The sequence below is a fragment of the Calonectris borealis genome, chromosome 15 (genome assembly GCF_964195595.1).
Source record: "Calonectris borealis chromosome 15, bCalBor7.hap1.2, whole genome shotgun sequence".
NCBI classification, from domain to species: Eukaryota; Metazoa; Chordata; class Aves; order Procellariiformes; family Procellariidae; genus Calonectris; species Calonectris borealis.
The window spans coordinates 2,081,242-2,142,189 of NC_134326.1; the positions used below are offsets into that span (position 1 = coordinate 2,081,242).

The 60,948-nt window shown below is 61.5% G+C and overlaps 1 protein-coding gene across 2 annotated transcripts; it reads right to left on the minus strand.

The window, feature by feature from the left end:
* Window positions 1–20,086: 20,086 nt before the first annotated feature.
* Window positions 20,087–59,582, minus strand: CXXC5 (CXXC finger protein 5). 2 transcript variants are annotated; one of them, XM_075163968.1, is made up of 3 exons: window positions 59,472–59,582; window positions 26,131–27,178; window positions 20,087–21,106 (listed from the first exon to the last, which is right to left on the minus strand). In XM_075163968.1, exons 2-3 carry the CDS (start codon window positions 26,914–26,916, stop codon window positions 21,062–21,064), a joined length of 831 nt encoding a protein of 276 aa, XP_075020069.1. In that variant the 5' UTR covers window positions 26,917–27,178; window positions 59,472–59,582; the 3' UTR covers window positions 20,087–21,061. The 2 variants fall into 2 exon arrangements, with proteins under 2 accessions (XP_075020069.1, XP_075020070.1); XM_075163969.1 differs by lacking the exon at window positions 59,472–59,582 and adding an exon at window positions 33,670–33,754.
* Between the last annotated feature and the right edge of the window lie 1,366 nt (window positions 59,583–60,948).

The window sequence follows — 60,948 nt, forward strand, 5'->3', positions numbered from 1 at the left end:
CTCTGATAATCTGCTGCCTTTCCCTTGGCACAGGGAGGCGTGACGAGCTGGGTCTCTGCAGAAGCCCCTCCGTGCTGACGGAGCCAGATTTCCCCCTTTGGGGTGCACACGGAGGGCCTGACCAGGGTGAGCCACCTGGGCTGATGCAGGGGATGAACAGCCCCAGATACATCCCAAAAGGCTTTAAGTAGCAGACAAAGATCCTGTCAAGCCAACCTACGCTTTGGCCTGGAAAGGGCCCCAGAAGTTCCCACTCAACAGCCAGGCACCGAGCGTGGCTCTGGGTCGTGAGCAGGGCCAAAGCGTGACCTCGCTGCAGCGCTGCAGCTCTCACCAGCCAGCAGACCACCCCGTCCCGCCTGCATGCCGTGCCCAGCCCTGGGGGCTCCCTGGACTCTGGGGGCAGCGGGGAAGGAGGGCGATGCCGGAGCTGCCTGCACAGAGATCCTCTCCAGTGTAGGGTCCAGTCCCTGGAGCAGGGGGGTGGCGAGAGCCAGTTTGGGGGCCAGATTGCAGATGTCCCTTGCTGTGCCCCGTCTCCTCTTTGGAGAGCTCTTCTTGCCACAGGGATAAGAGGAAGGGTGTACAGTGCCATGGCTCCCGCCTCGGGATGCTCCCAGCAGCTGCCAGCTCTACAGCGAGGCAAAGGTGGCCGAGCCTGAACACCCCCGCATTTCAGCACAAGCTTGGCACCCAGCAAGGTGTCAGTCTCCACTGACTCCATCCCACCACCCGGTCACAGCCAGCTTTGTCTCCCAGCGCAGGAGGGAGACACCCACTAAGCATGGTGTCCAGCCCCAGATCTCCACCACTTTGTTAGCTGCCCTCAGAGCCATGTGTAGGATGGGGGGTAGGGGAGGCTGGGGCTACCTGGCTGCGCTCTGGTCCTGCTGGTTTGGCCCTGCTGGAGCCACGATTGGTGGTGATGGCTGGTGCATCCCTTCTGCTGAGGTCTCGCAGCCCAGGAGACCCTACGGTCCTCAGGCCAGAGGAAACCCCCCTCACCCAGAGGGGGTGAGATCAGAGCCATTTCTGTGACCCTCCCAGGAGTCCCAGCACTGAGGGCCTTCACCCCTGTTTTAGGGTTAAAGGTGGTCCCCAACCACACAGTATGAAATGTCACAAGTTTCCATACCAGGTCAAGTCCCATCTACCAGGAAGCTTCAGCTGAGTGAAGTCCTGGGCCAGGTCACTATATCACTGAAGCAAACACCACGAGTGGCATCACATCTGCTGGCTCACCCCACCAGCCTGCACTCGGAGGGTGAAGTCCCTTCTTGAGCCCATCGTGCCACCAACCCTCTGGCCCCCGCGTCCCCTGCGCACCACTGCCCCTAAAAAGCAAAAGCCACGCGCCTTGCTCCCTGCTGCTGGAGAACCGCCAGGAACCACTTCCAGACTGCGTCACCATATTCACGGCCTCTCTCAGGCTATATATAGTTGCGTGACTGCAGGTTTTTCTGGACGTCGAGTTACTAAAGAACTAGCATTCCCCAGCCAAAACAGCGCACGTCCCGAAGGGGAGCTGATCTGGAAGGGGGAGCTGCACGAGCTGGGGCAATCCTGAGCATCCCCAAGGTCAGGTTTGCCTCGCTGACAGGTACCTCCCCTGCAAACGACCAACACACCGGGATTTTGGACCTCTCTGTCTCCTCAGCGGTGAAGTGCATGTGGAGCTGGGGCGTTTTTGTAGAGCCAATTTCGTTTTGATGTAGCAGGCAGATCCGGGGAGGATGTGAACCTCAGTGCCAAAAGCTGCCTCGCAAAGAGGTCACAGAAAACAGAGAGGGAGAAACCACTGCTGTATTGCGCATCACATCCCCGGCCCTTCCAGCCACTGTGGTCTGCAGGTTTTTTATGAGAGTCTGAGCTCAGAGGCACTGACTCAACCACTGCAACGTCCCTCTCTTCCCCTGGAGGTCCTGAGAGCCCCAGACTGGCCTGCAGCACAGCAGGGGATGGCATGATTGCATCTCTGTCCATCCCGTTTGGCTCAGGCACAGCCAGTCGCCTGCCAGACCTTGTGAGTCTCCTTCTGCTTCACTCTGATACCTGGGAACATCCTGGGATGGGACAGATGCCCAGGAGATGCCATGGGCTCTATCAAATCCAATGTCCTAGCTCAGAATAGGGCCACTCTCAGACATTTGTGGGAAGGTAGAAGAGACCCTATGAATCTCCTCTTTCCCAGAGCAGTTATGAGCACTTTCTCTCCAGGCTCTGCTTTATCTGTAAGCACTGTGACTTAGTTTTTACCCCTGCTACCCTAGACCGGGCTTCAGTGACCCAGCGCCTACAAGGAATCCCAAAGCAACACACAATCATTGTATGACCCATTGCTCTTCAGGCCATAGTGTCCTGGTGCACCAGCTTCTGCAGCTGCTGTTGGTCAAGTCTACGCTCTACCTGACCTCTTCCTCGTGCTGCTGTGTGTTTACTGTGCCCATGATCGCACCAACTGCTTCATACAGTGCTGTGAACAGCTTGGTGAAATGATCTAGACTAAAAAGCAACTCCAGAAAGCACAAAACCAGAAGAAGGCAGTGTGTGGTGATCCATGGCCTTAGACATGGCTCAGTCACCTACTTCCGGACTTCTGGAACTCGAATAGCTGCTTGTTGGAGTTAATCATGTGAGGAGGTGAAGCAGTCCTGGAGCATTGCCCTCATCATGGTGTTGCAGAATACTTCAGGTTGGAGGGAACCTCAGAAGGTCTCTAGTCCAACTTTCTGCTGAAAGCAAGGTCAGCGGTGAGATCACATTGTCCAGTGGGGGCTTGAAAACCTCAGATGGAGACTGTACATCTTCTCTGGGCAACCTGCTGATGCTTGACTGCCTTCATGGAGAAAAAAGTGTGTCTTGATCACCAGTCTGAACTTGTCTTAATTCAACTTATACCCACTGTCTCTCTTCCTCTCACCATACACTGCTCTGAAGAGTCTGACTCCATCTTCTATTAGGTCCCCCTGAGTCCTTCCCTTCTCAAGGATAAATCTCCCACTACTGCTGTTGTTCTCGCCATCCTTTCCAGCTGAGGTGAGGCAATAGTCCTCCCCAGCTGCCCTAAGCTCTTGTGACCCTCTTCACCCCGATCCCACTAAACATGAAGGCAGATGAGCAGATCACATCCCATCATACCCTCTACTGCTCTAAGAATCGTGAACGATAAAGCAACTGAATTAGCTCAGTCCAAGATGTTCCCATCCCTCTGCTGACACATGATAACACAGGGCTATGAATACTCCTAGCCTGGAACACCTCTGAGGGAAAAAAAGCCACTTTCTGTAAGAGCTCAACTTTCTGTAGGGAAGCTGAGATCTTTAGTAGGTAAAACAATGGAAAAGGAGGGTTGATAGGTCTCAGGTAAACCCCTTAATCCCACCATGCCTTCATTTTCCATGCTGCTCCTGCAGGAACCAGTGGCTGAATGCACTAAGCATCTGCACAGAAATACAAGTGCTACCCAATCAACCTTTTCCCCTCGCTGAATTATCTGTCCCGTGCTCTGATTTCACAGTCCCTCGGCATAAGCCAAACCCAAAAGTCAGTCCTCACATAGTTAAGCCTCTTCAGAAGGTGAGCTATATTTTTTTCCAGGTTGAAGACAGGATTAAGAGGGGTTGGAGACTCCAGGAGTTAGCTACATTGATCAGAAGCAGATCCGTGTATCACCATCATCAACCATCCGTCCCTCTGCCTACAACAATGTCCCTACAATGTCTCCTCAACAAGCATTGACCGAGGCCAACCCTGGGTTACAGAGATAGCAGTACTAGGCATGACAGCTATGGGCAGGTAGGTAGGAGACTGTAAGTAAGCAGGGATGTAGAAGGTGTGATGGAAACAGGTGGTTGAGAGCACCGTGGAGAACAAGCAATGTGAGGAGTAACAAGAGATAACCAGAACTGACTGGGCAAGAGCTGACCATAAGCCTTGGATCTGCTGGAGAGGACCGACCTCCATGACAAAATGCCATTTGTGAGCCGACATAAAGGTGAGAGCAAGCCAGGAAGTCTTTGGAAGTCACCAGCAAGACTTAAAGAGGGTCAGGAGATCGTAGGTCTCATCTCGAGCTACTCATTAGCCACAAGGACTCTGGCCTTTCAACCAGACTAATTACTGATTGCTCAAAGGATAACACTTCCCACAGCTGCTAAACTTGCTGACGCTGGGCCCTGGATGTCTTCTATTCTGGGAAGGGGGAGTGGAGTCTCCTAGTGTGAACTTGTGGAGCTGGGCAAAGCCACACTGGAGCAGAGATAAAGTCAAGGACAGCTGCAGCTGCTTGGCAATCGTTCAAAATGAGCCACGAGTCAGTGACTTGGCTATTCTGGGACGAGCTGAGGAGCCAGTGCTGGGGAGAGCAAATTCATAGCCTGCTAGCACATAAATGGACTGCAGAAAGCCTGAATTTGAGCAACGCCCAGCACGGAGGCAGACCAGGTACACGTTTGTTGGAGACATGATTGGAGACCTACAAAGCCCCGTCCCTGGTCACCGGCGAGGAGCCATGGCTGCATATCTGACATGGGATTTATCTACCAGACCCCACAGGTCTACAACAGGGGAGAGCCACACAGGCTCCCCGAAAGTCACAGGGAGAAACAGGTGCTTCAAGGACTTTGCAACCCCCCCAGTTACCTGAAATTGCATCAAAGCCTTGTCCCAGGGCTGGTGTACCCGAGCTCAACGGCTGCTGAAGCTTGTAGTGAACCTGGTGGAGGTTTCCCAAGTAGGAGTTTACTGAGGATGGGATGTTTCACTAGATGAAGCCTGTGAGATTCCCTGAATCTGAAACCAATGATCCAGAGAAATCCTCTCAAATCTTTGCCTAAACCTGGAGCCTGAATGGTTTATGTGCTGCATTTCCCAGCTTTTGGGTGGGAGCACTAGGAGTGGATGCTCTGATGTGTCCCAATAAAGATCTGTTCCCTGCCTCCAGCATTGCCATTCTGACCCAGGACAGCATGGCTGGGGCTGACCTGACCCCACTGCACAAGCCCAGTTCAGCTCACCTCCAGACCTGCGAGACTCAGCTAGACAATTAAGCTCTTTGCAAGCTTACCCAAAGGACACTAGGCCTTTTGAGGTCACTCATTGCATACGCTGGAAAGCAGATATGATCTCATTAGGCAAATATTTATGATCAATATTGTCCACTCCCTGGCAATGAATAGCATCACTTCAAGCAAGAAGCTCTCCAGGGATGGTTAGAAAGGACGCGGGTTGACAGAAGAGCCTGGGTTGAGCGTGAACCTCTGCTCACCTGGCTTGAAAACACCTACATTTATTCTAAATATTTTTTTCACGATTCACCAAGAGATTAATTAGCTGCTTGGAAACCCCAGATGTTAATTATTGATTATGCAAAAGATTTTGTTCATCACAGTTGCTGAGCTTGTCAGTGCTGGGGGACCGGATGGCTGAGGACGTCAGGATGGAGAGGACGCCTGGATGAGCCCTGGGAGAGTGGATTTGCCACCCGCTTCCCATGGTGGGCCTTGCTGCAAGCTACCATGGCTCAAAAACAGGAGCCAAGCGTGGCAGCGAGAGCCCAACTCAAGCAACGCTTGCCTTGAGAGGACAGGGAACTGAGGCAGAGGACGACATAACCCATCCAAGCAACAGATCCAGGACCCCCCGCACCCCGGGGCCGCCCGAGCTGATGGATGGGGCGTGCAGAGGGGAGATAATTCACCATCGTCTCCCCCTGCAGCGACGCGCCGGCTCCGTCACACGGACGCCGGATGGTGAATGGTGCCAGCAGGCTATTCCTCGCCCGGCTCCCCGGGCAGCGCGATGGCAGGCTGAGCGAGCCGGCAGCCGCGGCGAGAGGTGAGATGCAGCGAGCCACGGGTGGCAGTGATAAACCTCCTGCAACGCCCGGCAATTAATCTTGCGAAGTGGTGAGTCAGAGTCACCCGGAGCTTCCTCCCCTCGCCCAGAACGAGCCACCGCCACCTCCAGAAGCTCTTGGCTTGCGGGACCTGCAAATGCCACCGGGCTCGGGAAGAGGATTTTTTTGTGCTGTGCCATCAGTTGAGAGCCCTGCCTGCAGAGAGGTGCCGTCCCCCCTCCAGATCCCTCTGCCGCACCTAAGAGAAATGAGACCCCCGATATCGATGTGCGCTGGCGTATCTCAGCAGAGGAGCAGGGTGTTTTAGCCCTGGCTTCTTTGGCCATCGGGAAAAGCGAGAGCAAGATGCCATCCTCATGATAAAGCTTTATATAAAGAGGTGTCAAAAGCCAGAGGGCTGGAGGAGGCGGGGAGGACTGTAGGTGTTTAAATAAAGACCCCGGGAAGGAGGGGGCAGGCTGGGTGTTAAACTCATGCCAGGAAAATGCCCCTGCACGTTTACCCCCGTGCTTCCCCCAAACCTGCGGTGCTCCCCAAAGTTTGCCAAGCTTTCCCGGGGAAAAGCCTCTTCCCGCCTTGCCCTAGGCATGAATGCAGTTTGCAGTTTTAACAGCAGATGTCTCTCCTATTATGATTTATAAAAATGCTTAAAATAAATAATGCAAACATATTTACAGGAATGAATTCCTGCCCCTTGAGCGTGTTTGTCACTCGGAGGCTCCCGAGCAGGAGCGACTCGCCGCCTGAGTGCCTCCCGCACTGCCTCCCCGCTGCCCCCACGCCACCCCCCTCCCGCCGGCACCGTGGTGGCTGCCAGGAGCCCGGGGAAGGGCAGCCAAATCCCAAATCCCCCCACCCCAAGCCCCAGGTCTGGGCCCACACCGGCGTTTCAATACAAATGTTGTATAATCAACGTGTTAAATATTTAAAATGGTCGTGCGGGAGAGCTGCCCGGCGGTGCCTGATTTCACACATCCTGACAATTTCACGGACCTCTGGGCTTACGTTTCTTGGCAAATAATGAAAGGCTGTTGGAGCCCCCTTCCTCGAAGGGCACGTTGGGGAGGTTTGCCCTGGCCGCAACTCCTTCAAACGCGATGCGACTTCTGCAGCGCCTCTCCCACCTCCGCGCCCAGCCATGTCCAATGCTTTTAAGCGTGACCTTCGCGCGGGGCGGATGCAGCCGTCACGCCGCCGAGGTGACTCAAAGGCAGAGCGGGGGGCCGGGGAGGGGGGACGGCCGGGGGCAGCTGCCGGCAGAGCCACTGCTTCCAATGGAGCAACTTTTGCACCGCTGTTCCCGCAGCCCCGCTCTTCCCGGCGTGCGTGCACACAAAAGAGCCAGGCGTACCTGCCTGCGCGGCGGTGATGCGAGTGGCCCAATTACAGCTCCGCACCCAGCCTGGCCGTTTCCATAGCTTCACAGCGCAGCGCTTCCCTCTCCCGAGGCCATCGGAGCAGGACCCGGCATCTTATCAGCGATCATCCTGCAACGCAGCTCTCCTCCGGGCCCTACCTGCCGACGGCCGGTCTCGCTAGCAACACAGGATAATATCTTTTCCCACCAGAGCCGTGCAATGATTTCTTCCTGCTGTAATTTTGTCTTGCTTCCAAAGCCACTTGCATAACCGGTGCCGAGGAAGCAGAGCACAAGGCAGGGCGGCTACGAGAGCCCCCCGGGGCAGGGGATGGGGCAAGAGGCTGTCCAGCCTGGAGGACACCCCGAGCAGCTCTGGGGCTCTGGTCCTGCCTAAGGAAGGGCGAGAGGAGCCATCCAAAAGGACTAATGGGTCTCCCTGGCCAAACCCCACCTCTGGGAGGGGAGGCAGTCCTTCAGCCTGCAAAGCTGAGCCAGGAGGACGGGGAGAAGGAGGGCAGGAGTTTCCCCTGATGGGCCAGATCCTGTCCGGGTGAGAGCCCCTAGGGAGCTCAGAACCACACCCTGCCCAAACGGGCACAGCAATTCAGCTGAAAAGCCTACTCCAGAAGGACATGGGGTGTTTGTGGCCTCCTGAGGTGGTGACTTGCTCAGGGTCCTGCCTACTCGCAGGCTGCCTCGGCAGGGAGCCAGAGAACTGGGCGTGCAAAGGCGTGGGGTGTCCCTGCTGGGACCTGTGCCAGGGTGGAGATGCACATTCCAGGTGGGACAAGCAGGGGTATCATGAACTGCATACCCTGACACGTTCCCAGTGAGGGTCCCCCTCAGCCAAAGTCACAGCCAGTCCTGCCTCTACTTCTCAGCTGCAGAACTGGATCCGCGGGCAAAGCCGACAGGGAGAACTACCCGACACAAACAAGTCGAGCCCCCATCCTGGCCAGAAGACCATGGCTGCACTGCCAGCTATCCCACCAAGCATTGCCCAGCAGAGCAGCAGCAGCACACAAAATAAAGGTTGCTCAGCGCTCTGCATCCTCTGGGTGATGATGCAGGAAGAGCAGATCCTGTCATGGATCCGTTCACATTTTCCCAACTAGGCGGCCAGGCTGCTAATAGTTTATCCACCGAAATCTCTAGTTTCAGAGAGACTATAATTATTTGTGAATTTGGGCTCCATTTGAAAGGACAAGGAGCATCTTACCTTGGAAAAAGCAAAGTGTTTCTTTTCAACTCCTGTGGTTTTAGAGGAACTTTGCAACTTTTCACTTTTAATTCATCTAGAAATGTAGTTAATATCAGTAGTGGATAAAACCAAGTGCCTCCTCCTGTCCAAGCAATGCTTTTTTGTTTCAGAAAGAATATCTAGAACAGTTCATTTTTGGTTGACCCAAAGGATTTCTTTCCCCCGGGTTTTTGATTTAACAGCCGAAACAATACAACCCCACTTATTCTCACAGCCCAAGTATACTTTTTGCCACACATCAACGGCCTGCTTGAAATTTTCCATGCTTTGTGGCTGAGTCAGACTACATTTTTCTCTCCAAAATTTAAGCAAAAACTCATTTCTGAGAATACAGTTTGCCCATCAAGCAGGACCACGAAGCTTTCCCACTGCCTCGCCTGAAATCAGGAATGAGACGTCTGTGCTGGGCCCAGATGGGCTGCTCTATTTCCCGAGGAGCTGCACACACATTTGGGTGAATTATCAGCCTCTGGAAACGGTTGTTTGCAGATTAGTTTGCAGGCTGCCAATGCCACAGAACATGCTCAACCTCTGGAAGACTGGGCTGCTCCAGCGGAGCAGGCTGCAGGGAGCAGAGGGCAGCGGAGAGGCCAGCCGTGCCGGGGCTGCCAAAGGTCCAGGCATCACGGTGCCCAGCAGCCGATGCCTAGGGAAGGCACGGTGCGTAGGTGATGCGTGGCTCAAGGGCTTTGCAAGATGGAGTTGGGATGTTTGTGTTTTCTCTTCTTTCTTGCTTCTTTTGCCCTAATCTCTCTGTGCCAGGTTTGAAAGCTGTACATGCAGGACAGTTCAAAGTCCAGTGCCAGCTCACCTGCTTCACACCCAGCCACTGAAAGACCTGTGCTGGTACACCCTCCTGGGGCAAACGGAGGTTATGATGGCCCTTCGTACACGGACGATGGCTTCCTCCAGGACCTTCTGCCATCAGAAGGATTTCATTTCCCAGTGGAGCTCAACAAGCAAGTGGAGAAGGAGGCAGGGGTTCCCCAGTGAAGGCAAGCAATGGCTCACTGGGACCAAACGAATCTGCAGGACCCTGCAGGAGGAACAGGACAAGACTGACAAACTCAAGAGTGCTCATGTCCTAACACGGCCGTGTTTGTCACGGGAGAGACGACCACAGCATTTTCTAAGCTATATCCTCAAATTGTCCCATGCGCCTTGGGCCGGCGCCTGCCCGGGAGTGCCCGGGCGCAGGCAGGGCTTGCAGGCTCTGCCGGGCGGCATGCCAGCCCTGCGCCTGCCCTTCAGGAGGGCTTCAGAGGGCAAGCCTCGGGGCAGGTCTCCAGCTCCCTGCGGCTGCCGCTGGGCTCGCAACCGTCTCGTGCTGGGCAGCAAAGGCACGTCCACCCCTGCCTGGGCCAGCAGCGCTTGCCTAGCCGAGGCAGGACAGGCTGTGACCCGATTCCTCTTTCGTGGGAGGAAAAAGGCTTCCAGGCAGCAAATGCAACAGCCCAGGTTGTGCTGGGTGTCAGCTCAGCTCTGCTTGGCTCAGACACAACTCAGGACAACTGGCAAACTCCTCCGAGACAGCCGGAGCAGCAGAGAGATGGCAAGTTAGGTCTGTTTCCCTCTTTACCCTGCCCTTCTGGAGCTCTGCCACCTCCAAAGAAGGGAAAAGATGCCAAAAAAATGCGACTGGAATACGAATATGATGTTCAGACTGCAGCAGCGGCTGTAACCCAGCTTGAACTCTCCAGCCACAAAGGTCCGTCCCGCACTGCAGGCAGCAGGGACGACAGCCAGCCCCGGCCGACAAACCCTCCCTCCAGCCCCAGCCTTCCACCGCCAGCCCGCTGGCGAGCTCCTGCCGGTTGCTGCCCGCACCACGCTCCCCTGCCCGCAGAGCTCTCCTACCTGCCTGCGCCCACGCTCCCGCAGCGGCCCCGGCCCTCGGCATCCCCGTGGCACAGCAGAGGTTGCTGGCAGAGTCCGTCCGAGCAGATGCCGAAGGAGAGGGAGTCGCCCGTGCGTGGTCACGCCTGGGAGCGGTCCAGGCCATTGGGTTTGGTTCGGTCTCGTATCCATAATGAGACGTGCAGGGCGTAGCAGCCACACGCGTCACAACGGAGAGTGGAGCCAGGGATGCAGACGTGAGAAATCCGTCGGCTGCGAGGACAAGGGGCTGCACCCCCAGGCGCTGGCCACTGCCCCAGCTGGGCAGCACGGGGGTGCCGGGGCTGGACACCCCTGCCCAGGGGGCTGTGTCCAGGGGGTCCCCGCCTGCCTCCAGCACTTTGGCTCTGAACAGGGCCAGAAGCCCAGGAAAGGCTCAGGCAAGGCTGCCACTCGCCATGTCCAGTGGAGAAGGATGGCCTTGCCATCCTCACCCTTGGCTCCCTTTGCGTGGGCATTACCACTTTGCATTTACCCAGCCCAGGCACTGCAGAGCCCGGCTGAAGAGTTTCCTCTGGTCTTCCAACCTCAACACACCAGAGCAGCGATTTGGGATGAGGCAGAAATGCCCCATTGGGCCCATAGCATTTATGGAGGAAGACCAAGATCCCCGGGATGCAGCATCCATGTGCAGCACCCACATGTGAGCCAGACCTTGCTTGTAGGAGCTGTACCTATTCCAGTCACATATTTTTGGGCATCTTTCCCCTCTTTGGAGGTGGTTGGCCTGGGTCTTTTCCACAGCTAGAAAAATGCTCTGCGGTGCTGTGGGCAGCGAAGGCTTTGCCCAGGTCTAGATGGTGCCTGTTCCTGGGCTGGGAGAGGGGACTGAGCGGGGCTTTGCTCTCCAGCCTGGGCAAGCCAGCAGCTGCGAGGGAAAGGGGGAAAAGGAGAAAACTGGATATAAAGAGAGGTTGCTGTAGATCTGCTCAACCAGGGCTGTGGCAGCACTGGGATCTGTGTTAAGAACTGGCTTCCCCAAGTTTAGGAGGCTGAGAGATGTGGAATAAATTACTTGTGACACTGACTCCTACACTTCCAGACTCACGCAGGATTTAGCCACCAGACTCCCAGTTAAGTCAGCGCCAGTTATTAAGGTCAGGAGAAGTCGGGTGGCTAAATCCTATCTGGGGGCTGCGGCATGGCGGGGCTGTGCCAGCCCGCGGAGGCATCCCAGTGCTCCTGGGGGATGTGCCCCCGGCACTGCTCCCCAGCACCCGGAGCAGCCTGGGAGCTGCTCCCATCACAGGCTGGAAATCAAATAAACAAATTATGCATTGCATCCAGCTCCTTCGTGGGGCTGGTCTGCAGAATGGGGAGGAGAGGAGAGGAGAGGAGAGGAGAGGAGAGGAGAGGAGAGGAGAGGAGAGGAGAGGAGAGGAGAGGAGAGGAGAGGAGAGGAGAGGAGAGGAGAGGAGAGGAGAGGAGAGGAGAGGAGAGGGATCATGCCCTGATCCAGTAACAGCCTGGTCTGTTTTGCTGCTGGTTTCTGAGTGGTTTCACTTATCTCTTTCCTCCTCCACTACCTGAGGTTTCAAATGCTCCAGGGAGATGTCTCCATTAACCACAGTTTTCTTTGGCAGTTATATTTCATTACAGTCTCTCTTCCCGCTAATCCTTCCCAGCTTTTGTTGTTGTTATTTTTATTATGATTATTTTCACAAACCCTTTGTTTCCAGCTGTACTTAACCTGGCCATGTCCCTTTAAATACCACAGCCTGGGCAGAATAGGGGATCAGTCCTTTGACAGGAGCTAAAGTCCTGTTTGATCTGGATTAGATGCTGATTTTGCTTACCAGACTAAAGACCGAGGGGGACCACGCAGCGCAGCGCCTGTGTTTGCACAAACCTGCCTGGTTGCATTCCTCTTCCTCCCCATGTCCAGCCGAAGGGGTGAGCGCGGGGCTGTGCACACAGCTTGAAATCCAAGCGGATAAACGGTCACTTTGTCTGGAGACGTAAGAAAATGGAGGTGGGAGGACGGAGTCGGAAGCTCTGCACTGTGCTGGAGAGCTGACTCAGGTCGCAGACCCTCCCCAGGGTGCGAGCAGGTCAGCACCCATCATCTGAGACACCCGCGGGCATCCCTCAGCCCTCGGCAGGCACTGCATTGCTCACACTGGAGGGCCCAGCTCGGTCTTGCTGCTCGTCTTGCAGGCTGGGGCTTAATTATGGTATCCTGGGTTCCTAAGGACCCATCTCGTGGGGGGACCGGGTAGGGTGTGGGGGCACCAAGACCTCCACCGTGCCCTGCACCCAACAGATTGTGTTTTCTCCAAGGACCCCCATCCCCGCTGTGTCCCTTTCCCACCTCTCCTGCCTCTTGTCCTGCCCTTTTCTCTCGCCCCTCTGCCCAAAGGACCAAATGTTTTCTCTTTCCCTGTGCAGTCCCCATCCCCTCATGTTTTGCCCTGCCCTGGCCCCTTCCCCCAGCTCGGTCCCCCCCAGCCCCCAGGAGCGGCACTGCCTCCTCGGCTGCCCCGCGGCTCGGCCCCCCTGCCACACTCCTGCTTCTTCTGCAAGGGACCGCGGCCGAACCAGGCTCCCGGAGAGCTGGCGGGGGCCACCAGCCAGCTCAGGCGTTTCGTGGACTGCAGCTGGGGGGGCAGGGAGCCCCCATTACACACGCACGTACTTGCAGCAAAGCCAATTTATAACTCCCCCTGCGGCAGTCTCGGTGGAGAAATGTCAGGACTCACCGCAAGGCAGCGAACCGCGCTGCCGGTGGGAGCCCTCCAGGCCAGGCAGAGCAGGCAGGGGCTGGGGCTCGGTGCGAGCCCAGCGCCTGCACCCCGTGCCTCGCTGCAGGGAGCGGGGAGCACACTTCGGGCTGGTTTCACCCCACCTGCTCCAAGTTAAAAGCACTGGGAAAAACCTGGAGCAAAGCCTCTGGCTTTACCGGCCTCGCCCTTGCAGCGGGGCAAAGCGCGTCTCTTGCTTAGGCAGCCAGGCAGGGCACAGAGCCTTGCTGGGGCAGCATCTCCCACCGAGATGGTGCCCAGGTCACCGGGCAGTGGGAGACCTGTGTCCACAATGGCAAGGTGGAAGGATGTCAACAGTGGTGATGCCACCACCGCATGAGCGGGAGCTTCTGGAAGCTGAGAGGTGCCGAGCTGTGCCAAGCACTCCTGCTCGCTGCTGGGGTCCAGCACGATCCAGCTCTGCGGGAGAGAGGTGCAGGACCTGCGAGGCCTTCGTGGGCATTGATCTCCTGGCTGGTCCACTCCCGAAGCTGGAAAACTAAGTCTGCCGGAGGTGGGGAGGCTCACGGCCGTGCCACTGCTGGAGGTATCATTACCCACATCAGATGGAGCTTTAAAAAGAACAGGGCCAGCAAGTGAGATAAAATGCAGAAATGAATGACTGTAAAGGTCAAGCGGGATGTACTCATCGAGGCCCTGGTCCTCGGCTCCTCGGGGCGGGCTTGGTTGACTTGCAGTGCTGCAGTCCAAGCCTGCACGGCCAGAAGGTAAGCAGGCACTGGCATCATCCGCCTACCTGTACCCATGTCCCCCGAGACAAGAGGGTGTCCCCGCAATGGCAAGGGCAGGTGAGGAGATGCAGAAACCCAGGGTCACCCAAGCCTCTGCCAGGGCAAAAGGATGCTGTGTTACGGCACATGCGGGTAAGAAAGGGAGGGATTGTCCTGCTGTCTTGTTCATGTCCATGGGGAACCCTCATGGCAGAAGGTGGCCTTGTGAAACACCCTGGCCACCATTTCTCTTCAACCAGGAGGAGGAGAACAGGCAAGGCCAGAAAGTATGTGGCACCAGTTGGCACATCAAGGAAAAGGAACTTAATAATTTGGGAGGTCTCATCCATGCTTCTTGCACCCTTCCTGGGTTTAGTGAAACCTGCTCTATGCACTTCTTGGCTCATTGGTTTGCCCACAACACATAGGCCAGCACCTCCTTCACCCCCGTAGACCTGCCCCAGGCTTGCTTGTGCTCAGGGAGAGGGGACTGTGTGATGGGACAGGCTTGGGGCACAGTGTCCAGCCAGCCCAGCTGCAGGAGAAACCAGCCCAAGGGTCTCAAAGGTCTGGGACATGGTGTTCAGCCAGGCCAGCTGCAGGAGAAGCCAGCCCAAGTGTCTCAAAGGTTTGGGACACGGTGTTCAGCCAGGCCAGCTGCAGGAGAAGCCAGCCCAAGTGTCTCAAAGGCAAGGCAGGAGAGGGCAGGGCATCCTTCCTGCCCCATGGTTCCAGCCCTGGATCAGAGGCACAAGGGGGCTGCAAGACTGGCTGTGGGGAGCAAGGACAGGGCAGCCTGGTCTTGTGTTCCCACTCCCCACGGTACCAGTTGGACACCTGGAGCCTTACGTCCACTTGCAGCATGTTGGTGGGGGGAGACAACACCCCAGACCGATGCTTCACCAGGGCTGCTGGCGCCAATATCTGGCCAAGGGGGAGACAGGTTCCAGGCTGCAAAGCCCCCAGCTTGGACTGGTACCTGTCATCTCTGCTAAGACCCTGCTCAGCTGCTGTCATTCACCCATCGTCACCCAAAGGCTGAAGGCTAATGCCGCGCCAGCCGCTCCCTCCTCTGCCCAATAACACAGCGTCTTGCACTGAGTAGCCTCCTTCTGCTGTCACAGGCCGACCTATTTCTCACAAATCCTCACTGCTCTGGCCTTAAAACATCTTGACGCAGTGCTGAAACCGGCCTTGGCACAGCAGCGAGTCCCCGATTAAGTGGGAGCCACCGCGGCTTGGCGTGGGCTTTGCAGCCAGCAGACGCTGGCTGGAAGAGCAGCGCGGCCGCGGCGCGCCTCGAATCGGTGCTCGTCAGGAATAATCAGGCATTGTTCCTGATTAAAAAGAGGGACACCATGGCTCAGCCAGGCTACACAGTCCTTGTTGCCCACAGCCGTGGGGTGCTGGAGGTTGGGGTACTCTGCTGGGGCTGAAGGAGCTGGGGATGCAAGAGGTGTCCTCCTCCATGCAAGCAAAACCAGCAAGCCCCAAGCAGTCATTCACGCTACGGAGTGCAGGGATGGGAGCTGAAACCCCAGACCAAGACGGCTTCCTCCACGGAGGCAGCACCGCTGAGCTGCAGGTAGGGTGCCAGGTCCAGTGGCACACTGGTCCCCAGGGCAGGAGGACCTCGGGCAGTTTCTGTGCAGCCCCAGCTACACAAACCACCGAGTGATGGCTGCAGCAAAGTCCCCAACCTCCTGCAGAGCTGCAGCAGGGCAGCCAGCCAGGGCGCTTGGCCAGCTGGAGCTGCAGCTTTGCCTTGCTGGGGACGCAGCTCATCCCAGGGTGGGCTGGTGGGGTGCAGAAATGGGTGTCAGCTTCCACCTACGGGATCCTTTCCAAGGATGCTGCTGGATAAACATCCTCCTGCCCCTGCTCAGGCACGGGGAGATCTCAGCTCATGGTGGTAGGTCAGGAGGTCTGGAAGTCCCAGAGGCGAAGTGATGTGGATGTCAAGCCTTCGGGTGATAAAGGATCTCCCATGGTTCCTCTTCCCTGAAAAAAGCCCTTTTCAGGCTTGGTTTGGGACGATGAGCACAGCATCCCAGAGTCCTCGTGGGACCTCCTGCCCCCTTGTCCCACACCTCGGCATGGATAGTTTCTGGGGAAAGAAGCCAACGCCGTGCTCATTCCCAGTGGAGAAGCTACAAAGAGACGTGGGATCCTTAGCCTGAATCTGAAAACTGTGCAACTATTCGGAAGAACTTCAGCCAGGGCTGAAAATTGGGCCGGAAAGCTCCCAGGAGGTGTGTGACACAGGGAAGGCCACCTGGCCAGCTGCGGGGAGCTGAACTTGGGGAGGTTTATTTAGATGAATGCTCCCAACCGAGCTGGCCCAGCAGCCCCAGGCTCCAGCCTTGAAGATGTTCAGACAGCCTCAGCAAAGCCAGCCATGCGGTGGTGGGCATCCCCCATGGCTGCCCATGCCTGGTGAGGGACCTGCATGAGGGACCGGCAGACCTGCATCGGTCGTGTCCAGCTGCGGTGGGGCTGCCAAAACCCCCAACCAAGCTGGTGTCAGCTCAGCACCAGGACACGCTGGGAGCATCCACAGATGGCCCAGCCTTGCAGGAGATGCTAGATGTCTCTAACGCCTGGCATGGGGGCTGGCCGGACCCTGCCTTGGCCCCACAGCCCCCCGGGCTGCGCAGTGTCCCTACCAAGCAAGCCTGAGTGGATCCCACCACCCCAACCCACTACCACCCCCTTGCCCTCGGGGTGAACCACTGGGTCACCACCTAGCAGCAACCAGGACTTGGTGCTCGTGGCCGTTTCCATCCTACCACCAAGAATATCGCAGCACCCTTTGCCAAGACCCCGGCCCCTCGTTGTCCCACCAGCCCCCTCCCCACAGCTCCGAGCCCCCGTGGGGAGCGTGGCCGGCCCCGGCAGCGGGAGCAGGCTGCCGGCCGGGAGGTCACGCCTGGCCGGCGGCGCTCGCGGCGAGCCCGCCATCCGGCTCAGCTGAAGCACATTTTGTTCGGCGCTTCCTGCATCCTGCCCCATCCCCGCGCCGGGGGGGTGGGTCAGCCCGGGGTCAGGCTGCTAATTGCAGCCCGGGGGACGGCAGGACGAGGCGGCCGCCAGCCCACCGTACCGGGCTGTGACCCAACGCAGGGGAAGCGGTGGGTCCGGCTGTGGAGAGGGACGGGTGACACCCCGCAGCTGAGCCTGGCACCCCCCAAGGTGCTGGGGTGCCCCTGTGGCAGGACAGGACAGGACAGCTCCTGCTGCCAGCTCTGCTGCAACTCACCGCCGTCCTCTCCAAGCCAGGCCAGGTCCACCATGCAAATCACCGCCAGCATCGCCACTGTGCTGCTGCGCCAGCCCCGCACCAGGGTCCGTCCTCTCCTGGCATCGCTTGCTGGCATCTTCCCACGCGGAGCCACCAAGGGGGCTCAGACATGACTGTGCCCTCTGCGACAGCACGCCCTAGGGCCAGAGGCAGGTTTTGTTGCCCTTCTGCTAACTCTGTTTAATGAGGATGTTAATTAAGAGCGACCCCAGGCCAGCCCTTGTGGCAGCACCCAGGGTGCTCCCTCAGTGCCATGACAAGCTCATTATCACTATCCCGTGCTCCCCATGCCACCCGGCTGCCAGTGGCCACCCTGGCACCCAGCCCTGGAGACAGCAGCCCTGGGTTCCACTTCCCCATCCACAGCTGGGCAGCAGTGGGGACAGCCCGGCACAGGGGCTGTGCCTGACAGCGGCACTGCGGCTGAGCGTGGTGGAGAGGGTGGGCTTTACCCGCAGGGGATACCTGAGGTCCTGCCTGCCTGGGCAGGAGCTCGTTAGGCAAGGCTCGTTGGTGAGCACAGGGCAGAACACCTACACACACCCCCAGGAGGCGCGGACGCAGCCCAGCATGGGGGTGAGCTAGAAGTGGGATGGAGGGGCCACTCCGCAGCCCCAGCACCCCATCTCCCACATCCTCATCTCCCACCTCCCCACCACCCCACACCCCACCATCCCATCCCACTCAGAGGCAGGGTTTGAATCCTACCCCCTCTCTAGCTCCTTCCTTTCTCCCAAACCCGTTTTCCCTCATCCTTTGTGGGGAAGCCCCTGCTCTCCTCATCCCCTGCCAACGCCCACGTCCTCCCTGCAAGCACCACGTGCCCCGCTATCGCTCCCCTCCCCTGCCAGTGCCCACCTCCCCTGCTAATGCCCACAGCCCCTGCAAAAGCCCACGATCCCTGCCAGTGCCCACCTCCCCTGCTGATGCCCTGGCTGGAGGAGCACGCGGGCGCCGGCAGCGCTGGGCTCGGTGTGGCAGTGAAGGCAGGGGCCCTGGCAGGGCATCGCTCCCGAACCACCTGCATGTGCAGGCAGCAGCGCTGCGCACAGGGGCTGCACCGTCCTCCCCCACGCTCCCTGCCCAGAGCGGCCGGGTGCTGCCCGCGCCTCCCCCGAGGGCCTCCTTGGAGCAGTTGGGCTGCCACGATGCGCCGTGCCGGTGTGATGCCCATGGGGGTGATGGGGGGGACGTGCCTTGTGGTTTTCCGGGGGGAAAGCAGAGCTGGGGACACTGCTGCCCCTGGGGAGCAGGCAGCAGACGAGCAGCGTGGCACAGCAGGGTTTGCCACGTCTGCAACTGCCCCGACGGCGCTTCACCACGCACCAGCCTGTGCCAACGGCAGCCCCCGTGCTGCACACACGGCACCAAGCACAGCCCTGTTGTGGGTGACATGGCCAGACCGGGGGAAACAGCCCTGTGGGGCAGCCCCAGCAGTCCCCAGCCCCGGCTGCTGGTGGGATGAAGCAGCACCCCCCCACGCAGCTCCCGCAGGGGGTCGGGGCTGGAAAGCCCTGGGGAGGGGCTCTGCGTGCCGCTCCCCAGGACGCTCTCCCTGCGTGGGGTAGGGGCTGGCTCCCCCCCAGGTGTCAGGACTGTGCGTTCACACAGCCCCAACCGTTAGCCACAGTCGTAAAAAACCAGCCAGACTCCTTTTTCCCATAACACCCCCCCTGCCACATTCCTGCTAAGTGATTTCGGCTGTTGCCCAAGCAGCACGAACTGGGAACCAGCTCCCTGCAGCCCCTTGCCAGTGCCACCCCGGTCGGTGCACGAGCTGGGCATGGCACGCACCGGAGTGCTCCTGGGGTGCGAGCAGGGTCCGTCTGTCCCCGCAGGCCTTGAGCTTTGTCCCTCGCCACGCTGGCCCAGCTCCATCGCCGTCACCCTGAGTTCCAGTCATCCCCACAGGTGACGGCTCAGCCACCGGTGCGACCTGGGTGCCCGGGGCCAGTCTCCAAACCCGCCGGGAGCTGCTGCGGCGGCCAGGTGGAAGGCTGCTGGAGAGGGCATTTGGGGCAGTTTTCCCCAAGGACTTTCTGCTCGGTCCCGGCAGGTCGCTGCCTGGCAGGGATGGAGCCCACGCACCGCCGTCACCCCCCCGCTCCTCCGGGCGCACATCTGGTCAACAGATGCTGGCCCAAACACTGGCTGGAGCCGGGACAAAGGCTCTGGCTACCTCCTCCCGGCAAGGCAGAGCCGGCGCTGGCAGGTCCAGGCAGATCTGCCTCTTCCCCCAGGTTGGGATGACCCTGCCTGCGCGGCCAGGAGACCCTCCCCAGGGGCTGGAAGGGGGCACGCAGCCCACCTGCCCGGCGCGATGCCGAGCACAGCACCCCAAGCGCCGGCAGCGACCCCGCCGGCTTGTCCACGGCCGAGCCCATCCAACATCCCCTCCATCCCGGACGGCTCCCACCGACCCAGTGCCGGCACGAGGCCAGCCTGGAAATCCCTGCACCGGCTGCACCAGACGCTCAGCACCCTGAGCTCACTCACCTTTGGGAGCTCGTTTTGGACTTGTCCCGACAAAACGAGCCTCACCGCGGTTCTCCGTGGCACATTAATGATATTGTTTTATCAAAACAAATGGCGTTGCGCTACCCGGTAAAACTCCAGGCAGGTCAACTGGGAAATATCCCCGGGAGGAGCCGGGGCTGGCTTAGCCCAGCCACTGCCGGGATTAACCGTGCGGATTTAGCAGCCGGGGCAACTCCAGCTCAGCTCATCCCACCGTCCCGCCTGGGCCGGCCGCCGCCGCGCTCCGGCATCGTCACCGGCGAGGTCCCCCCGGCAGCCGGCGGGACCGCGTCCGGCAGCCGGCAGCAGCGGCGGGGACGGGGCGTGCGGGCAGGCGAAGGCAGGGGTGACCGGCCGCCATCGGCACTGGGGGGCCCGGACGGCTGGGAAGAGGGGTGGGAGAGAAATAACAAAGCTGGAAATCATGACACAAAACATGCATTCATTTTATTCACAAAAACAGCCTGGATCGCTAAAACATTACAAACAGCATTTCAATTTAATGATGTAGAGAGAGCTGGAGAGACGGGGTTTTGAACAGAAGAGAAATATCACTTTTCATAACTGCTTCAGCACAGGTCCTGCAATATTATTTTTATTTTGATTTTAACTTCAGTAAGTTTACAAAAATTACTTCTAGGAGTAAACCGTTGCAATTAGGAGGTTTTTCTGTACGCAGTGTTTCTTGTTCTATATTAATAAACTAACAATGACTTTTTTTTCTTTTTTTTTTTTATTCTTTTTTCCTTTTTCGAAGACCGCCAGTTGTGTAGCAATTGTTTTCTTCCACCTTTTATACCGAACCTCTTGCGGGTTAAACTTACATAGGTGAATGGCTAGGAAAAGGGATACTACATCGCTTTAAACATATTCTCATTTATAAACATGAAGTTGAGGCATTCTAGAAACTATCCACTCTATTGTATGATGGGAAAGAATCAAATAAAAAGTATAAATGAGGGTGCAATTAAACAACTGTGCTAAATTACAGTAGTGCTTATTAGTAACTAGATTTTAAAAGGTTACTGTAAATTTACATTCCCTACACAAGTACTGCATCTTTCACACATAAACAACATCAACACCAAAACACAGAAAGAAACTGATTGTCCATACTCTGTCTATTAAGTCTTGGTACTTTACAGATCCATTGTTTTTTTCTTTTAATTATTTTTATTTGAAAAGCAGTTAAATGTCTGACTAGGACTCGAAGATGTTAAAACGAACGCAAAAAAAAAAAAAATTATAAAAACAGGAATGAGATTTGCGAGAAAATATTTTTGGTTCTAAAGAGACACAGGTGCATCCATTCATTTCAGCCAAAAATCCCTTGCCTGAGACAACACAAGCAAGCAGTGACATTGCACTTGGATGACAGAGCTTTGGGATTCCCGTTCCTACTGGAACCATCTGAACGCGGCTCCTGTAGGAAGCATCACCTTCTGGAAAGGAAGAGAGACAGGGAGGGGGGACAGAAGAAGAAGGGACAAGGCGTTAGGTCGGGTCCGGCACAGCCGCGCGGCACCAGGGTTGTGCACCCGCGCACCCCCCCCATCCCCATCCCGGCATCCCGGTCACCGGCCTCGGGGCAGATCCAGCCCGGGCTCAGCACCCCCAGGACGCGGCCACGCATCCCAAGGTTTCCAGCCTACCGGCAAATGCCGGGATGCCGGCCGGAGGGAGACGGGGGTCCCCCCGCCACCGGCCCCCCCCTCCCCGGCAGGGCACCCGGCGCAGCAGCTCGGCCATTGTTCCCGCATCCCCGCGCCGCAGCCGGCACAATGGCGCGGCCCCCGACTTCCCCTCCGGCCGATAGTGAGCACAATGGCCGGGCCGCGGTGAGCCGGCATGGCCCGGCACGGCGGCCCCCTCGCTGCCAGCCCCCACCTCCCCTGCCCGGACGGACGGACACCCTGCGGACAGGAGCCCAGCCAACAGATGGGTTTAGGAGGACATTTGGGGGGAAACTGAGGCAGGCAGTGAGCTGGCCGGGCTTGAGGCCACCAGACCCGGGAGCTGCTTGGGACACAGGGGACATCACCACACTGCCGCATGGCCACGATGAACAACCTTGTCCCCAACAGAGCTGCCCCGGGCACCACCAGGGACCTCTCGGCATCTCACAGGGGAAGAGGGATGAGTCCCACCAGACTCAATCCCACACGCAACAAAGCACCCAACAACAGACAAGATCTCTTTGAAGCCACCTCCAGGAAAACTGGTGTGGGGCAATGGCCCCAACAGCTCTGCGGTCCTCTGGAAGGAGAAGCTGGGACATTTCCCAGCTGGATGGGGTGGGAAGTCCGCGCAACATTCATGAGATCGTGGGTGGAGTATGCAAGGACCACATCGCTCAATGCCAACAGCCCCCAAGCAAGGCCAAGCCATGCTAGCCAGCAGATAGGGCCAGACAATCACCAAGAGGGCCCTTCGGTTCCTGCATCTCCAAACAAGCAAGGGACACCAATGGGAAACAAGCCACAGGCTGCGGTGATGGGCGCAGGGCAGCAGGCTGGGCTGCCACGGGGCTCTGGGGGGGACAACCAGCCCCAGCACCAGCTCCCAGCGTTGAGCCCATGTGCAGGGCTAGGGCACCTCATGTGTTGTCCCAAGAGTCAAAACCATACCACATTCAGGTCCCTAACACCATGCAGGAGCCAGCCGGCTCTCATCAGGTCCTTCTCTTGGATCAAGACACCCACCAACCTCAATGAGTAACCAGGGCAGCATCTACCCCCACCCCTGAGGGAAGGACCCCAACGTGCTCACTTCCACAGGCACCATGACCCAAACATGGGGCTTGGGCAAGGATGGGGGGGCGAAGGGCGAGAATGGGCAAGAGATGGTGTGCCCAGTTAGGGTGCTGACAAGATTGCACATTCTCCTGCTCCCAGCCCATGTCTGGTCCTCCGGGCAAACTGAGCTGGGACAGTCGATGAGCTGCAGGCATCACCACTTCCCCAAAGGCCTCTGCAGTATGTAATCAGGCATCTGGGGAAGACACAAGTGCCTCTGGCCAATGATGCACGGGGCTGTGGCATGGCATGCCGCCCATGCTAGATCCCGCCCAAGGCAGAGCATGGCGGACTCGCCAGCAAGGGCCACCTACTCAGATACATCATCCCAGGAGAGAGGTACAAGGGGAGAGGGGGCTCCCAATGGGTCTGGAAGGAGATGTCTGATACAGGTCACCTTAAACACCTCTGCCCCTTCATTATTAAAGGAAGATGGACAACCGGCTCCAATGTGGATGCCCAGGATAGATTCCCCCTCGTCCCCACGATCATAGAATCACAGAATCATTTGGGTTGGAAGGACCTTCACAGACCACCCAGTCCAACCCCCCCACCGTGCACAGGGACATCTTCCACTAGATCAGGTTCCTCAAAGACCCATCCAACCTGGTCTTGAACACTTCCAATGATAGGGCATCCACAACTTCTCTGGGTGACCTTTTCAGTGTCTCACCACCCTCATCATAAAACATGTCTTCCTTATGTCCAATCTAACCCTCCCTTCTTCCAGTTTAAAACCGTTGCCCCTTGTCCTGTCACGACAGGCCTTGTTGAGAAGTCTCTCTCCACAAGACTTACATGAGGGTGGCAGTGACCCTCACACCAGCGCTAGCTGGGGCACCAAGGCACTTCACCAAGGCTTCTCCAGATGGAAGATAGCTCTGTTGAGTCAAATCCCGACTATTCATGGCCTTCGTGTGACCTACAGCTCTGGAGACAAGCCCAGGGTGACCTGCCAGCCCCCACGGCATTGCCCCAGGTTGCTGGGGCTGGCAGACCCCGGAGGAGCCTGGCCAGTGCAGGGACGTGCTGCTGCCTGCTCCGACCATCTGACCTGCCTCGCCGGTCTTAGAGCCTCAGCCGGCCACCACCACACCGGGACACCAGCGGCGACCGGTTATTCGGGCTCTGTAGATGTGCAGATAAAGCTTAATGGCGGCAGAGGGATTTAACCCATTTTTTTATGCCGTCATAAAGGTTTAATTCTATTTTTTTTTACTGCTTGATTTTAGATCAACATTTAATCACAGCTGCGGCCCCTGTCCAGGCTCTCAGAGGATGCTCCTCTGGATGCACCGGGCCGGCAGACCAGAGTCACTGCCGGCTGCTCTTCTCCCGGGCAATGGCAGCTCCCCGCAGAGGGGGACGATGCTTCACAAAGCCCTGTGAATTTTGCAGCCCCATATAAAGGGCCACTGAATGGTCCCTCTTGTCCCAGTATCAAGCACTATGGCGTGATGGCACCCCACCAGGACCAGCGGTCCATGGAGCTGCTGAGCTGGCAGCAGCTCTGCGTCCTGGCCACCGTCACCTCCAGATGGGTCTCCACCACAAGGCATGTGCCGGTGGTTGCCCTAGGGTTGGCCCAACACAACGCATTACCAAGGCTGGTTGATGTAGGGCGAGGTTTAACAACCCAGTCATTGATCCAGGTGACCTTGGGACATCAGCCGGGGTCCCAGCTTCCCTGTCCCAGCCACATATGGCCACAATCTTGTTCAACCCTACCAAGGTCAACACACGGCGCAAGTGGATATCCTGCAAGAGGGGAGGATCTGCTCTGAAAAAGGGATGGTGATGCCCTGAAGGGACCCACATCTGCCCAGGCGTCCACCCCCACCAGCACAACATCTCTTTTCAGCCTCAACACACCTATAGTCGTGCCCAGGAGGGATGGGGACCCATCTTTGGTGGGGTCCACCTCTACCACATGAAGAGCCCTATTTCAGTGGCTCCAATTTCTCAGCCAGCCGTGGGATGGGGAAACCAATCAAGGGGGTGACCGTTTCATGGGCTCCCGGGGCTATTTATCATCCCCGGACCCGGCGCAGCACCGGGAGAAGGGAGCGACTCCTCTGGCTGCTGCGAGCTCCGAGTCTATTGACCCGCTTTAGGACTCTTTGGAAGAGATGAACTTTTTTTTTTTTTTCCCTTTCTCCCTTTTTCCAGATCACTGACTCAGCAAATTAGAACAAGAATATAATTTAGCAATACAGCGGTTTTTGAAAGACACAGTCCCCCTCTCTTCATCCCCACCGCCCAAATAGATTTTTTTTTTTTCCTCTTCACTATTCATTCAGAGCTGATGCTAATTGAAAAACGTAGAACGTGACTAAGAAAACGGTGGGTTGTCTCTTTGGGACGACCAGAGGATGGGCAATGCCCTCGTGCCAGGATGCGCAATTCACTGATGTCTGGGTGACTTTTTAGCCTTTGCTGGCTCTGGGGATGCACTCACCGGCAGGAAGGAGCGCGCCGGCACAGCTGACGGTGGGATCAGCTCCCGGAAAAATCCAACCCGGCTCAAGCACCACACCTGGGGGACTTGGCAGACAGGATTTGGCCCAGAGCACCCACGGGTGTGCAGCAACAGGCAGGCTCTGCCAGAGCGGTGTGTCCGTGTGCCACCCCTGCGCGCATCCCAGCACCACCGGCACCCAGCCCTCGCCACGCCACACCACGCCACGCCACGCCACGCCATGCCACGCCACACCACCAGCAGCTGCCCACGGCCCTGGCTGAATTTCAGACCCACGCGACAACCTGAGTCACCGGACTTTTCCTGCGCTCCCCATGAAAATATCACACGTCCCTGGCGGATTTGGCAAGGTGGCACCCCGACCCAATGGCGGCTTGCAGCGGCTCTCCTCCGAGGGCAACACCCATGGGTGGACTGTGGTGGGCAGCGACAGCCCAATACCACCCCAAAGCCCCTCACCAGGGGGATCCGGGCACCCCCGCGCCCAGGGGTGCTCCCGGCTCAGTCGGGTGCCGAAGCAGGCGGGGACTGCAGCTCAGCGGCCATCGGGAAATCCGGCTGGTGCCTTACGGACTCATCCTGACTGCCCCGGGCAGATGCTGGCCCAGGGAGACACGGCAGGGCCACAGCACGGGAGGTGCTGCCCAGCGCACGCTGCAGCTGTTTACCACCCAAAACCAGGGACCGCCGTGCTCCTGCTCGGAGCGAAGAGTGAGCTAAGGGGCTGGGCTCCACGGCACCACGACCATGGGTTTCACCGTCACCGATTACCCCCAAGCTCTGCCCTGAAAAGCCGCCTCCTGCCTCGCCATCCTCTGACCCGATCGCCGGGTTAGAAGCCGCTCCCTGGCTCGGGGAGCTGCCGCCCACCCAGGACAAGGGATGCCGGCACTGAAACTCAAGCAGAGACCCGCTGCTGCCCACGCCTGCAAAGGGGAGAGCGAAACCCAGCGTGCCCGGGGACCCCAGGGAGAGACCCCAGCCCTCCTCCCCAAGCCAATCAACCCCAGTACATAAGGGAGGGCGGGGGCTGGGGCACTGGGCAGAGCGCACATCTCACGGTGAGAACTGTTAATGGAAAAGGGAAAAATAAAAAAGTAAGAAGTACCAGGTGTTTTATTATCTAGGGCAAGATCCGAACCCAGGAGCGCAGCCCGAGGAGGGGTTAGGGTGCCTGAGAGGGGCCGGTTACCTCCAGTGCTGCAGAAGGCTTCTTTTTGAGTTCTTCACATTTTCGGAATTTGCAAATCTGGTGGCCAGTTTTGCGATTCCTACAACTGCTGCACTGCTCGCAGTTTATCCGTCTTCGGCAGGGCGGGCACATGCCGCATCTTTTCCGTTTCTTTTTCCCCGAATTGATGGCAGATGCCAACTCATTCTGCATGGGATACTCTGCCAAGCCAGCCATATGGAGCGCGCTCTCTGCCAGAAACACGCCGGCAGGGGTCATAATGAAAAGGCCTGGGTTGATGGGAAAAGCCCCCAGGTAAGGAAAATCAGAGGGGCCGTTCATTGTCTCTGCAGCTGAGACTGCCTCCATGTCAGAGATACCAGTCCCGTGGTCGCTTGCTAGAGGAAGATGCTCCTGTACCACTCTTTTGAGCATTTCTGTCGACTGAGCAAACTGTTGTAGGGCGGTCTGTCCTTCTGAGGAGATCTCCGACACCCGGTCTAATTTGCTCAGCATACTAGAGATGTTTTTGTGCTTTGAGGTAGAATGACTTTTATCCACAGTCGCTTCGTTGCCATTAGCTAAGGGGTTGCCTTTCTCTGAATGTTCGCTTACCGAGCTGCTGCTACCAAAGGTGGAATAGTGGGAGAGTGGACGGGACTTCTTAAGACTTTTGTTCAAAGGTTCACTTATTATTCCACTTTTGTTCCTCCTCTCAGAATTGACAGGGGGTTGAGAGTCATCTTGGTTATTTTTTTCCGTCTCTGGCTTGTTCCCAGTGTCTTGATGGGAGCCCGAATTTGACATGGTGCCCGGAGCACAACAACGAAACCAAACCCAAAATAAAAAAAAAAAAAAAAAAAACCAAAAAACCCCAAAAACCCACCCCCAACGCCAAAGCGAAAGACCCCCAAAGCCCTTCTGGTAGCACCAGCCCGCCAGCCACCGGGGAAAGCTCAGACGGGAACGCTCATCAACGGGGCGTCTCCTCCAGCGTCGGCTGCAGAGGACTTCAGTCCGATCTCAGTGCAAAGACATACTCTGCAGCTCTGGTACACAACATGCGGCTCTGGAAGTAGAAAAGAAAAGAGAGTTAGCGCTGGCAAGAGCCAACGGGCTTTTCAAAGCGCCTCTTCCTCCCCCTGCCATGAAAGTCTCAGCGCCGCGAACAAAGAAACTCCAGGGAACGGACCTCGGTGGAGATCCGTTCCGCTGCTCTTTAAAAGGGTCGCCATCCAGACAGAAACGGGGGGTCACAGGGGAAGTCCTGGCCTGGTAGCAATGGCACTCCAACGCTTAAAGGCTCTCTGTGCCCGGCTCTCCTCCCCCAGGGACTGCAGCCCCAGGGAAGTCACGGGGCTCATCTCCTGCTCCGCTCCAGCGGCGTGCAGCCCCCACGCCGGATGGGACCGCGGGCGTCCGCGGGATGGCCCCGAGCCGGCAGCCGGAGCTCGTGCGAGGGGCACCCGGTCCCCACCCCGCAGCCGCCCGCGTCCCCCCAGCTGGGTGCCATGCAGGCAGCAGGTTGCAGGCACAGCCATGCCCTGGCTTCCACTCCCCCCCAGATGATGCTGCTCACCCAGCTCAGGCTAGGCTGCGCCCCTCACCCTCCTCCTCCTCCTCCTCCTGGACCCTCATCCCCGGGCCAGCACTGCACACCAGCACTGGGCAGGGCAAGGAAGCCACATGGGGAGCTGCAGCATCCACCTCCAAACCCCACCAAGAGCTGCCACGTCCACCTCCAAGTCCCATGGGGAGCTGCAGCGTCCACCTCCAAACCCCACCAAGAGCTGCCACGTCCACCTCCAAGTCCCATGGGGAGCTGCAGCGTCCACCTCCAAACCCCACCAAGAGCTGCCACGTCCACCTCCAAATCCCATGGGGAGCTGCAGCGTCCACCTCCAAACCCCACCAAGAGCTGCCACGTCCACCTCCAAGTCCCATGGGGAGCTGCAGCGTCCACCTCCAAACCCCACCAAGAGCTGCCACGTCCACCTCCAAGTCCCATGGGGAGCTGCAGCGTCCACCTCCAAACCCCACCAAGAGCTGCCACGTCCACCTCCAAGTCCCATGGGGAGCTGTCGTGTCCACCTCCGAGCCCCTGCAGCGTCCACCTCCAAACCGCATGGGCAGCCATGGTGTCCACCTCCAAACCCCACAGGGAGCTGCAGCATCTGCTTCCAAGCCCCATGAGGAGCTGCAGCGTCCACCTTCAAACCCCGTAGGGAGCCACAGTGTCCACCTCCAAGTGCCAGTGCTGACCTCCTGCCATGCCCCGAGTGCCCTGCCCACACACCCACCGCAGGCGCCCGGCCGCTCCGGCGGAGGCGAGAGCCCCCCCTCGGCGCCGTTCCCCGGAGCGGGGGCGATGCCGCCATCCCCGGGGCGGCTCTGGGGCAGCTGGGCCCAGTGTGGCTGCAAACACTTGTTGTGAAATTCCTCCTCCTCCCCTCCCGAGCACGCACGCACGCACGCACAGGCACGGCCGGAGTAATCAGGCTTTAGAGGAGAAAAGCTGCAGGGCTTAGCGGAGCAGGAACCCACGTCCCCACCCCGGCAGCTGGGGGAGGGCAGCACCGGGAGGAGGCCCCTCGCCTGCCCTGTCCCACCATCCCGGCTATCCCGGCAGCCTCCTCTCCCAAGTCCGGGCAGGGATGGGGCCATGTGCGGAAAGCTCTGCCCGGACCCTGGCTCCTGCCCAGGGGCGATGCAGCAGAACGAGGGGCACCCCTGCACCCCCTGCACCCCGCTCCTGCTCATCCGTCACCCTTCGTGTCCCCTTCATCGCAGCCGAGCCGTGATGCAGCCCCAGCAACCCCGCTGCAGCCCAGGACCCTTCCCCACGGACACGGCTCAGCAGCCGAGCTGCGGGCATCGCTGTTAAAATGCTGATGGGGGCAAGGTGCCCGCGCCAACCACCACGGTACTGGCAGAGGAAGACAGCCCGTCTCACCCCGGTGCCAGAGCCTGCAGAGAAACCCCCCCGCCCTCGCGCTAAAAACCGCTTGCTTCAGCTGCTGCGGGATTTAAGATGCAGCGTGGATCGATGCAGGGCTCGGGTTCCAGCCTGGAGCTCGCCAGGCCACGTGGGGAGGGAGGGCTGCGGCGGCAGGACCGACCGCCTTGCCGGGCATCGCGCTCCGCGCCGGGCAGGGGGATGCTGGGCGGTGGCCAGGCTGGGGTGCACCCATTTAGGGTGCTGGGAGGGTGGGTGAGCCGCTGCCGTGCAGCTGGGGCACCCGTCCCCGGCTGCCGGGGAGGTGGGGGACCCGTCCCTGGAGGCGTTAGGACGGGTCACACCTTAACGCCGAAAGCAACGGGCGCTGGGGCCGGAGCGGGGAGCACGGCAGGAAAAGCACCGGACGGGAGGATGTGAGATAAAGCCGCCCGGCGGCGTTATCTCGCGCCCGCCCGCGGCTGCCTTTCCTGCGGCCCTGCGCCTCTTCCGCCCCGCGGCGCGGCAGCCCCGCTCGGCCGCCGAGCAGGGAGCCAAGCGCCGGGCCAGGTCAGCCCGGGATTTAGTAGCCTGCCCACTCGCCTTGCGGCGTTGTAGCCGCCGAGCCGCGGTGCTGCTGCGGCGTTAACCGGGGGTCTCCAGCCACGACCAGGAGCGCGCCTCGCGTCGCTCTGGCAAAGAGCCCGAGTCGTGCCCGCGTGGGGCTCAGCGCCACGCCGGAGCGTCCCCCCCAGCCCCGCGGCACAGGATGGCGGGGTCTGGGTGCCGAAGTGGGGAGGACACCGGCTGGAGGCACGCCGTGGTCGCCATCTCCATCAGTTCACATCTTCCTCCGCTGCCAGCCGCACCGGCCAGCCTTCCCCAGCTGGCTCTAGCAGGCAGCTGCCTGCTGGTCCCACCCTGCCGCGTACATGGGGTGCCAGCAACTCCGGGCCCCTGCCAGTCGCAGCCTCCTCCGACCGGGGCTGACGGCTGCAGAGCCTGGAGCACGGCCCCCCCGAGCACCCGCTGCTGCGGCGGGTGGCACTGCGGACCCCGGCCCACCCGATGCAGCTCCCCTGTCACCCACGGGGACAAGGGGCACGCCGCCATGTCCCCTCTCAGCCCCAGCGGTGCAAGGCGGTGCCCAGCTGCTGGCACGGGGTGCTGCGCCGAGCCGTGCCGAGCCGTGCCGAGCCGTGCCGAGCGGCGCCACCGCACAATCCCGCCATTGTCCCGGCCGTCACTCTGCCTCCGCCAGCTCCCACCATCTGCAACCGCCTGGCGCTGCCCTCCAGCACCCCGGGGCCGCGCTTCTCCGCGGCGGCAGGCACCGGGCACCGCTGCCATGGGTCCCCCCCACCCCGACACTGCGGGACCACCCAGCGCAGCAGACATCTCAGCTGCTCCTCGCCAGCCTCTGCCCGGCCGGGTTGCTAATTGCAGCAGGGGGAGGAATTAATGATCTTAATCCCTTCTTTATGATTGACCCGAGAAAAGACTGTGCGGGCCCCCCCGTCCCGTTTCTGCCCCTTTTCCGGCCCCCATGCCCTGGGGAAGGCGCCGGGCAGCGTCATCTGGGTCCCTGTCAGAAGGTGCTTAGTCCCGGCCGCGGCATTAAGGGGCACGTGATGGGCTCCCTCGCCCGGGTCTTTGCACCGGGCAGCTTAGCAGCCTGGAGGGACGCCAGGGTTCAAGGGGACACCACCAAGGTCGGGAGGCCCCAGGTTGCAGGACCCTGCTCCCCCGCCGCTCCCCCCTGCCAGGTAAAGGCTGAGCCCACAGGGTCTGAAAGCTGGGTGCCCCGGGGGCTCAAGTGACCGGTGAGCTACAGCACCCAGGTGAGACCGTCACTTGGGTGTCACCTGCTTCGCCCCCTCCCACCAAGACCCATTTCCATGGGTCACCCCAAAAACCTGCCCCCCGCCAGTCCGGGATGCTCGGCTGGGGCGAGGCAGCAGCGCTCTCCCGTGGTCCAGGGCGGGAGAAAGGGAGCTCTCCTCTCCCGGGGGCTTCCCCGCGGAGCTCAGCCCAGCACCACCCCACATCCCCGGGGCTCCCCGCATCCCGGCACCTCGGGGACCGCGCTGCAGCAGTCCTAACAATCCCCAAAAAAATAAAGGTTGCAAAAGCACCCAGAGAAACCATCGTCAGCTGATGGACTGAGTCTCCCTGATTGCGGGCACCATTTACCGTCAGAGGGGAGCAGGAGAGGAGCTTCGCTTCTCGTAAAAAAATGACAAGCTACGATTTCCAGCCTGCTCCCCTGTGTTATTTCACTGCATCGCTGGAAAGCCATCAGCTCCTGCCGACACAAAAAGTCTCGTCTTCAAGGAAGAACTTCTGCTTTCCTTTAATTTTAAATAAATCAACCTCCTCCCGGAAAAGCTGCCGGTCGGTCAGCCGTGCACAGACACGGCCGTAAAGGGAGAGGAAAGCAGCAAAGCCAAAGCCGAGCTGCTCCCGGGCTCCGGAGACAAAGGGAGAAAATAAAAGTTCGGCTTTTTTCTAATCCCGGGGCGCTGGGTGGGCACCGGGGGCGGCGGCTTTGTCCACCCGGAGCAGACGGAGGACGAGGACGGAAGGGACCCCGGCATCTTTTCAGCCTCGAGAAAGGCGGTAATTGTCCCCTGCGCCGGGTTTTTGTCCCCGCTTCCTCCCCCTCGCCACGCGGCCACCCGCCCAGCGCAGCCCCCACCTCCCTCGCAAAGCCCTGGTGATGGGCGGACGAACGGACGGACAGATGGACAGACTCAGCTGCACCACGGGCAGACCTAAGGAGGGCACCCACCACCAGCACTTGCCCCTCTCCAAGGCATCCCAGGAAGGGTATAGGTCGAGGGAGGCTGCAGCTGGAGGTACCTTCCCAGCTGGAGGTACCACTCGCAGCTCCAGAGAGGGGCCAGAGGTGGGCCCTCAACCACCCTGGCCAACAGCCATGGACAGGACCTCGGGATAGCCAGGATTGCGGGGCCATGGGTGGTGGGAGCGACGCATGGGGAGTCCCAAGACACCCTTGAGGCATCCTAGTGTCTGAAACACACCCTGGGATGAGAAAAGCCAGCAGGTAGAACAGGACCACCACCCTCTAGCACCATCATGGGTCAGAAGGTCCAGCTGCAACCCAGGTCAAAGGCTCAGGAGAACAAGCACCACCCAAACAAGGTTCAATGCAGCTCCAAACCCAGCACCACAACACCCAGCTCAGCTCCCAGGTACCCGATTTCCACAGCACAGTCGAACCTGCTGCTCACTCCACTGGGTGACACAGGTCAACTGAAAGCTGGGGTGATGTCTTATCACAGCCTCATCGACCAGAAGTCAGGCAGCAGGCACCAGACCAAAGGGCTACTGGACCTCTCCGACCACACAAGGAAGCACCGTCAAGTCTTGAGCTGTCGGGGACTCAGCCAGGCGAGAGCCGGCTTCGGGGACTGCTGGCAGGGCAGAGACCCATGGCACCGTCACCTCTGGGCTGCTGCTTCTGCCAAAGCCACGTGGGGAAACAAGGTGAACCAGAGAGAAATCAAGCTGCGATCTCCCAAGGTTGAATATCCCTGCAGGACACCCATTCAGGGAGAACATGGTGCCTGATAACCAGGCATAGGCACCCTGAGGCAAAGACAAGGACGTCCTTCACCTACGTGGTTTGCAAGCCATCACCTCTGTCAACCCAACAGCCCCGAAGCTCCGCTCTTCGCATTCATCCTCCCAAAAACTGGTCCAGCCAGAAGATCGACTCCTGGATGCGCCATAGAAGTTACCATCTCCAGACATCAAGAGAGGACGCCCAGGCCTGGGGGAAGTTTGGGCAGTGTCGTAAATGCTAAGCCTCACCCTGGGCGTTTGCAGGTTAACGAGCCAGAGGTATGACGGGTCGCCAGATGGGCAACTGGCATGGAGATAGTTCATCTCCCGTGCTCCAGAACATCCTTCGAAGGGCCAGTCGTGGCAGCCGCTCTGCTCATCTCTGCTGCCGAGGTGGCACTGAGGGACGTTAAGAAGCCAACTCGTGAATTAAAAAGGCTATGGAAGATTAAATCCAGCATCTGGAGTTAGCCCTGGAAGCAGATGGCGAATCATCATGGCGCACAGAGTGGCTTTCACCCGTCTCCTCCTTGCAGGCAGCCGCTCTGCTCTGGGGGTGCCTCCCAGGAGCAGCTCTGACGCAGCCTGGCCAGCGAGGGCCAGGGACGGTGCGGTGAGGCCATGCCGCCATCCTGCCGATGCCCAGCTGAGCAGGCAGGAGGTGATGCCACCTCCCCAGGTGGGCTCCCTGCGCCAGGGCTCCAGCAAAGGCGTATTTTCTCCCCGCTGGTGGTGGGTTTCCCCACGTAACCCCATGGCTGCTGTGGGCTTCCCAACCCGCCGGCGCACCGTGCCGGTACGGCACAGCCACGCAGGGACGCCCGACTTGGGCAAATGAACCCAAGCAAGGCAGAGCCTATCAGCAACGTGGACTTCCAAGGAGGTTACCACTGCAGAGAGGACAAGGATGTCCCCAGGGACCCCACCGCCTCCATGCACACCCTTGAACCTCGCCCTGCGGCCGGCCCCGTGCGCACCCTGCCGCCCCGCTGAGCTGCGGTGCCGGCACAGCCGGAGCCACTGCCGTGGGGACCGACCTGCGCCCCGGGCCGCCCCACACCGCCCGACCGGGAAACGTGGCTGCGTCCTGCCTCCACGGGGTGGTGGTTACGGATTAAGGAGTCTTAAATGTCAGACGACCAGGCGCTCCCTGGAAATCCACTTATCTCCGCTGCCACTCGGAGCGGCCAGAGCCGGGCGGTTATGGAGATAACGCGATTTGAAGCGTCCACCCGAGCATCGCAGGGCTGCGGGTGCCCTGCGGACAACGCCAGGCACCTCCTCCCCTCCTCCGCTCACCCAGCTGCTGCCCAGAGAGCCGGGTGACGGCCGCGCTGCTCAGCCCGGGGGCTGCACCCACCTGCACGACCCCCCCCTTCCCCAATTCGGGGGGACGAGGGAGGCTTGGCAGCCTCCCCTCCCCGGCGCTCATCCATCCCACCCCCCCTGTGCCAAAGCTGCGCCAATTCGCTGCCCAAATCCTAAAACGACTGTAACTAAAACCTACCAGATTGAGCTTCGGGAAGGGCCCCCCCCGCTTCTCCCCCCCTCCAAATGGGATTGAACAGATCTGCGCTCGCACGAGCCCAGCTCGCAGCCAAGCAGCATCTGACATTCACGCGCCGTGGCACGGCTCTCTGCCGCTCGCCCACTCCCCCCGGCTTGGCATCGCCCTGCCTAACGCTGTCCCCCTGGAGATGAGGCATCACTCCCAGCCCAGCAGAACCCCCCTGCCCTCTCCAAAGCCGCCCCAGACCCTCCTGGAGGGACCCCAGCTCTTTGGGCCAGCTAGTCCCCGGTGTCCCCCCTACCGAGGGAGGTCCCCAAGGTGATTTCAGGGCTGCGACGTTCAGGAGAGCAGGTTGAATGACCCAAGGGCGCTGGGGCCAGGCGCACAGCGGGCCAGCAACAACGGGCATCCCGGCAAGAGCCCCGAGAGCCACCGCAAAGGGCTGCGGGGGGCCCAGGCAAACCTTCGCCCCGGGGAGACCCGCACGCAGCCTCACCGAGGCCAAGCTAAGACGTGTGAATTGCTCCCGTTAACAGATGGGGCGATTACAGCGTAAATTACTTGGGGTCTAACCGATAACCAGGTCACGGAGAGACCGATCAGCAGGCGCAGAGCTCCGAGAAGTTAATTAAAAATAAGAAAAAAAGTTGTAGGCACAGCCGCATGGGAATATTTGATGGCGAAGAGCCCCAAATCCATCAGTGCCACCTCCAAGCGCCACCTCCAATAGTGCCCAAATCCATCAAGAGCAGCCCCAGCCTGGAGGGGTCCCCTTGTTCTCCCAGCTCTCTCAAAACCTCATCCCTCCACATCCCACCAGGCAGCTCCGTGGTGGCAAGAGCACAAACCAAGGGGCTGTGCCAGATCCCAGGAGAGCCGGCGAAGGGCAGGGCCGGTGCACCCGGGGAGCACCTGTGTCACCGTCACCACCGGCGAGCAAGAAGCGTGCCGGCCACGGGAGCGTGCACTTGAGAGCCCCAGGGCCAGCCCAGTGGATTTGAGTTTGGTCATTAATGGGTGGTGGGGACCTCGTGGTCCTTAGTGCTGAGACCCCCACCTCAAAGGCGGCAGGGCACAGCTAGCACCTCGGTGCCTGCGCCCCATGGACCAAGCGAGCGCAGGGAAGTGAGGCAGGAGCCGTGCAAGCAAGGGTGCGGCGAGCACGCAGCCTGGCCGGCCACCCCTCTGCGGGCTGAAGAAGACATTGACATCCAAGAGGCATCTCCGCCGCTCACACCAAAAACACCCCGGAGGGCTGGATCCCTGCTGCTTCTGCGCCGGTGGGTTTAAGGTGTGCAATCCCCCGCCCCGAGCCCCCGAGCCCCCAGCAAGCGCCCGCTCCCGAAGGCAACTGCTTTGGAGGAATCGCTTTTACCAGCGGGAAGGCGGCGGCACAGTCGGAAAGCCGCTGGGGTCCGCAACCGGCAGCTATTGACAGATGTCTAAGAGGACGGTGAATAATCCCGTCTTCCTCTGGGAGGATTCGGGTCGCCCTCGCCCTCGCCGGGGGTTTATCCATTGTCTGGATCTGCCGGCGGTTGTTATTTTTGGTCAGCACCACGTTTTGCTTGGCCTCGCTGGCAGGAGGGAAATAGGAGGAAGAAGAGGAAGGGGAGGAAGGCTGCCTGGCCAGGGATGGGGGGAAGAAGACTGGCTCAGCTTTGGGAGGGGGCAGCCCAGGTCGGTCTCCTCCCAGCCCCACAGCCTCGCTGAGCATGGCCAAAGCTCGCCACGGCAATGGGACTGGCCAGGCCGGCGGCGAGGGCGTGGTGTGGCCCACCAACCCCGGCATCACAGCCTCCGCTGGTGCCCAGTGACCCCAGTAAGCCCAGTGGACCAGTGAGGGTTGAGAGGTTTTGGGGGGCAGGTCTCGCTGCCCGGCTGCCAGCACCCTCCTGCGCAGGCAGCAGTCGGGGTTATCTCCGCCAGCAAAAGAAAGGGCAGGGGAGCTCCGGCAGGGACCGGCCGGCCCTGCCTGCTGCCAGCACCGTCCCCCGCCCTGCCTGCAGACCCGCACGAGCCTCGGGTCCATCCTGATGGGCCACGAAGGCTGGGGAGCCTCACGAAGGCAGGTCTCCGAGCTGCCCTGACTCCCCCGGGCTGTGGACACCCATCCCTCACGCTTCACCCCCAGCACCACGGCATCCCAGGCAGCAGGCGAGCCCCGCCGGCAGGTCCCATCCTCCCCAGTAGCTTGGGCTCGCCGACACCGCGGGATGCTGCTCCCAGGGCTCAGCCAGCCGCCGGGATCCGCACCCGTCCCTCCGAGCTGGGTACAAGGGGAGGTGTGGGCAGAGCCGGAGTAAGGGGCATCCAAGAGCTCCTATGGAGAAGATGCACAGCCATGCCCCAAGACTTTGCGCTTCTCCCCATCTACCCGGCAGCGACCCGGGGAGCATCCCCGCTCGCCGGCAAGGCAGGGCTCGCCATCCTTCTGTGCGTCTCCTTTCCGTCGCCACCCGGTCTGCCGGCGAAGCGCAAAGACAATAAAAAGCTGCCTCCCCGCTCGGTGGGCTTTCGCTCCTGCAAGAGATGGAGGGCACGCCACACAAAATCGCCTCTCCCGAGCTTTCCCCGCACTCGGCACCGCTTGTCATTCAAGCAAACCCTGTGGCCTTTAAGCTGCCAAGGTACCAGAGCTGCTCCGGAATCGGAGTTCGCTCGGCTCCTGCCCTGGAGCAAGGAATCTGAAACGCTGCCACTGGAAACGAAACAGAGCATCCGTCATTTTACTTGCCAGGAATATATCCAGCCCCCAAAAAAAGAAATACTGCCTGCTAAAGAGCCAGCAACAAAAGCCCTCGATTTCACCGGCGAGGCAGAGCCCGGCATCGGGCATTTCCACCCAGGTCCTGATTCTCTACCGAATTCAAAATAACCCGAAATAAAACGAGCAGCGGAGCTGGGTCAGGGCCAGAGGGGCCGGAGCCCCCCGGGGCCGGGAGGAGGGCGCCGGGTCAGGACGGCTGGTGGGGACCGGCGACCCTGCCCAGGGTGCTACAAGGAAAATCCGTGGGTTTGGAAGAAAAAAGAGGCAGGTGGCAGAGGCAGGGCTGGAGGGACGAAGGCTCCCTCCCGCCACTGCCAAACCAGCGCATCCAAGCACAGGGTGCCCTCGGGAAGCCGCCCTGCCCGCGGCCGCTGCCAGCATCCTGCCCGCAAGCACCCCCGGCCAGGCGGGTCGTCACCCCCCGGCCATTCCCAGTCGCATCCCCAGGAAAAGGAGCAGCGCGTTCCCAGCCAGCCCAGCCCCCAGCCCAGGCACGCCAACCCAAATATCTGCAAGAGGCGCTCCCCTCCATGGGAACGGCGACTCGACACAGAGTTCACATGCCCCAGCAATGCCTGATTAAACTCCCAAACTCCCAGGGAATACCCCTGAGGCTGTCTGAAGATAAGCTAGGAGCTAGACTGCTCTCAGGAAATGCAGGAACTGGGAAAGAGCAATCACTTTTTCCTTTTAAATCCAGAATAATACAGAGCAAACCCCGGCGCTCTAGCTCGGACGCAAATGCTCGCCCGAGCTCGCTGCCGTGCGCCCCGGGAGCCTCCCGGTCCCCGGCACGACCGGGAGGTCACAGGTGACGCCAGCGCCGAGCCGGATCCTGCCGGAGGCGGTGGGGATGGAACCGGAGAGCCCAGGACAGCTCAAGGCAGCACAGGCGAGCTGAGCGTGACCTGCCGGGCTCTGCGTGCCGGGCTGGAAGACGTTGAGCGAGAGGACAGTGCTGGAGACCTGGGCAGAGGGAAGGCAGCCACCGCAAAGCCAGCGGGTACCAGATGATGGGGACACTTACTGCCAACACCTCCAGGACCTGTGATGCTCTGCAGGTGCTCCGTCATTTCGGTTCACCCTGGGGAACACCGCAGGCACTGGTTCCACCTGTCCTCGGGTCTCCTGCGACTCTCACCACCCTTCTCCTCCCCTTTGGCTTCTCCGTAGCACTAGATCCAGCTCTCCCAAGCCATCCACACGCTCAAGGGCAAGGGCAGTCAAGGAAACCATGTTGGTGCAGCACCCGATACAATGGGCGAGCTGGAGTCCCCCAGGATAAAGAAGAAGGAGATGGTGCTCCTCCCTTTCGTACCTGATGGAGCAACCATGTCCTTGTCCTCCAGGAGAGCGGAGCTGCAGGGAGGGTTTGCACCATGTCCTGGGGATCAGCGAGCCCTGGCGCTGGGGGCACCCCAGGGCAGGCAAGCAAGAACAGCCCCGTCCTGGCTGCCAGGGCTTCGATGGTGACCAACTGTGATGTCATAAGCAAGTTCTACCTTCAACCAGGACCAAAGCCAGGAAGAAGACCTGCACCGAACGCATGCCGTGCTCTTGGATGGGCAAATGTGTCTGATGCCAGAGGAGCACAGGCGATGCACCTACCCCACACCAAGCTCTCCCTCGGAGATGTCTAACAGCTCTCGGTTCTTGACACTTCTTCAAGAATCAGCCCAAGAGGAAGGGTGTCTTCCTTCCCTGTGGAAGGATGGAAGAACAGCAGTCCTGGGCAAGCTGACGGGAAGAGTCTTTAGGAAAACAGTTCCCAGCAAGCTGTTGGGACAAGAAGTCCTGCCTCAGGGATGTGGAGGCATGGTGGGGAGGGGTTGTACCAACAAGGCCCAGCTTCTGTCTTGATTGGATACCAGTTTGCCTGCAGAAAGCAATTGGACCACTACAAAACACTTAGACATCTTGCACACAGCCACAAGACCTTTCCATATATGAAGGAGGCTTGTTAGAAAGGTGGGGAGACTTTTTACCAGGGCCGTCGTGACAGGACAAGGGGCAACAGTTTTAAACTGGAAGAGGGCAGGGTTAGGTTGGACATAGGGAAGAAATGTTTTACAATGAGGGTGGTGAGACATGGGACAGGTTGCCCAGAGAAGCTGGGGATGCCCTGGAAGTGTTCAAGGCCAGGTTGGATGGGGCTTTGAGCAACCTGGTCTGGTGGAAGATGTCCCTGCCCATGGCAGGGGGGTTGGACTGGATGACCTTTGAAGGTCCCTTCCAACCCAAACCATTCTCTGGTTCTATGGTAATTTAACCACCAGCACCGAGCCTTATCAAAAAAGCACAAGTGAGACAGGTGAAGGTGGGGATCTCAAAGAACCAACCACAAGACAGTTGGAAAGCAGAGCTGGGGCCCTGGGAAGGAGGAAGGGGCCACTACCACCACCAGCCATGACATGAGTCAGGCTGGGGGCACCCTCAGATGAAAGAGCTGCAGGGGACACAGTAAGAAACAGAGGGGTTTGCTCTGCGTGTGGCCTCGAGGAGAGCGTGGAATAACCCGTCTCACAAGATGTTGCAACATGGAAGAAGATGGGGAAGAGCTGCAAGACCGAGCCTTGAGCATGAAGGAAACGCCGCATGGTGAGAGCTGGAAAGAGCTCGATGTGGTGAGCTTATCGCACTGGAGGTGTGCTTTGAGGAGACTTGATTACAGGGTGTACACATCCTTCTGGACTTACTGGTCCTTCTTGGTCCCAAGCTCTGAGGGTCTACTAGAGTTAGATATCAATGCTTCTGCCTTTTCTCACTTCCCCAAAAGCCGAGGAACAAGGTGGCAAGCTGGAACGGCAGGGAACAAGCTGGATACGGTTGTCACAGTCAGCACCTACCACAGATGGTCCACCCCCTCCCCAGCCAGCCCAGGGGGGGTTCAGAGCCCCCAGTCTCTTCCCAGGGACCTGGCACTCAATTGGTGACCCCCCTGCAAGAGAACAGTCTTCCTTCACCCGTGCAGAAGGGTTTGATCCCATGCCCTCCTGAAACCCAACACCCACGTCCCCATCTCCGGATGGGTCCTCCTGCCACAGCACCAGCAAGCCCCCGAGATGGGAGGAACGGGGCCTCCAGAGCACGGGGCACCAACCCAAAGGGTTGGCATCCCCACTGCCTGCTCTCAGCTTCCATGATGGACATCCTCCTCCATCTGCTGCTCTCTCCACCCTGCTCCATCTCCTTCTCCTCCCTCTTCCCCACGTTGGCACCACCGCGGCACAGACTCACACACCCTGCCCCTGGTGACTTGCTCCATGGTAGCAGAGCCCAAGGGAGCCTGGAGGACGAGCAGGGGCTGTGGGGGCAAGCTGGGCAGGGAGCCCCAGCAGCCTCCATCCCCCAGCGAGCAGGGTCGGTCGTGCAGGTGGTGGATCGGGCGGAAAGAAACTCATCCCCGCAGCTAGGGTGAGCCGCCGACATTTTAAGGACTGTCCACGACGCCCTCCTCGGTCTTCTGGCGGGTGGTCAGCAAATCCAAGGGATGACTAAGGGCACGGTGGGGGGAATGCTGCGCTCACAAAACGGAGGAAGGCGCATTACCATCGCAAGGGCTTCACAAAGACCCATCCTTGGGGTTTTTTCCCTCCTTTGGTACCTTTTAAGACATTTGACATGGGGCGCATCCAGGTTAAGACTAGAAAAACATTCCCCAGCACTTCCTGACCGGGTTCCCCTTGACCAGGGTGGCTTCCCCATCCTTGTGTAACCTGGATGGACCCACGTGGCCTCCCCGCACCTTCTCTTACATGATGTGAAGCTGAACCTCAGTACCGGGAGGGGGAACATCCTCCTTAAGGATTTTGCAGAGAAAGAGGGAATCCTTTATCCCAACGATGCATTTTAATGATGCATCAAAGCCCAAACCCCGCGCCCGGGCGTTCCCAGGGCTGCAGCCCTCACCGTCCCTCGCGGCCGAGGGAAGTGGCCGGCACCTGCGGGGGATTCGGGATGGGCGTCTCCAGAGGACAGCCGCAGACGTCCTCGTGTCCCCGCAGCGGGCGGCCCCGCTTCGGCTCAAGGGGTTTAAGCTGAACTAGTGCAAGTCCCTGCTGCAGACCCCCGAGGCGTAAGGCTCCCTGAGCTCTTAATGGGCTTACGGAGCTGCTGGGACCAGAGCCGCTCCCCCAGCGCAGGGGCTGGGGGGACTTAAAGGCGCCGCCGGCCAGCAGCCCCCCACGGCACCGCCGACACCGGCCATCCCTGGCACGGCGGCAGCCACCCGCCAGTCCCATCCCCGCCGGGCTATCGCTGACGGTGCCGAACGCTCAGCCTGCTCCTGCCCCGTCCCAAACCCTGCCTGCTCCTGCCTGCACTGGCACCCACACCCACACACCCATGCCTGTACTTGCGTCTGCACCCTGCACCAGAACCCCACGCCCGCGCCGCATGCCTGCATCTGCACCAGCGCCCCATGCCTGCGCCCCATGCCTGCACCTGCACCTGCACCAGCACCCCATGCCTGCGCCCCATGCCTGCACCTGCACCTGCACCAGCACCCCATGCCTGCGCCCCATGCCTGCACCTGCACCTGCACCAGCACCCCATGCCTGCACCCCATGCCTGCACCTGCACCCTGCACCAGCACCCCATGCCTGCGCCCCATGCCTGCACCTGCACCTGCACCAGCACCCCATGCCTGCGCCCCATGCCTGCACCTGCACCCTGCACCAGCACCCCATGCCTGCGCCCCATGCCTGCACCTGCACCTGCACCAGCACCCCATGCCTGCGCCCCATGCCTGCGCCCCATGCCTGCGCCCCATGCCTGCACCTGCACCCTGCACCAGCACCCCATGCCTGCACCCCATGCCTGCACCTGTACCCCGTGGCCCACGCCTGCACCCCACGCTGGCACCCCGCGCCCGCCCTCCACTGCTCACCCCACGTCTGTGCTCCATATCTGGCCCCATGCCCGCACCCCACATCTCGCCCCACTGCATCACCCGGGCCACGCGGAGCCCACGCAGCAGGACTGGGGAGTGCCTGGCATCGGGGCAGGATCGGGGCAGGACCAGCTGCAGGTTCCAGCCTCTCCGGGGGGCTCAGACCCCCCTCAAATTCAGGCTGGGGGTGACAGGAGCGTGTGTCACCCAGCACCCTGCCCGGTGAGGATGGAAGGGCCAGCACACCATCCCACGCCATCCCCGGGAAATCCTGTTTTTCCGGGCTTGAATCAAGCAGAGGGGACCGGGAACGACGGCCGGCAGGAGCGGGGCCGGCAGGGAAAATCCTGCTGGAAAGCAGCAAAACCCCATCCCCGACAAGCCCGACCCGCGCTGCCGAGGCAGCCCCTCGCCGGCCCCTCGCCAGCCTGCCGCGCTCCGGCAGGGACAGCTCTGCCGTCCTGCTTCATCGTATTTTGGGGGCTTGGGCTCCGGCGTGTAGGTTTGTGCCTTTGGGTGTTTTCAGAGGGGAGATATATTAAAAAAAAAAAAAAAGAAAAAAAAAAACAAAAAACCTGGGCACGCAATTAAGCTCCTGCGATTTCCATATCAGCTGCTGTACATGCACACGGCATGGAAAAATCCTTAGGAAATTTCTGCTAAAAATTAAAAAAAATAAAGGAAAACCCACAGAAGGCTGAGCTCGCTGGACGCAGCACGCCAGGAGGGGCTGACAGAGCCGTTACGGTCTATTGGGCCAATAATCCACAAACTAAGACGGATTTATTGTACATGGCAGATCGTAACAGCTCCAAAGAAACCATCACTGTCTCCCGGTGCTTAAAATTCACTTTCTTGGGGGAAAAAAAAGGGCCAAAATATGGCTTTATGAGATAAGATGCGTGGTTGTACCATTCTGTGACAGACAGAAGCCTGTGCAAACACATATATGGTTTTTTTCCCTTGATATATAAATAAATAAAATATCTCCTCTTCCAAGGCGCGCGCGACTGCGTTACCCGGCTTGGAGCGCTGTCGTTACCACCGGATTACCCGGCTTGGTTTCACCTCCGTTAGCAAGATGGATTTGCAGGGATGTTGTTTCTGCCCCAATATTACTGCCCGAACGCAGGGGGAGATAAAAATTAAATTAATTAAAGCCAACTTGAGCCCCTGCACCCCTCTGGCTTGCTGGGATGGGTGGATTTGGGTCCCCTCTCCTTGGAAGGTGCGAGCCTCTGAGAAGCAAGATGCCAGAGCGGAGAGCAGGCTCTTCTCCCCGGCAGGACACCGGGATGGCAAGCCCAGGATGGGGGGATATTTAAAAAATAATAATAATAATAATAATCATAAGGGCAGAGCCGGTGCTTTCCTTTGCAGCTTTGTTTCTGGGCGGACGGGAGCCCCAGCCAGCGCGGAGGAGCAGGACCAGGAGCGGGACCAGCCCGACCCCGGCGGTAATTGCGGCGTCTGTTCGAATCACTGCGATGCTGGAAATCACGCTGGGCCCGGCTGAGAGCTTACCGGCCGGCTGATCATATCAGATGGGGATCAAGGAGGCTCAGCTAACGGGTTTAGTGCGCGGCTCGTCCCAGCCGCCGCTGCCGCCGAGGGGGTAGGCCAGGCTCCCGCTCGCCCGGGGGGGCTGCGCGGGAGCGAGCGTCCCTCGGCGGGGCGGTGCCCGGGGGGACGCCCGGCGAGGCACCCAGTCCTGAAGCCCCCCCAGCATCGAGCCTGGACGATGGGTTGGGCAACGCCATGTGCGCACCCTGCTGGCACCCGCCAGCCCCCCGGCTGCACCCCAAAACCATCCCGGGGGGTGCCAGCGGCGGGATGCCGGAGCAGGCGACCATGAGAGCAGCTTTTGGCCGTGCTCGGAGCAACGCCCAGGGGCCGGGAGGGGTGCAGGCAGGGGGTTTGCACAGGGTGCCCCGGCTCCAGCCCCCACCGGCAGCAGCGCAGCCCGGCTGCGGGGAGCCATGTGCCGGGACTGGCCGGGCGGCTCCAGGGAGGGAGTCGAGCCGAGTAATTAGAGCAGGAGGCTGTGAGTCAGCAAACGATGCGTAACCTCGCCGAGGTTGACAATGAGGCAAAAGATGGCAGTTTCGACCGAGAGCGCCCGCTGAAAGGGCACATTTAGATATGCAAGAAGCAGCAACTCCCAACAATTGCAGAGCTGGCGACCCGCTCTGCAAACCGCGCCGCTCCTCAGTCACCGTCCGGCTGCCAAATATTCGACGCCTTTCTCCAAAATCATTGCAAATCCAGACGCGGTCAGTCGCAGCCCAAACCCTACGGGAGCAAGGTAGCGGGGACCGCTTCCAAAAAAACAGTGTTTGGGAGAGAAGCCGCCAGCCAGCCTCTCCTCCAGCACCCGGGAGCGGGATCCAGCCGGGCTCCGCAGCTGACCTGGCTCCGGATGCCCTAGGGAGAAGAGCAGCCGGCGGCAGCAATCCTCCCGGCACCACCGCCGCGCTCCGGGATGGATATTAAGGGCGAGGTTTGGCTTGGAAGCAAACCCCAGCTCCAGCCACAGGCTCGTCCCCCCCCTTTTCTGGGGGGGGGGTCCACCGGGGCTGCAGGCAGGTAGGGCCCTGCCGCACAGCAGCCCTCAGCGAGGAGAGTTTAATTAACCCCGGAAAGCAATCGTTAAACGGCCAGCCCGGGTAATCGATGCGGAAGGGGCAGCTTGCTGCCGAGGGACCATCTGCTCCGGGGAGGGATGGCGGCTCCTCGTCGTCCCCCCCCCGCCGCCCTTCGCCCCGCGCCTGCCAGGAAGCCGCCGCAGGGCAGCTGGTTTGGGGGCCCAATCCTGAGCTTAACACCAGCCAAGCTGCCCCGGGGCGGGATGGGAGCTGCCCAACGCGGGTCTCTCCGTCTCTCACCTCGACCCTCGCTTCCCGTAAAGCCCCAGGTCCCCGAGCCACGTGATTTCCTACGCGTTGCAGCCCCCCCGGCACAAAGCCCAGCTGGGGGCTCCCGCCGGAGGGTCCCTCCAAAGCAAGGCAGCCCCCGTAGCCGGGACGCAGGAGAGCTGGGCAGGGATGCAGCCAAGCATCCTCCACACCTCGCAGCTATTTTCACCCATGAGATGAGTTTGGGGCAGTGTCAGTCCCACGGGCATGGGAGGGGGTGTTTTTTGGAGCGCCCCCCCCACACATAGAGCCAAGCTCCCAGGGGAATACCCAGAGGGATGCTCTCGGCATCCCAGCATCACCCCGGGTACCAGCCGCCCTGCCGCGGGGCACCGCCTTCCTTCCCATCCCTGCCTGCCCTGCCTGGGCAGGAGAGCAGCCGGACCACCGAACCCCCGCGGGCAGGTTCTCCAGAGAGAACTCTGGAATAGCTCCGCTACCGGAAGGAACTGAGGCAGGGAAGAGCTGGGATGCGCCCACGCTAAGGGACCCAGATTCAGTTTTTCATGCTACTCCCCATCCCGCGGCCACCCCGGTGCGAGTGAAACGGCGGGGGACAGGGAGAAAAGAGGTTTTGCTGGGTCCAGCAAAAAAGCCAGCCACGTTCTGCAGTGTCTGCCCGCGCTCCGGCGACAGCCTCTGCCCCCCCGGCACCCACCCACGCCTTCAAACTCTGTGGGCAGCCATGGGCCCTTCTCCAACCCCATACTTCCAAGTTTCTCCTTAATTGCTTTTATTTCCACCTGATAAATAAATGATGCTGGGTGCTTAGGGGCAGCGGGGCCAGGTGGGGTGCACCCGCTCAGGGACCCAGGAGCTGTTTCCCGCTCCGGGGCACCGACTCCAGCTCCAGGATGGAGTCCCTGGGCAAGTTTGGGATGGGCACAGGGAGACCCCAGCCCCTCGCCCCATGGTCATCCCCTGGGAGAGCTTTTGGGGAGCAGCCAGCAGCAGCATCCCAGGGCAAAGCAAGCCGAGCTGGGGAAGAGCAGGATTTTGTCCTCCAGGATGGGACTTGGCAAGACCGGTGTCCCCAGCGGCATCACTCCTCCCTCTCCTACGAGGGGACCTTCTACGGTCATCACACCCTGCGCGGCTCCCAGTGCCACCATGTCCCAGAAAGCCCACGGGGACACGGCACCGGCAGGACCCCCGCTGGGGGACGCAGAGAGCCCAGTCCCAGGCGGGGAGCGCTGGTGGTGCAGACGCTGGGCATGGAGCTGCAGGCATCCTCCTCCTGCTCTGGATCTGCCCCCCACCCCCGGGAGGAGAGGGGACATCCCCGAGGAGGAGGAGGAGGGCCGCATCCCATGGAAAGGAAGGAAACGCCGCGAGGAGCCCGACGGCGCTACCAGAGCGGGTGCTGCGGCAGGGACGGCACGAGGGACAAGCCCTGGGACACGGCACGGCCCCGGCGCCGGGAAGAAGCCCTGCCCTCGTCCCCTGGCCTCCCCCGGGGCGGAGGGGAAGGTGCAGCCGCTGCCACCCCGGGTGACAGATGGGTCCCCAGGACGGCCGGGACCGGCAGAGTTCAAGGTGATGGGCGAAGCAAAAACAATGGGCTCGTGGCCTTCCTTCCCCTGGGGCTGGGAGACACCTCGGGCTCCTCTTCACCGCCTCCTCGCGCCATCCCAGGCCTGCAGACCCCCGGGGAAAGGGACCCCGCGGTTCTCTGCTCTCCGACAGCAGCAGCTCAGCAGGAAGGGGACGGTGCTCCCCGCACCCAGGCACGCACCCCCTCGCACACCAGCACCACGGCACGGGCATGGGTACCAGCTCGAGGGGCACCTCTGCTCCAGGAGGTGGTCCTGGTGGATTCGGTCCCTGGCTGATGATGGCTGCCAGGGAGAGCGGGCTCGGGCTCCAGCATGGATTTGGCCGGGTGAGGGCTTGCCAGCACCACCCCACCGCAGCCGAGCTCCCAGGGGGACACTCAGGGGGATGCTCTTGGTACCCCAGCACCGCCCAGGGTGCCAGCCAACCTGCCGCGGGGTGTGGGGATGAGGCGTTCCTTCCCATCCCTGCCTGCCCTGCCTGCCTGGGCAGGGATGCCCCACGGCAGCCCGGCAGGAGGGCAGCTGGACAGCCGAACCCCCGCGGGCAGGAGGCAGCGGGGAGACCCTGCAGGAGGGAAACTGAGGCAGGGAAGAGCTGGGATGCGCTCACCCACTTGGTGCCAGCAAAGGGACCCAGATTCGTTTTTTCATGCTACTCCCCATCCCGCGGCCACCCCGTACGAGCGTGCGCGAAGGAGCAAAGAGGGAGCAGGAACACCCCCGCCGGCACCGCCAGCCCCCAGCCCCACAGCACGGGGTGCGAGGCAGGAGCACATCCTCAGCGGGACCCCCCCAGCACTCCCAGGAAGGATCCAGCCCCCAGCTGCCTGTTGGTCTTCACCGCTGCTGGATCCAACCCCGCAGGCTGTGAAACGCCCGAGCGAGCGGTGGCTGGACCTGCCCACATCACCCTGGTGTCACATCAGCCTACCCAGCTGCGGAGCCGGTGCTCAGCCCCGCGAGCCGGCGCTTAACCCCCGAGCTGGGGCTCAGCCCCTCAAACCAGGGCTCGAACCCAGAACCAGCACTCAGCCCCCCCAAGCCAGTGCTCAACCCCCGAGCCGGTGCTCAGCCCCCCAAACCGGTGCTCAGTGCTGTCCTGGTTTCCGCTGGGTGATCAGCTTCCCAAACTGGTGCTCAGCTTCCCAAAATAGCGCTCAACCCCCAAGCCAGTGCTCAGCCCCCGCAAGCGAGTGCTGAACCCCTGAGCGGGTGCTCAGCCCCCTGGACCGGTGCTTGACCCCTGAGACGGTGCTCAGCCCCCCGAAATGGTGCTCAAGTCCCAAGCTGGTGCTCAGCCCCCTGAATCAGCGCTCAGCCCCTGAGCTGGTGCTCAACCCCCAAACCAGTGCTCAACCACTGAGCTGGTGCTCGACCCCCAAGCCAGAGCTCAGACCCCAAACTGGCGCCCAGGCCCCCAAAACAGTGCTTGACCCCCAAGCTGGTACTCGGCCTCCTAAAATGCTGCTCGACCCCCATGCTGGTGCTCAGCCCCCCAAGGCGGTGCACAACCCTCAAGCCAGCCCCTCGAAATGGTGCTCAGCCCCCCAAACCAGCGCTCGACCCCCCAAACCAGTGCTTGACCCCCAAGCCAGTGCTTAGCCCTCCAGAAGGATGCTTGACCACCGAGACGGTTCTCAGCCCCCCAAAATGATGCTCAACCCCTATGCTGGTGCTCAGCCCTCCAAAACGGTGCTTGACACCCGAGCTGGTGCTCAGCCCATCGAAATGGTGCTCAGCCCCCCGACCCAGTGCTCAACACCCCAAACCGCTGCTTGACCCCCAAGCCAGCGTTCAGTCCCCCAAAATGGTGCTCAACCCCCAAGCTTGTCCTTAGCCCCCTAAAATGACGGTTGACCCCCAAGCTGGTGCTCAGCCCCCCAAAACAGTGTTTGACCACCAAGAGAGTGCTCAGCCCCCCCAAAAAGGCTCAGCCCCCACGGAGGGGTCAACCCCGCCGGGAGGTGCCCAAAGCAGGGCTGGCTCCGCTTCACCCCCCGGAGCTCCCGAGGACCCAGGGGAGAGGTCCGGGCTCCCCGGGGCCAGCCCTGCCCTGGGCGGACGGGGAGGAGAAGGGACGAGGACCCAGCTGTGCTGGGGTCACCACCGCCCATCTTCCCCAGAGACGGCCACTCCGGTTTCCTCCCAGTACACATACTGGTCGCGTGGTCCTTCAGAAAGGCCGGACAGCCCAGAGGGGGTCTCCCCAATTTCCTTTGCTCCCAGTCTCAGCATCTCCCCCCTCACCGAAGGGACACGAAAGCACCATGGCAGGGAAGTTGGTCCCCTCCCAGCGCAGCGGGGACCATCCATGTGCTGGAGGGGACCTCCTTGTCCCCCCTTCCTGGCACTTCCCAGGGGAGCACTGGGAAGCAGAAATTGCTGGGGCTCTGCCGGGAGCCCCCCCGGCCCCAGAGCCACTGAGGGAGGGGGGCCCGGCCAAAGGCGAGGAGCTTTATTGCCTGAATATTCAGACCAGGTCCCCGGTCAGCCCCGGAGGCGGCCGCGTGGCGGGGTGCTGTGTGGGAGTGGGAGCTCGGGTGGGACGGGAGCAACGCCCCCCTCTAACGGGGGCAGCTGTGGGCTGGGGGACTTACTCCCAGCCCCATGCTGAGCTATCAGCCTTTGGGACGAGCTGCTGAAGCTGCCGCCCCGCAGCCCAGCGCCAGTTATTTCCAGGATTGGGCTGGCAGTGGTTATCAATATGCCCCCCCCCACCCAAAAATCCCCTCCCCATCACACGCTGCCAGGAGCCAGCACCAGCCACAGGCAGCCTGGCCCCTGGGGACCCCCAGGGACCTGCCCCTGGCCCCCCAGGTCCCCCATTCCGGACCCGCAGACACAGCCCCCATCACTGCCCCGTCCCCCCATCCCTCCCTGCTGCCCCCCCCCCAAATGCACCGCCGGCCGCAGCATGAACTCATCCCGTTTTAATCTTCGCGGTGCATCAGCATGGGGGGGAAAAAAAACCCACCTTTTTTCCTTTTTTTTTGGGTCTTAATCTTTACCTGGGGTCATATTTACTAATCCTCTCGCTAATCCCCCAACGCCTTCGCAAAGGAAAAAAGCCCCATCCTCCGCCAGCCCAAGACGCAGCGACCGCCGGCTGCTCCCGGCCGGAGCGGGGCCAGGGAGCACCCAGAGCCCAGCGAGCGTGCGCCGAGGCCCCGGGCGCCGCGGGTTTAGCGCTCAAGGTGACACCAGCTTTTCCCAGCGAGGTGGCCAACACGTGTTTTTAAAGGTTTTTTTATTTAAGGAACCCGAATGTGAGGATGGGGAGAAGGGCGGCGACGCGGCGGCGGGGAGATGCGGGCACGCCGGGCAACGGAGGCAAAGCCTGCGGGTCTCAGCTCCACTGACGGGCTCAAACGTTTAGGAAATATTTAGGGAAAGGATGAGAAATTGCCTCTTAGAAAGGATTTGGTGGAAAACCATCCGCCGCCGGTTTGCACCCCCCCACGGCCGAGGTGCACGAGGACCCCCGGGAGCATCCCCCTGCCGGACACGCGGGGCCCCGAAGCGCGGCGGTGCTGGGGGCACGGGCAGCAGTGCCGCTGTTCCCTGCCTCAGTTTCCCCATCTGTAGAGATGAGAGGTCACCCCCTTCCCCAGGGATTCAGACGGCACAGGCTGCCCTTGAACCGCCTCCAGGTCATCACGGGCATCGCTGGGAATCACCCCGGGCCTCTGCCGACGGCGGGGACAGGGGTCTGCAGACAGGGGGACAGGGGTCCCTGTGGATGGGGGGGACACAGGGCTCTGAGGACGGAGGGACAGGGTTCCCTGCAGAAGGGGGGGACAGGGATTCCTGAAGACGGGGGCGAGCTTGGGGCTCTGAAGATGGGGGACAGGGCCCCTGTAGATGGGGGGACAGGGGTCCCTATAGATGAGGGAGCAGGGGGCTCTGTAGAAGGGGGACAGGGGGTTTTGCAGACGAGGGGGGGACAAGGGGGACAGGGCTCCCTGCAGAAGGGTGGGACAGGGTCCTTGCGGACAGGAGGGGACAGGGGTCCCTGCAGATGGTGGGACAGGGCTCCCTGCAGAAGGGACGGACGAGGGTCCCTACAGATCTGCCCTTTCAGGCCAACCTCCTGCTGTGCCGCCGCCGTACCGGGACTGCCCCCCTCTCTGCTGCAGCGGGGGGCTGCGCGGAGCCCCCCCGGCCCGGCGGGAGGCAGGGGCTGCCCGCAGCCCTGCCCCGGCCCCCAGCCCCCCGCCAGCCCTCGTGCCCCGCCGGCAGCCGGCGAGCTAACCGGTTATGGCAGCGCGGCCCTCTCGGCCGCGAGACAGCGCACGCTCGACCGCGGCCGGCACCTTGCCGCGCCAGGCTGGAATTTGCAAGCTGTCCTGATGCATTAAAGCGCAAATGCCTGGCGTCCGGCTCCCAGCCCTGCCGGGGCCGTGCCGGGCCGTGCTGGGCCACGGTGTCCCCTCCCCAGGGACGCCAACGCTGGGCCAGCTGTCCCCGAGGGCGGCCGGAGCCATCCTCATCATCTTCATCTTCTACATTTATTTTTCTCCCCCCGCCCCAGCCTTAAATAGCTCCTTCAGCGGAGCGGGGAGACGCTGCCAGGCTCCCGCTGCCGCCGCGGCAAGGCAGGGGACGCTGGGGACATCAAAAGCGGAGGGTCCCCACCAGCGCTGGCGCTGCGGGCGGGCGGCCCCGGCCAGGCGGAAGCACGGCAGCGCCATCGGCAATGGGGCCCCTTCCGGCGGGCGGCCGGATTCGGTGCCGATTCGGTGATGTGCAGCGGGGCACGGAGGGGATGGGGAGGCACAGATGCACACGGATGGGCAGACGGAGGGAATGCTCCGCTCGTCATCCCAGGGGGGTGGGTCAGGCAGAGCCACAGCACCCCGAGGTGGGTGCCACAGCACCCTCACGGGCACAGCACCACGAGGACCATCCCGGAGAGCCGGCCGGAGACGGGCTGCAGTCCCACTGGGGAGCACCCATTCCCTGGGGATCCCAGGGTATCCCCCCCACTGCGCCCAGAGCCGCACCACACCCCTCCCCACGCTGGGTGCTTCCCACCAGGGCCAGCACCCACCGCCCCGCGTCCCCCACCCTGGCGCCTCTCTGAGAGCCCCCTGCTCCCAGGGGACTCCCTGGGACCCCCCCAAGGCCACCCGTCGCGCGTGCCCTGGGCTGCCCCGCCAGGTCTTTCCGGCGGGCTGGGCGCGCTGCGGGAGGCTTGGGCACCCGCCGAGGCTGCGGGCAGAGGGGACATCCCGCTCCCCGGCATCGGCACGCGCTTGCCCCTCACCCACGCGCCCAACCACGCTCTCAAATCACCGTGGGACCCGGCGCCCGCCCACGGCCACTGGCGCAGCAAGAGCTGACCTGCAAAAGGACACATCCATCCCGCGGCCGGGCAGGATGGGCTCGACTGGCCGTGCCGATCCCAGCCGGCGCGGGGCAAACGGCAGCGGGATGCCCGTGGGAGGAGGGAACGGCAACAGCCGGCTGGAATAGGAGTGTGAAGAAACGCCTCTTGCGTGCTCTGTCCGGAGCCAGCTAACGAGGCCATATTTGAAATGCTTCGCATACCTCCGGTCATCAGATTAGCAAGATGCAGAAGGTAAAGCAGAGGGCAAGAGGAGCGCTCCCCCAGCCAGCGATCCTCGGCCGCTCGCTCCCACGGGCTGCGGGAACTGGGGGAAAAGTCCCCGGCTGGCAGCGGGGCGCAGGGATGGAGAGCGGCCGCGGGCACCCCGGGAGCGATGGGTGCCTGGGATCTACCTCCCTGCTGTGATCCCAGCCAAACATGGCACGGGTGCAGGACGGGGAGGTGGGGAAGAACCACCCAGCCCGGCACTCGCAGCCCTGGGTTCGGCCGCCCTGGCTTTCCGCAAGCCTGGCCACCAGCCACTCCCACCCCTCACCTCCCCGCGGCCCAGTCGAGATCCCGAGCTGCTGAAAGACCTTTCAACATATAAAGGGGGGTTACAGGAAAGACAGAAGAAGACTTTCTACCAAGGCAGGGGTAGTGTAGTGACAGGACAAGGGGCAACGGTTTTAAACTGAAAGAGGGCAGGGTTAGGTTGGACATAAGGAAGAAATGTTTTACAATGAGGGTGGTGAGACTGGGACAGGTTGCCCAGAGGAGCTGTGGATGCTCCACTTCCATCATTGGAAGTGTTCAAAGTCATGTTGGACGGGGCTCTGAGGAACCTGATCTAGTGAAGATGTCCCTAGATCTTCCGAGGGGGTTTGGACTAGATGATCTTTGAAGGTCCCTTCCAATCCAAACCCTTCTGTGAGTCTATGAAAGGAGGCAAGACCCCACACGGCCTCCAAGCAACGTCTGTGGGCAGAGTTCATTTGCCCTCCCTTGACCTGGACCCAAACCCAATGACAGACTCCTGCAAAGCAGAGGGCAGAGCACTGGTCTGCACCTCCCACGGGTGTAGACCTTCCTCCATCAGGCTTTGCACCAGCGTTGAAGGGTCTCGAGCCATCCCCAAGACATCAACGCTCCTTAGGCACAAATGGTCCTCCCCGGCCACGCTCCAGCTCCAGGAGAGGCTGGAGAGCAGGAACCTGCCTCCGAGCAGCAAGCAGGCACAGCGGAGAAGAGCCCACGGGGCACGGAGGCAGCAGAGCTGAGAGCACCTGGATCTGCAAACGCTTCGGACCCTTCAGGGTCAGGATGTCCAAGTGAGAACCCCTCAGCCTTCAGGAAGTTCAAGTGAGAGACTCGGGACTCAGACCTGGACCCCAAACTGCTTCTTTTGGCCAGCCCCTGAGGGAGAGAAAGAGGCACCAAAGCCACATGGGCGAGTCCCAGCAAAAATAAGTGAGAACTGATGACCCCAGGACCCTTGGGGACACCAAGAGACCACCTGGGGTCTGAGCGGATGGAGCTGCATTGCTCGTTTGGACACAGCCGAAGACCCTCATAAGGAAGACCGTGAGAGACGGATATCGCCCAGATATCCCTACGAAGAGCTGGAGCAGAGGCATGAACTCATGGCGGGTTTGCAAAGCCAAAAATGAAACATCCATCAAGCCACAGCCGCAGGCGAGACCAGGGCTGCCTTCCAACAGTGGGCAACCACCAGCAAACCAAGAGATGACCAGAGACAGCAGCACCAGAGGACACCGGAGGTGACCGTGCCCCATCTCATCATACCAGAGCACAAACCCAACTCCTGCTCAAGCCTGGGCCATCCCCACAAGTCCAACAAGTGCTGAGCACATGTATGCCGGGGTCATTTGGGGTCTTAGGGGTGGCAGCAGCCACACAGAACCCACTGGAGTCACCCACAAGCACCTCGCAGCCCGCGGGGCCAGGACAGCACCATTCCCCAGCCCTGCCACCACCCAGTGTCTGGTGCCACAAAGGTGCCCATCTCAGAAGTGACCCAGAAATGACAGGCTACGTCTCACACCATGGCGCAGGTCCCATCCGTCACCCACACCGTGCCCCCGCTGAAGAAGTGTATCGCAGCATTGACATGGGGCAGAGCCAGTGACCTAAGCCGTTTTCCAGCTCCCACCTCTCTGAGCCGGGAGAGTGGAGATGGAGAAGCTCATCCCACTTGGAAAATCAGAAAACAGCATTTTCTTTCTTTGCCACCAGTTCCAGGGTCAAGGCCAACACGTACCTTCCCACACCTGGGCCTCCACGCCAGAGGCGTCACTCTGTGGAGGGGACGGGTCCTCATCCTCCCAGCACAAAGGATGTCCAAGTTCTGGCAATGGAAGATGCTTTGGTACGAGTGACGCTGTTCGAGTACGCGGACACGGAGCCGGACCCACAAATCTAAAGGGAAGACCACGGCCTGGGAGCCAAACCTTCACAAGGTGGACACAGCAGGGCCGTTATTCAAGTCCCTTTTCCATGCCATAACGATGGATGGGTGGAAACCAGAGACACCAAGGCAGCCTCTTGAAAACCTTGTGACCTTCAAAATCCTTTTATTCACATAATAACAGGCTGCCACCCATGTGCGGCAAGGGCTGTCATCTCAGACCGTCAGTGCCCTCCACCTGCTTGCAAGCCAGGATGAAACCACTCCAAAGACGTTATCAATGCATCCCCCCAGCCCTGCCGTGCCCTGAAAGGAGAGAATACTTGGCAGGGCGAGGACCTGCTCCATGGCACGTTCGCACCATCAGCACTGAGATGTGGATGGACCCAAAAGCTTCTTTCAACCCTGGTCTTTCAACCCGAGGGCCATTGACCAGGGTAAAACATGCCCTTTGGACTCTCCCAAAGGTGATGGGACCCACAGGTCACCCTCAGCCACTCACTGGAGTCACACCGTCCTGCTGCCTAGCTCTCCCTGGAGCTCTCCTAGGGCTCCAACTCTGCGGGCATCCCAAGGGACGCGGGGCATGGATGGAGATGCAGGCTGCTCCTCACCTCCATGCCCTGATGCTCACCCGGCGGCTTCCCCAGCACGAGGAGTCACAGCCCACCTCGCCACCAGGGAGGTCCCTCTGGTGAAGGCAAAGTCTGCTGCAGGCCTGATCCTGCCCCACTCCCCACGCAGAGCCACTCCTGAGCGGGAGCAAACCCACAGGTTTCCTCCCCACCGCTCTGGGCCCAGGCTTTCCTGCTGGTTCCTCCTGGAGCTGGTTCCTCCTCCAGCCACCCCCTTGCTCTTCCCTCCTGCACATTCTATGCCACTGCCCCCCCTCATCGAATCACAGAAGGGTTTGGGTTGGAAGGGACCTCCGAAGACCATCCAGTCCAATCCCCCTTCCATGGGCAGGGACGTCTTCCACCAGACCAGGTCGCTCAAAGCCCCTTCCAGCCTGGCCTTGAACACTTCCAATGATGGCACATCCACAGCTCCTCTGGGCAACCTGTCCCAGTGTCTCACCACCCTCATCGTAAAACATGTCTTCCCTATGTCCAATCTAACCCTGCCCTCTTGCAGTTTAAAACCGTTGCCCCTTGTCCCGTCACTACAGGGCCTGGAGAAAAGTCTCTCTCCATCCTTCTTGTAAGCCCCCTTCAAGTACTGAAAGGCTGCAGTAAGGTCTCCCCGGAACCTTCTCCAGGCTGAACACCCCCAACTCTCTCAGCCTCTCTCCGTAGCAGAGCTGTCCCAGCCCTCGGACCATTTCGGTGGCCTCTTCTCACAGGTCCATATCTGTCTTGTGCTGGGGTCCCCAGAGCTGGACGCAGTGCCCCAGGGGGGTCTCACCAGAGCGGAGCAGAGGAGCATCCCCTCCTCGCCCTGCTGGCCACGCTGCCGGTGATGCAGCCCAGGATGCAACTGGCTTTCTGGGCTGTGAGTGCACAGTGCCGGCTCATGTCCCGTCTGCCACCCGCCAGTACCCCCCAGTCCTTCTCCACAGGGTGCTCCCAACCCACCCGTCCCCAGGCTGTGCTGGGACTGGGGGTTGCTCCCACCCAGCTGCAGGACCTTGGCACTTGGCATGGCTGAACCTCTCACCGTTCCTCCTGCCCCATCCTGCCTGGCACGAAAACAGCCGATCCCACACACCAGCTACCAGCAGCTCCATCCCATCCCCACCCACCGCAGCCCATCCCCGTGTCCCCCCCCGGGGCGGGGGGCCACCATTTCATGGTGGTTCCCATCCTCCTCCCCAGCCTGGCTGGGCTTCAAGATCCCCATTCACTGGGGGGACGCCCGGCCAGGCGAGCCCCCCCCAACCTCCCTGCCCAGGGCTCTTCGCAGAGGGGTGGCTGCGAGGGGCAACGGGGACAACTGGGGGTCCCCCCCCAGGCAGGGGAGCCCTGCAAGACCCCCCACGCTCCCAGGAGTCAAAGTCGAGTCTGGGGAAAAGGAGGGGAAAAGAAAAAAAAAACCAACCCTTTTGAGTGCAATATTTTAGTTGAGCAACAGAGCATGAGTAAAGGAGGGAGCTTTTCGTGGTCTGGTGAGTTTAAGCTATGAGCTGAAAGTTTAACTATTAATACACTTAATCAAGAGGTTGTTCCTACGGCCGGGGTTTGGGAAAACAAACGTGCCGGCAGGGCAAGGAGAGGCAGGGGAACGGCGGCACCCGCTCCGCCACCCCGGGGAATGTCCCTGCTGGGGGTGGGGATGGAGGTGGAGGGTCCGGGACCAGCCGGGGCCGGATCCAGCCTCGGCTGAGCCTTGAACAGCCACGGCAGGAGGTGCTGGGGAGATGCTGGCTGCGAGGGCCAAGTGCCCAGGATCCAGCCCTCCTCCCAGCCCCCCAAGCAGGAGATTTGGCAGAGGAGACAATTTTGGGGAGAGGGTGCCACCTCCAAGTCCTGCAGCGTCCCCAGGTCCCGGGCAAGCAGCTCCTGCGCCGCCGACACCTGCCCGTCCAGCCTGGGAGGGCCTTGGTGACACCGGGAGATGTCGGCAGGCGAGTGACCCCCAGGGTGGGGGATCCCCAAAACACGCCCCACGGCATCTCCCCCACGGCCCGCCTTTGCCGAGGAGGAGGAAGAGGAGGGTCAGGCTGAATTTTGGGGCGCGGCGCCCGGAGCCCCTCTCCCCTGCCCGCCCCCCTCGCGCCACGGGCAGGAGGTGCAGGCAGGCGCCTGGCAGCGCGGCGCCGGCTGCCCGCATCTCCGCCACAAAATCCATGTCAAGGACGACTCGGCCGCCTCCTGCCTTCTTCCCACCGAGGCGGTGGCGGTGGAGGCGTGTGCGGCGCCCGGCACAAGCACCCCCCCAAAGCCCTGCCTGCACCCCCGGCAGGCAAACAGGCAAAACCCCCTCCCTGCCCACGAGGCCACCAAATCCCCGGACGGCGCCGGACGGCCGCAGCGGGGGGCCGGGACGAACTTCTGAGCGCCACCGGCGGGTCCTTTGTTACTTTGCTTTTGTTGTCACACGCCGGCGCGTCCCCGTCCCCATCGTCCCGTCATCGTGTCCCCCACACACACACACCCCGACGCCAGCCCCGAGGTCAGGGCGCGACATCTGCGGGGCGGCATCGTCGGGGCGACACCGGTACCGGCATCCCGGGTTTGCCGGGCCTTCGCTGGGTATCTGCCGTGAGCCGGAGCCACCACGCGCGGTGACACTTTTCGGGTTCGAGGCTCGGCCCACGTGACGCCGCGACCGATTTGAATTCGATGCGGTGGCAAGAGCCGCCGGCACCGCCGGGGAGGCGAGAGCTGGCGTCCCTGCCGGGTTCGGATGCTGGGAACAGGGGGGTGCTGCCAGAGAAGATGGTTCTGCAAAGCTTTTCCGGATAGAAATTTTAAGGAGAGATGGACGGACAGACGGACAGAGAAGGGTTTCCATGCCTACGAGTGCTCCTGCTGAGCGGTATCTTCGAGGGGTCACCACCTCATCCCCCTCCGCCTTCCCATCCGACCCCTCCTTGTCTCAACCCCGCTGCCCTCCCGGGGAGGGGGACGCAACCCAGCTCCCCGGGGAGCAGCGAGGGGACAGGGAGCGGACGGGGGGGTCTGTCCCTCCGCAGCCCCAGGTGCGGCCCCGCCGCTGGGCGAGGGGGCCGGGGGGGGAACGGACAAAGCGGCACAAAGGGGCTGCTGACACAGCAAGGGCCCGTTTCCAGAGAAACAAAACTTCCGCCGGCTCCGGCCCCGCGCCCCAGGTAGCCGGGCTTGTGCATCCCCCCCTTCCCCAAATCCTGCCTCAGACCCCCCCATCCCCGCAGCACGTCAGCCCCCCCCATCCTTCCCCCCCTCCCTTCCCAGGGTCGCTTGCAGGCAGCGGGCGGCGGGGGGTAAAGGTTGCCCGGCCGGGGTCAGGGGCGACGGCGCGGCGCACACATGTGATCCGTTATCGCAGGATGTGTGCGCAGCTTTGTTTATGCGTGGGACGCGGAGCGGGGCGGGCGGCGGCGCTTTGCCCCCCCCCAATCGCCATCCCACCCCCCCCTCCTTCTCTCCCCAATCAATCATCCCAGCAAAGAATAAATCGACCCAAAGCGAACGCGGGCCCGCAAGAAGGACGTCGCCGGTTGCGGGATGCGGCGATAAAAAATAGTAATAATAAAAATAAAATAAGGGGCGGGGGGAACCCACCGAGGGGCCCGTGGGGCCGCAATTCAGCGGAGTTTGGTGCCATAATCCCAGGGTTCAGGCATCGCTCCCAAAATCCACGATAGCTTTGGGGCTGGCAGCGCCGGGCGCGTACGAGGGATATTACACGGCGGGCGCTGCGATCCGGCTGGATCTTTGGGTCTCAGGGTGCGTTGGGTGCCCTCCCCAGCGGAGATGGGGGGGAGCGGGGGGTTTTCGAATCCCGTCTGACGGCGAGGGGGGGGGGGGGAATTACTTGGGGGGGGATAGTAAAGTTGGGTTAGTTGTTGCACATGGCTGGGCGATGGCGAGCGGCGCCGCTCCCACGGCCACCCCGCTGCCGGTCACCGGTGGAGGAGCCAAACTGCCGCTGAAGCCCGGCGCACCCCCGGGGGAGGGGAGAGCAACCCACGCGCGGGGAACCCGAGCGCGGAGGGGCCGCTGCAAGCCACAGGCGCCGGGTGAGGGCTCCCCCCCCCAGCACCACCCCCCCACGCGAGATCCCCCGCGGGTGGCGGTGGCCGGCCCCGCGCGCTGCCCGCTGCCTCCCCCCGGCGCCGCGGCGCTGCCGCCCCCGCCGCCCCCCGGCCCCGCCGCCACCATTGTCACCCGGGAAACCACCGGGCGATGCCGCGGCGGCCCGGGGCGGCGGGGGGGGGCTCGCCCCCATCCCTCCCCCCACCCGGCTCCCAGAGCATCCCCGCCGGGGTGCGGGGTACCGGGAAAGGGGACGCGGAGGGGGGGGGGGGACAGACGGGGGTTCAGCCGCACCGAGAAAAACTTTGCTCGTTACCCCGCCGACCCCCCCGGGAAGCGGCGGGGCCGCCCGGGCGCCGCGCAGGCAGCACCGGCCGGGCCCCGGCGCGGGCAGGCGGGCAGGCGGCCAGCTCCGCGCCCCGCCGCCGCCGCGGGCAGCCCCGGTAACGGCGCCGGGCGGAGCGGGGCGAGCCGCAGCCAGCCCCCGCCAAACTTTTTCTTCTCCCCCCCTCCCCTTTCACCACCACCCCACCCCCCCACACGCCCCCCCCCCCGCCTCCAACTCCGCCGCCGGAGCGGCCCCGGGGGCCGGCAGCTACCGGCGGTCCGGGAGCCGCCGCTGCGGGCAGCGCTGCCGGGAGCGGCGGGGGCTGCCCGGGAGCTGGGGGGAGGGACGGGGGCGGGGGGGGGGGTCAGCACCTGCCCGGCGCCGGGGAGAGGGGAGCCGAGGCGGGCTCGGTGCCTCGCCGCCGCCGCACACCCACCTCCACATCGCCGCTCGCTCTGGGAGTGCACAGCCCCCGAATCGCGCTGCACGGCGCTGCCGCCGCCGCCGCTGCCCGCGGCTGCCGGCAAAACCCGGACCGGACCGGACCGCCCCGCGCCACCAGCCACGCCGCGCCGCGCCGCGCCGCGCGCGCCCCCCGCCGCCCCACGCGCGCGCCGCCCGCCGCACTCCCCCTCCCCGGCTCGCCCGACCCCATCGCCGTGTAGACCACCACCACCACCCCCCCCGTGTCCCAGCCGCCCCCGCGGGTGTCACCGTGGTGTCCCCCTCGCGTCCCACCTGCCCGCGCGGGTGTCACCCCGCTGTGGCCCCCGTGGGCCGTCCACCCCCCACGGGTGTCGCTGTGGTGTGCCCTCCCCGGGTCCTAGCCACCCCCATGAGGGTCATTGCGGTGTGCCCCCCCGGGTGTCACCCCACTGTGCCCCCTCCCGTGTCCCACCAGCACCCGTAGGACGTCACCATGGTGTGCCCTCCCCCCATGTCCCACCCACACCCACGGGTGTCACTGTGCGGTGCACCCTACATCCCACCCACCCCCACAAGATGCCGTTGTGGTGTGCCCCCCATGTCCCATCTGCCCCCACGGGTGTCATCCCGCTGTGCCCCCCCATGTCCCATTCACCCCCAGAGGGTGTCACGGTGGTGTGCTCTCCATGTCCCATCCGCCCCCACGGGTTTCACCCCCCTGTACACCCCGAGCCCCACCTGGTTTCACCCCACTGTGCTCCCCGTGTCCCAGCCTCACCCATGGGTGTCACCATGATGTCCCCCCCGTGTCCCATCCACCCCCACGGGTGTCACCCCCCTGTGCACCCCATGCCCCACCTGTCCCCGTGGGTTTCACCCTGCTGTGCCCCCCCCGTGTCCCATCCACCCCTACAGGTGTCACCCCACTGTGTATCCCCATGTCCCATCTGCCCCTGTGGGGTGTCACCCCAGTGTGCCTCCCACCCACCACCAAAATGGGGTGTCACCCCATGGGGCATGTCCCCCGTCCACCCCGTGAAGCTTCACCTCGGCAGGAGGCCCCCATCCCTCCGTCCCCCACCGTGGGGTGACCCCAGAGTGTTCCCCACCCCTCTGTTCCCTCTGTGGGGCGCCCATCCCTCTGCCCCCCATGGGGTGCCCATCCCTCTGAGTCTCCCGTGGGCTGTCCCCTGGCATGTGCCCCTCCCTCTGTCCCCCCTGTGGGGTCTGCCCTCTCGTGCACCCCATCCCTCTGTGTCCCATGTGGGGTCCCCCATGTGTACCCCATCCCTCTGTGTCCCGTGTGGGGTGCCCACATCCCTCTGACACCCCCGTGGGGTGCGGCCGGCAGCGGGGCGCAGAAACCAGGGTGACCCCTGAGTGCCTGGGGTGCAGAAGTGGGAGGGGCCCTCGGGGGCGCAGAGCCCCCCCCATCCCACCGCCACGCCTGGGTGCACAGGGAGCATTGCTTTGGTCGGGGGGTGAGG

Coding starts and splice junctions, on each gene's coding strand:
- CXXC5 (XM_075163968.1), bottom strand. CDS start 26,916: ATGTCAAATTCGGGCTCCCATCAAGACACTGGGAACAAGCCAGAGACG. Junction 21,107..26,130: donor AGCCTTCTGCAGCACTGGAG/GTAACCGGCCCC, acceptor CTTCCTTTCCAG/AAGGTGATGCTTCCTACAGG.